This window comes from Ornithodoros turicata, unplaced genomic scaffold (genome assembly GCF_037126465.1).
Source record: "Ornithodoros turicata isolate Travis unplaced genomic scaffold, ASM3712646v1 Chromosome14, whole genome shotgun sequence".
Taxonomy (NCBI): Eukaryota; Metazoa; Arthropoda; class Arachnida; order Ixodida; family Argasidae; genus Ornithodoros; species Ornithodoros turicata.
In genome coordinates this window covers 1364781-1436869 of record NW_026999314.1, presented here as the reverse complement: position 1 = coordinate 1436869, position 72089 = coordinate 1364781, and the positions used below count along the sequence as shown (strand labels likewise).

At 49.7% G+C, this 72089-nt stretch overlaps 2 protein-coding genes across 2 annotated transcripts; both read left to right on the top strand.

The window, feature by feature from the left end:
* Positions 1–38437: 38437 nt before the first annotated feature.
* Positions 38438–39634, top strand: LOC135372295 (uncharacterized). The gene has a single exon (XM_064605940.1). It carries the CDS (start codon positions 38438–38440, stop codon positions 39632–39634), a length of 1197 nt encoding a protein of 398 aa, XP_064462010.1.
* Positions 39635–66244: 26610 nt separating this feature from the next.
* LOC135372294 (uncharacterized) lies at positions 66245–67027 on the top strand. Its single transcript, XM_064605939.1, has one exon. It carries the CDS (start codon positions 66245–66247, stop codon positions 67025–67027), a length of 783 nt encoding a protein of 260 aa, XP_064462009.1.
* Positions 67028–72089: the final 5062 nt, after the last annotated feature.

Here is a 72089-nt window from a genome sequence, read left to right as displayed (position 1 = left end):
TACGGATCAGGCGGGAAACCTGGTTGCAGATATAATTATGTCGTTCGACGCGGGGGAGATGAACCCTCTCACAACCTTGCAGGATGTGGAAGGCCGTCTCCTCCCGGCCGGGACAAAACTGGCACTCGCGCGCCTTGGGATCCTGCGCTTGTTTATTGTATAGTGCCTTCGTTGGAACCAGGTTAGTGCGCAGGCGCAACGCCCTGATGCGGTCCCCATCTTTAAGAAATCTTGATTCGTGCCGCAGCCAAGTGTTGCCAACCGGCTCTCTTCTGTGTGCGAATAAACTCTTGTTACTATACTTGGCGATGTCTCTAGCCAGTGCCGAACGTCTCGCTGTTTGTAAGGCCACCGTCAAATCAGCTTGTGCAGTGATGCCCATTGGTATACCCAGAAAGGCTGCCAGTCTGCTTTCCTGATCGAATAAGGCAGAGGATAGCACTGCATCCACGAAGGGGCTACGTAACCGAGCCATCCTGGCCAACGCTTTCATTTGCATGCTGGCGGCCACCCATTGTAACTGTAAAAGGCCGAGGCCGCCCTCTCTGGCAGGAAGATGACAATGGACGTTAGGAAAACTTGACGGCAGGTGGAGAACCTGCTTCACCAGGTTGCGTAAGTTCTTTTCCTTCTTGGCGGCATCATTGATCACAGAGATGGAATTGGCCAGGATGTATAGTAGTCGGGGAAGTACTAGAGTGTTTAAGCAGTGAAGTCGCTGGAATGGTTTCAGAGAGGCGTGCCGGATGACGTATATAAGCCTTTCAGCCATGTCGTCGTCGCACTGGGGTGCCCTGTTGGCGAAAAGGTTCAGGCCAAGATATCGAACAGAGACACCCCTAGGGCGAGGACGCACCTCCACGTCGCCCACTGTAATGTTGGGGATGCTATAGTCGTACCATTTACGCTTGCCATCGTACTTCCAGCCAAAGTACTGTGTTTTATCTGGGTTGAGAACTAGCCCTGCGGAACTTAGAAAATCTTCGGTGCGGCGAATAAGAGCTTTTAGGCCCTCCAGGCTTTCTGACATAATCACCAGATCGTCGGCAAAAGCTAATGCCGACGCCTGGGCTTGCTCTATCGCCACCCCGAGTCCGGAGGAGTTCAGGGCATGCAACAAGGGATCCAATACAGTGTTAAATAGCAGGGGTGATAAGGGATCCCCCTGCTTGATACCCTGTCTAACCGGAATTCTCTTCCCGTCGGTTTTGCCATCTAGGTGAAAAGTGGTCAAGCAACCCTGGTAGAAATTCTTGATAAGATCGATGTAATGATCCGGCACACCTCTCTTAAACAGAGCAGCAAATATCGCTTCATGGGCGAGAGAGTCAAACGCTTTCCTTATGTCTAAACTCGCCGCAAAGAAGTTGCGTTTTTTCTTCTTAAGGTACCTCATTGTACCCTGCAACAGTAATAAGTTCGTGCTAGTACTACGATCAGATTGAAAGCCACCTTGAAGTGGATGGAAAGAAATGGCAGCCGAAAAACGACTTAACAGCAGCCGAGACAGCAAACGGGTTAAAACTGGTGTGACCGTAATCGGGCGAAGATCGCTCGCTGAACGTGGGACCGCTTTCTTTGGAATAAAGACAGTACGGGAGATCTTGAGGTCGTCGGGCAGGCTCTTAAATCGCAAGAAGTTATTCATAATGTGGCACGTGATGTCATATGGCACCTTCCTGAGATCTCCAACTCGAAGGCCATCTGGTCCCGGCGCTGACTTCACATCCATACTCATCACGGCGGCCTCCACCTCGGCTGAGGAGAATAAGGTGACAGGGCAGCTCACCCGATCAATAGGCGGTGTAATGGGTTGCTTCGACCGTGGAGCTTCGCAGGAAGAGAAGAGGGCATCAAAAACATCATGCACGTGCTCCAACGAGATGCGGTTCTCAGGTGTTTCCTCCTCTAGCAGCAGATGGTGGGCGAGGATTCTAGGTCCCTTACGGTATAATCTTTGATGCAGCTGGAACCGTGCCTGCTTGCGAGCTTTCTTCGTGTTAATACGTTGGGGACATGCCCTCTCTCTACGCCTATTTTTAGGAAGAGGCCGTGAAGGAAGTGCGCCAAAGTGACGAAGGATGCAGGTTATATCCATCATACATATGGGCGCAGACACCAAGTTATGTGCCAGGGCCTGATCATCGATGCCCAATCTTCTCAGGTCGTCATTGACTTCCCTGCAATCCACCTGGAGATGCGGTCTAGGAGCAACAGGAGCTGGAGTGGAAGCTGCCATACGCTGATTCTCCTGGGACACTCTTGAGAGGATGCTCTTATAACGCGACTGATGCCTCATCATTCGAATGGCCATTAAAGATCGTGACGTAAAAACACGGGCCAATTCCTGGTTGATGAAAGGATGGGCATGTAACGACAGTTCGGCATTGGCCAAGGCCACTAGTTCCGCATCAGTCCAGCGCCCGTAGGACATGGCCCCCGGAGGAGCCGGAGCCAGGGACCCAGAGGAGCCCAAATCCGGAGGCAGCCGAGGCGCCACCCCATCAACCCCAGAGCCGGCGGCGAGTGGATAGACGTGTCCAGGAGGCGAGGTGACTGGCCCAGAAGGGTTCACCATAAGTGGGATTGAATCACTCCCAAAGGGAGGGTGAGTTCCAGCCTCCACTATTGCTTCTGCGAGATCAGAAATATCTGAGTCACATAGTGACTCGCTGGATTGAGGTGGTGACTCCAGATCCGCAGCAATGGCCCCTGCAATGGACTCCGCCAATTGAGAGATGGTGCGGCCGCTTAACGAACCGCTAACTGGAGTTCCAGAAGGAGCAGCATTCACCTCCTTTAAGGTTTCCACCTCCTCAGAGGAACCACCCTCTGCCACGCCGCCATGCCCCGAGAGGGGAACCGCATCCCGGCCGCCACCGGGCAAAGACCCCCCCGGACCCCCGCCCCCGAGGCCCGCGGGCACCAAGCCCATAGGACAAGTAGAAGAATCATCGCATCCAGAGCGGCCCACCTCATTAGCAACGCCTTCAGATCCTTTCTTGGTGGTGTCATCATTTATTGATTGGATTCTTGCAGGGGCTGAGCCCCGAACTTGCGCCATAGAGTCCTCCACGTCTTCTTGAATAGGCACTGGTGGTGCTGAGCATCCACTTGCAGGGGAAAGATTCTGTCTGATGGCAAGACGCCTCTTGCATTTGGTGTAATGCGAGGACATGCTTTTTGCGCATCTCATCTCCTTAATGTTGCACGCTGTGCACTTCCAAGATATGGTGGTCTGGTGGTTTCTTGTGTAGTGGGTCTGGAGCTTGTCACGAGAAGTGACTCGATCACCGCACTGGTGACACCGTAAGTCGGTCGGGGGAAACAGCACCGTATGTAGATCCATCCTTATTAGGGAACACAACCTCTCAGGAAAAAACAGTGGGGCTTGAGGTCGGGACTAATCCCGCCTCCTTTGAATATGAAGCAGACACAGAACGTTTGCCCCACTGCGGGCAAATAGCCCGCGGCAGGCCAATATATTCCCCCGCCGTTACACCATACCTTTTCAATTTTCTCTTGAGATGCAGGATCCGAATGTGGAGAAAAGCTTCGAATGAGTGGAATGGCGTTGATTTGGCTACCGAAAGAACACAATATATTCCCCCGCCGTTACACCATACCTTTTCAATTTTCTCTTGAGATGCAGGATCCGAATGTGGAGAAAAGCTTCGAATGAGTGGAATGGCGTTGATTTGGCTAAAACACAATTTCCCCAACACAACGGGGGTAAAAAAGGACGGACCAAGCACGGAGTTGTATGCCATGCGAGCCCGAAGGCCCGCACGGGTAGTGGCACTTAGACTCCGGTCTTGAAGTCAAAAGGACTAAAAACTAGAGTGGTTTTTAAAACAGTAAAACACATGCCTGTCCCATAAAATAAACGCTGGAGAATCTGAGTTGAAAAATGTACAAATAGCTTAAACCATCCTGACGAACCGGCTGAGACATATAAGGCTCCCTAATAAGGCCCGTGAAGAGAGCCAGGCAACATCAGACTTCGAAAAGCCTTGGTCGAAACAGGCCTTACGTGCAGATGGACAGGTCAGGCCCCGAGCACCGAACACCACGCCCTCGAACATAACTTGTTTGCCCGGAAAACATTCCCGCAGAGGCTCGTATTTCGCTCGTTTCTCGGCGGCCTTCTTCTCCAAAGTTCCCACACAGTTGTCCCAGGCCACAGCGACATCAAGGACGGTAACCCGATCCGCATCCTGTACTATAAGGTCGGGTTTTAAGCGTACTCCTTGAGCCGTAAGAACTTGTTCCTGTGTGACCTGGGCCTGGGGGTTGTAACGGGCAATGAGACGGGCAATCTGATCGCAAAGATAGTTGTGGCGTTCGACTCGGGGTCCGTGCACACGTTCACAAAATTGCAGAATGTGAACCGGCGTCTCTTCACTTTGTTTGCAATGATGGCAAAGCCGGTCGTCAGGATTGGGCGCATGTCTGTTAGAAAGTGCACGACATGGGTAAACACCCGTTCGTAAGCGTAAGGCGCGGATTCGGTCGCCATCCTTGAGGAGACCGAAATCTTCCATCAACCACCTGTTGGCAAGAGGATCATTTTCATGCGCAAAATTCGATTTGGTCTTGTAGCTGTCTTTGATCTTGATGGACCAGTTGTCATGTGCAGCTTTTATGACACTATTGAGCTCTAGAGCTCCAGTCACTCCCACCGGAATATCGATATATCGGCACAGCTTCACATAATGGTCGTTCAGCACGGTGTTGAAAATCACGTCAACAAATTGGTTGCCCAAGCGCTGTAACCGGGCCAGCGACTTCACCTGGACTTGTACGGCGACGAATGCCAACTGAAGTACTCCAAGCCCTCCTCTTCTCACTGGCAGCCAGATATGGGACGACGGGAAAGATCCCGGGAGGTGCAGAGACTTCTTGATGTACCTGATGTTGAGCTTATCAATCTTTTCTGCGTGGCCGATAACTCCCAGCGAGTTAGCCAGGGTGTACAACTGGCGTTGCACAACCAACTGTTTATAGCACTTGAGACGCTGGAAAGGCTTGAGCGCAGCTGCCGTGATGAAGTCCGCCGTTTCATCGCATTTTGGGTCACTTAGAGCTGGTCCGGTGTGGACGTGAATCCGCAGCCCCAGGTAAACAAGGGGGTTCTCACGCTGCGTTGGCGATATGGAGTGACCCGCCACTAATATCGGTCGTACTGCGTAGTTAAACCAGCCACTATCACTTGACCATGTCCAACCAAAATATTGAGTCTTCGTTGGATTAATCTGAAGACAGACTCGTTGAAGGTAACCTTCGGTGATATGCACCAACTCCTGCAGGGCCTCATGATTGTCGGACATCAGAAGCAGATCATCTGCAAATGCCATAGCAGAAGCCGAAGCGTCCCCAGCATGGTATCCTAGGCCCGTAGCGTTGAGTTCGTGGAGAAGGGGGTCAAGTACACAATTAAACAGGAAGGGCGACAGTGGGTCGCCCTGCTTGATCCCCCTCCTCACCGGCACCTGGACATCGTCGGTGACGCCACTCATCCAAAATGACGTGGTACAGCCGTCGTACAGGTCTTGCAAGATGGAAACATAGGCCTCAGGAAGGGATCTGCCCCGTAAAGCAGAAAAGATGGCATGGTGACTTATTAGGTCAAAAGCCTTCCTGAGGTCGAGGCTGGCCACGAAAAGAGGTTGATGACGTCGTTTGGCATGGCGCATGACGCGCTGCAGCAGCAAGAGGTTGGACCCCGTTGACCGATCATCCTGAAATCCACTTTGCAGGTCGTGAAACGGGCTTCCAGCAGTAAAACGTCGGAGAAGCACACTACTGTAGAGACGCAGCAGAACGGGAGCCACCGTTATCGGGCGAAAATCAGCTGGCAAAGCCGGTCTTGATTTCTTGGGCACAAAAACGGTCTTAGATTGTTTTAGTTCCATAGGCACCACACCGTAATGCATGAAGTCGTTGAAGATGCCGCACAGTAGTTTTATCGGGATTAGCTTGATCATCCCGACTGAGATACCATCGGGTCCAGGCGCAGCGTTAGCATTCGTCATCGCCAGACAACACTGAACCTCTTCTTCAGTAATAGGCGTTACTGGTATAGCCAGTCGTCCAGGTAGATGCGGCACCGAGATAGGTCGAGGTGATGGTGTCGCCATAATGCTGTCAAATTCCTCATGAATCGCATCCAGGGTGACATCAGCGCCTTCGGATCCTTTCGTAGCGAGCTCGTGGATCAAGACCTTGGGCCCTTTCCGGTACAATCTCTGGTGCTCCAGGAATCGCAAGCGCCTCCTCTCCTGCCTGTTACGAGGAGTCCTGACCTGGGGCAATCTTGACTTGCTCTTGGCCACTCGAGGAGCAATACCGAAATGTTTGTAAATCGTTTTAAGGTCACGCATCTGGACAGGCCCGGTTTTCATCCGCCGAATAATTGATTCCTCAAATCCGGAAGCCTCGAGACCAGCTCCTAGGTCTTCGGCGACGTTATTGCAAGGGGGAGGCTCATGATCAGACGCCATGGTTGCTTCAGGCGTATGGCCAACAGAGGCCATCTCTCTCTTCAATCCTTGCAGTATTGCTCGGTAACGTCTGGAGTGTCTGGTCATCCTTATACTTTGGAGGGTCCGAGTTGGATACACTTCGTGTATTTTTAAATTAATGAACGGATGATCACCGAACCGGATCTCTGTTCGGGCCAGTAGGTGTAGTTCGGCCTCGGTCCAACGACCGTAAGAGACCACCACTGGCGGGGGCGCACCCGGAACCGGGGGCAGAGCGCCGGGCGAAACCGATCCGCCCACCGACCCAGCGGGCGCAGCGAGCAGGGGCGATAGCACCACAGGGTGCGAGGCTCGAGTATCGTCGGCTGTCAAGGCAGCTACATTAAGGCCACTCGTTGATATAGCAGCATCCTCGTCGAGAATGCGCCTCAGATTAGCAGCAATGATCCTACTTTGTGAGGGAGACAACTCCTCGGCTGCAAGTAAGCTGGCCAGCGCTGAAATGTCAGCTGTAGGTGACGTAGCTGAAGGTGACGGAACAAGTCCGTTCGAAACATTCGAAGCCTCATCGTCGACAGGCCCCACAGATCTCATATGCTCGCCAGTACTCAAATGTCGATCAGCGCCCATCGCCGAGCCAGTGGACGGGCCGGGCACACCCGACTCCCCGCCCCCGACACCGGGCACAGCCCCCACCAGGGCAGGTCCCCCACCATCGCTGTCCAACATATCATCGTGTCCATCAGCCGGAGCTCCGGCACTGGGACCCCTGGAGCTTCTTGCAGAGCCCGCTCCTTCAGCTGCTGTGTCTTCCACACTAGCATTGGTTGATGTAATGCGTTCAGTAGAAACGACTTGGTGCTTCTTCTTACATTTTGAGTGATGTGACGACATACTTGTAGAGGCCAGTAGCGTCTTTTGGCGACAAATGCCGCACCTCCATTTGATCTTAAGCTGATGGGTGAGGTAATGAGCCTCATACTTGGTCCTAGACGTTGATCGATCTGCGCAGACGTGGCATATAAGCCCATCAGGCGGGTAGATGATCTCATGGGTCTGCATAGTACTAGATTCTCCAGGTAAGGTGGGAGCGTAAACGTCCCAGCGAAAAGTAGCTGGGGCGTCAAAAATACAGAAGAACACAGAGACTTCGCTCCAACCACGGCTTATGCCGTGGGCGGTCCGTTGGCCGGTAGCTGCTTACCGTTGCCCAGGGGGCGCCACGAGGAGGCCGGACCGCCCGACGACTCGGATAACACTTGAAAGAAACTTGGTTCGCAGAGACAAATCGCACAGCACAAACGAAACCAAATCCGAGTCGCCACCCCCCAAATCCGAGTCGCCACCCCCCAAGAAAGAACACAATATAGAGAACACAATATATTATACAGAGAACACAATATAAGAACACAATATATTCCCCCGCCGTTACACCATACCTTTTCAATTTTCTCGTGAGATGCAGGATCCGAATGTGGAGAAAAGCTTCGAATGAGTGGAATGGCGTTGATTTGGCTACCGAAAGAACACAATATATTCCCCCGCCGTTACACCATACCTTTTCAATTTTCTCGTGAGATGCAGGATCCGAATGTGGAGAAAAGCTTCGAATGAGTGGAATGGCGTTGATTTGGCTAAAACGCAATTTCCCCCGAAAAAAGGGGTAAAAACAAACACGGACCAAGACGCGGAGCTGCATGCCGTACGAACCCCAAGGGGCCGTATGGTTGTTGGCACTTAGACTCCGTTCTTAGAAGTCACAAGTAAAAGAAAGGGGATTAAAAACCATAAAACACGCGCCTGTCCCATTAAAATTAACACCGGAGAACCGAGTTAGACATGGAGTACAGCAGAACTAAACCATCCTAGTGAATCGACTAAGGCAGATTAGGCTCCCCAGCAGGGACCGGGAGGCGAGCCAGGCCACATCAGCCTTAGAAAAACCGAGGCTAAAACAGGCCTTTCGCATGGACAGACAAGTTAGGCCGCGCGCGCCGATCGCCACCCCCTCGAAGATGACTTGCTTATCGGGAAAGCATTCTCGCAGAGGCTCGTATTTCCCTTTCTTCTCTGCCGATTTCTTCTCCAAGGTCGCGACGCTGTTGTCCCAGGCCACGGCGACATCCAGGATGGTTACCCGATCCGCTTCTTGAACTACGATGTCGGGTTTCAGGCGAACTCCTTGGGCCGTGAAGAGTTGTTCCTGGGTGACCTGGGCTTGAGGGTTATATTGCGAGATCAGACGAGCGATCTGGTCGCAGAGGTAATTGTGACGCTCGACGCGGGGTCCATGCACCCGTTCGCAAAACTGTAAGATGTGGACGGGCGTCTCCTCCCCCTGCCCACAGTGATGACATAGTCGGTCCGCTGGATCGGGCGCATGTTTGTTTGATAATGCCCGACACGGGTATATTCCCGTTCGTAAGCGCAAGGCACGGATCCTATCCCCGTCTTTGAGGAGATGGGAATCTTCAGACAGCCACCTGTTGGCGAACGGATCGTTCTCATGTGCGAAGTTCGATTTGACCTTATACACGTCCTTGATCTTCGTGGACCATCTGTCATGGGCAATCTTGATGGTGTTATTAAGGTCCAGCACCCCCGTGATGCCAGTAGGGATGTCAATATACTGACACAGCTTCAGGTAGTGGTCATTTAAGACGGCATTAAATATCGCGTCCACGAACTGGTTGCCCAACCGCTGCAGCCGGGCCAAAGACTTCACTTGGACTTGCGCTGCCACAAACGCCAGTTGGAGCACGCCGAGCCCACCCCTTCTCGAGGGCAACCACATATGCGACGTGGGAAAGGATCCCGGCAGGTGTAGAAATTTCTTGATATGCCGGATGTTCAGCTTATCAACTTTTTCGGCATGCCCAATTACTCCTAGTGAATTGGCGAGGGTATAGAGCTGTCGCTGCACCACCAGCTCCTTGAAGCACTTAAGACGCTGGAAGGGCTTGAGCGCTGTTGTCCCAATGAGGTCCGAGGTTTTGTCCGCTTTGGGGTCCCCGATGGCTGGGCCACTATGGACGTGTATACGGAGCCCCAGGTAGACAAGAGGGTTCTCTCGTTGCGAAGGTTGTATGGTACAGCCGGCCACTGTTATAGGTCTCACGTCGTACTCAAACCACCCTCGATCGCTTGACCAAGTCCAGCCAAAATACTGAGTTTTGGCCGGGTTGATCTGCAGGCGGACTTTCTCGAGGTAGTGTTCTGTGATCCGCACCAGCTCCTGCAGGGCCTCATGGTTGTCCGAGAGCAAAAGCAAGTCGTCTGCGAACGCCATAGCAGCCGCAGAAGTGTCACCCGCATGGTACCCAAGGCCCGAGGCGTTGATTTCGTGTAGGAGGGGGTCAAGCACACAATTAAATAAAAATGGCGACAAGGGATCGCCCTGCTTGATACCCCTCCTAACAGGCACATGGATATCATCGGTGGCGCCGCTCATCCAAAACGACGTGCTGCAGCCCTGATAGAGGTCCTGAAGGATGGCAACGTAGACCTCAGGAAGGGACCTGCCTCGTAGTGCAGAAAAGATGGCTTGGTGACTGATTAAATCAAAAGCCTTCCTGAGGTCGAGGCTGGCTACATACAAAGGTTGGTGGCGTCGCTTGGCGTGGCGCATGACGCCCTGCAGCAGCAGGAGATTTGATCCCGTGGAGCGGTCATCTTGAAAGCCGCTCTGAAGGTCGTGGAACGAACTCTGGGTTGAGAAGCGGCGAAGTAGGATGCGACTGTATAGACGGAGTAGAACCGGAGCAACGGTGATCGGACGAAAATCCGCAGGACCAGATGTACAGGTCTTTTTGGGCACAAACACAGTCTTTGATTGCTTTAGTTCACTTGGCACCACACCATGTTGGAAGAAGTTGTTGAATATATAGCACATGATTTTCACTGGGATAAGCTTAATCATAACCAGAAAGAACACAATATATTCCCCCGCCGTTACACCATACCTTTTCAATTTTCTCGTGAGATGCAGGATCCGAATGTGGAGAAAAGCTTCGAATGAGTGGAATGGCGTTGATTTGGCTACCGAAAGAACACAATATATTCCCCCGCCGTTACACCATACCTTTTCAATTTTCTCGTGAGATGCAGGATCCGAATGTGGAGAAAAGCTTCGAATGAGTGGAATGGCGTTGATTTGGCTACCGAAAGAACACAATATATTCCCCCGCCGTTACACCATACCTTTTCAATTTTCTCGTGAGATGCAGGATCCGAATGTGGAGAAAAGCTTCGAATGAGTGGAATGGCGTTGATTTGGCTACCGAAAGAACACAATATATTCCCCCGCCGTTACACCATACCTTTTCAATTTTCTCTTGAGATGCAGGATCCGAATGTGGAGAAAAGCTTCGAATGAGTGGAATGGCGTTGATTTGGCTACCGAAAGAACACAATATATTCCCCCGCCGTTACACCATACCTTTTCAATTTTCTCGTGAGATGCAGGATCCGAATGTGGAGAAAAGCTTCGAATGAGTGGAATGGCGTTGATTTGGCTACCGAAAGAACACAATATATTCCCCCGCCGTTACACCATACCTTTTCAATTTTCTCTTGAGATGCAGGATCCGAATGTGGAGAAAAGCTTCGAATGAGTGGAATGGCGTTGATTTGGCTACCGAAAGAACACAATATATTCCCCCGCCGTTACACCATACCTTTTCAATTTTCTCGTGAGATGCAGGATCCGAATGTGGAGAAAAGCTTCGAATGAGTGGAATGGCGTTGATTTGGCTACCGAAAGAACACAATATATTCCCCCGCCGTTACACCATACCTTTTCAATTTTCTCGTGAGATGCAGGATCCGAATGTGGAGAAAAGCTTCGAATGAGTGGAATGGCGTTGATTTGGCTACCGAAAGAACACAATATATTCCCCCGCCGTTACACCATACCTTTTCAATTTTCTCTTGAGATGCAGGATCCGAATGTGGAGAAAAGCTTCGAATGAGTGGAATGGCGTTGATTTGGCTACCGAAAGAACACAATATATTCCCCCGCCGTTACACCATACCTTTTCAATTTTCTCGTGAGATGCAGGATCCGAATGTGGAGAAAAGCTTCGAATGAGTGGAATGGCGTTGATTTGGCTACCGAAAGAACACAATATATTCCCCCGCCGTTACACCATACCTTTTCAATTTTCTCGTGAGATGCAGGATCCGAATGTGGAGAAAAGCTTCGAATGAGTGGAATGGCGTTGATTTGGCTACCGAAAGAACACAATATATTCCCCCGCCGTTACACCATACCTTTTCAATTTTCTCTTGAGATGCAGGATCCGAATGTGGAGAAAAGCTTCGAATGAGTGGAATGGCGTTGATTTGGCTACCGAAAGAACACAATATATTCCCCCGCCGTTACACCATACCTTTTCAATTTTCTCGTGAGATGCAGGATCCGAATGTGGAGAAAAGCTTCGAATGAGTGGAATGGCGTTGATTTGGCTACCGAAAGAACACAATATATTCCCCCGCCGTTACACCATACCTTTTCAATTTTCTCTTGAGATGCAGGATCCGAATGTGGAGAAAAGCTTCGAATGAGTGGAATGGCGTTGATTTGGCTACTAAAACAATTTCCCCGAAAAGGGGTAAAACACAATGCCCAAAGGAGCCACGTTGTGACCCGGCTCTAAGAGCCAGCGATGGACTGCCAATTGGGCCACAACGGATCCCCTTCATGCGGGCATGAAGGAAATAAAGCAAAAAAGGTAAAAGGTGCAAAACTCCAATAGTCAAGAGGACACCGTTAAAACTTCACGATCCACAGAGGCGCCGAAGCGACCAACAACGAAGAATAAAACTGAACGAGTCTGGATCCTAGATCTTCTGGTTGAAACGAGTAAGGCAGATCAAACTGCCCACCAAAACTTTCGAAGCAAGCCAAGCAATGTCCGACCAAGACAGACCAAGTGCCCTCAGCGATTTTCTAGTACTGGCACAAGTGCCACCTCGAGCGCCAAAGCAAAGACCCGCGACCTGGAAAGAACGGCCTGGAAAAGATGAGGCAAGACAAGAGTACTTTTCCACTTTAGACCTGTTTACGCCTTCCAGAGTCGACGAGGTGGCATCCCACGCAACAGCTACATCCAACACAACCACATCGCTGCCCTTGGACAAAATCAGGTCCGGCTTCAGACGTTTGCCATCGGTGGTAGTGATAAGCTTCTCCTGAGTTATCTGAACCTGTGGGTCATACTTGCTGACTAACCGGACAATCTGCTTACAAACAAAGTTATGGCGTTCCACACGGGAGAGATGCACCCTCTCGCACTCCTGCAGAATGTGAAAGGAGGTTTCTGTTTTTTCTTTGCAAAATCTGCAGAGGGTGGCCATCTCATCCGTGCTATGCTTATTTGAGAGGGAACGCGTTGGAAACAGATTTGTCCGTAGCCGCAACGCCCGGATTCTATCCCCATCCTTAATATGCTTACAATCCGGGCGCAGCCACTGATTCCCCACAGGCTCACGACGATGAGAGAACAAGCCCCCATTGTCGTACTGACGGATCTGCTTATCAACCCAATCTCGCTTGGCAGATCTTAGTGCCATCTCGATGGCCTGTCTATCAGAAACTCCCAAGGGCAATCCAAGGAAGCGATATAGTTTTTCCTGTTCTTCACGAAGGGCGTGGGACAACACCTCATCGACAAAGGGGTCAGCCATCCTTTCCATCCTAGCGTACGCCTTTGCCTGAGCAGCGGCTGCCGTCCACTCCAACCAGAGGAGGCCCAATCCTCCTTCCTTGCAGGGCAGATGAACATGCACGTTCGGGAACGACATAGGTAAATGCAGCAGTCTCTTGATTAAAATTCGAAGCGCCTTGTCTCTGCGCACTGCTTCCGATCTCATATTCAAGGCGTTTGACAGTATGTACAGATACCGTGAGGCCACGAGGGTATCCACACAGCGAAGCCGCTGAAACGGTTTGAGGGATGCCGCAGAAATCACACGTGTTATCTTTTCCGTGAGATCGTCGTTCGCCCGAGGTGGTTTGTTTACAAAAAGTTGAAGACCCAGGTAGCAGATCGGCGAACCCGGTCTTACCGGTGTGACCTCTACACCCGCAACATGGATGGGTGGTATATCGTAACTGAACCATTTCCGGACTCCGTCATAATGCCATCCGAAATATTGAGTCTTCTGCGGATTTAAAGTGAGGTGAACACCCGATAAATACTTCTCAACCTCCCGCAGAAGATGACGGAGTCCTTCATAGCCACTAGAGGTCACAAGGATATCATCAGCAAACGCTAAGATGGAAGCGTTCTGCTCACCGATCTGCACACCTAGGCCTGACCCGTTAAGCTGCTGTAAAAGCGGGTCCAGCACCACATTAAATAAAAAGGGCGAAAGCGGGTCACCCTGCTTGATCCCACGGTGTACCAAAACTCTGCGGGCATCCGTCACTCCGTTCAAAAAGAACTCTGTCGAGCTGCCGCTGTATAGGTTCCGGATCATGGTGATGTAAAAGTCCGGACACCCTCTCCCTCGTAAAGCTTGAAAAATGGCCTCATGACTAATGGTATCAAACGCCTTGCGCGCATCAAGACTCGCTGCATAGAGACTCTTTTTCTTCTGTTTGGCATACTTCATCATACCCTGCAGGAGTAATAAATTTGTACTAGTACTGTGGTCGTCTTGGAACCCACCCTGGAGGTTGTGGAAGGCAGTACTGACACTGAATCTCCGTAGAAGTAATTTCGACAAAAGTCTCGAAATCATCGAGGACATTGTGATTGGCCGGAGATCACTTGCAGTTGCAGGATTCGCTTTTTTGGGGATGAATATCGTCTTCGACCTTTTTAGTTCGAGTGGAAGATTCTGGAAGACGAGACAATTATTAAAAATGTGCAACCAAATCTTCACCGGAATTTTCTGCAGTTCAAAAAGCGTTAGCCCATCCGGGCCTGGTGCGGATTTGGGATTAGATGTTTGCAGCACCCACTGGACCTCCTCAACAGAGAACAACTCTACAGCCATGTCACAAGTACTAGTGGATGGAATTTCCTCACAAACCGGACCCGAAGGTGCCGTAAAAAGAGGGTCGTATACGTCGTGTATGTCGGAAAGGCCCAAAGCACTTGGACCTTCCCCCTGAAGAAGGATGTTATGGGCAAGAACTCTCGGCCCCAACCGATAAAGCTTCTGATGCTCCTGGAACTGAGCCTTCTTTCTTGCCTTGCTGGTTGCAGGCACCGCCCTCTTCTTCTTCTGGGGCTTAGCCGATTTCTTAGATCGAGTCCGATCCACCACTCCGAAATGGCTGAAAATTTCCTGAAGCTCCTCCATAGCCAGTGGAACGTCCGTGACATTTGCTTGAAGAGATTCACTCGTGAGGCCCACAGAGTCGAAGTCCTCCTTCACCTTCTCTTTCTGCAATCTCAGTCGTGGAGCCTCTTGGTTATCCACAGCAACCCTTGTTCTAAGTGCTGGTTGATATAGTTGATTTCGAGCTCTCATGTCTTCAAGAATTTCTTTGTATTTATCTTGTCGCCTCATTAGAGAAATGGCAGTCACTGAGCGACTAGGAAAAGACTTCGCAAGTTGTTGATTGATGAAGGGATGACCAGCCTGCTGCAACTCCAACAAAGCAAGCGCCCTCATATCAGCATCCGTCCATCTCCCGAAAGAGAGCATCTGTCTCCCTGCTAGTCCAGCCTCATCCAAAGCTGCTTCCAGATTTCCTGACGGCGCCGCCGCGGAAGCCCCGGAGACAACCGCCCCGACCCCGGCCAAACCGGACGGGGCCCCAGGCACCGCCCCCGCATCACACCGGTCACCCTCAAGGGAGTTAACAAAATGATACATCCGTCTGCCCAAGCCCTGGGACTCACGCTCTGTACTGGCCGCTCGAGCATAGGCCAAATGCGTGTCCTCATACATAGTACTAGGGGGGACTGCACCCGCTCGAGCTAGGGCATCAGCCAACTGAGATATCACCCCTTCTGAGCAAACCGACGTCGTCGGACTTAAACGCTCAGGGGACACTCGTCCCTCCTCCACGATCTCGGGCTCGTTGGTATGGGCAGCACTACTCCCTACATCCGGGGCCACAGGCCCACAGTTCTGCGTGTCAACAGAGGTCAAACCGGCAGACACAAGGACAGCGCCCGCCGCCCCGCCAGGACAGGACACGGCCGGGGCCATCACCTCCGACTCCTCCGCGACAGCACCGCCCTCGCCAGTAGTCACCACTTTCCTTCTACATTTCGTATGGTGCGAGGAAATCACTTTACTGGAAGTGGCTGTTTTGACGTTACAGATGCCGCACCTCCAGACAAGTCGAACACGATGATCCAAATAATGCAACTCAAGTTTCGGTCTTGAAGTCAGCCGCAACTCACAGAGGTGGCACTCAAGGCTTGCAGGTGGGTACTTCACTGCCCACTCTTCCATCTCGTATTTTCTGGATCCGAAAACCCAACAACTCTGAGGATCTAAAACTGTGGCAAGAGCGTTGGGCACCTGCTAGCTCGCAGGGCCCAAGTACAAAAGCTTCTAACAAGAATTACGCTCTGCCTATACGGCCAAAGGCCGCGGGCGGTCCAGTTAGCCGGTGTTGCACCGTTTCCAGGGGGGCCACGTGGAGGCCGGACCGCCCAGTGACTCGGCACGCCACACAAGAAGCAATCAATCCAAGCAGCACAAGTAGCCAAAGGCTAGCCAAACGCAACAAAAAACTGCCGAGCCACTCCCGCCACTGTGGAAAGAACACAATATATTCCCCCGCCGTTACACCATACCTTTTCAATTTTCTCTTGAGATGCAGGATCCGAATGTGGAGAAAAGCTTCGAATGAGTGGAATGGCGTTGATTTGGCTACCGAAAGAACACAATATATTCCCCCGCCGTTACACCATACCTTTTCAATTTTCTCGTGAGATGCAGGATCCGAATGTGGAGAAAAGCTTCGAATGAGTGGAATGGCGTTGATTTGGCTACCGAAAGAACACAATATATTCCCCCGCCGTTACACCATACCTTTTCAATTTTCTCGTGAGATGCAGGATCCGAATGTGGAGAAAAGCTTCGAATGAGTGGAATGGCGTTGATTTGGCTACCGAAAGAACACAATATATTCCCCCGCCGTTACACCATACCTTTTCAATTTTCTCGTGAGATGCAGGATCCGAATGTGGAGAAAAGCTTCGAATGAGTGGAATGGCGTTGATTTGGCTACCGAAAGAACACAATATATTCCCCCGCCGTTACACCATACCTTTTCAATTTTCTCGTGAGATGAAGGATCCGAATGTGGAGAAAAGCTTCGAATGAGTGGAATGGCGTTTATTTGGCTACCGAAAGAACACAATATATTCCCCCGCCGTTACACCATACCTTTTCAATTTTCTCTTGAGATGCAGGATCCGAATGTGGAGAAAAGCTTCGAATGAGTGGAATGGCGTTGATTTGGCTACCGAAAGAACACAATATATTCCCCCGCCGTTACACCATACTTTTTTAATTCTCTTGAGATGCAGGATCCGAATGTGGAGAAAAGCTTCGAATGAGTGGAATGGCGTTGATTTGGCTAAAACTCGAAACTTCCCCAAAAATGGGGTAAAACTATGTCGGTCCAAGTGGGATTTATTTGGGGCCAACCCCCTTTGGCTAGCCAGCCGGGGGTTAGGCGGTGTTCTGCCCATGTGGCCCCAAACATTCCCACTTGATTAAAACCGCTAAAAGCGTCAATCAAGTGGAAGTAAAACATATAAAAGGGAAACTACCCAATAAAACCTTGAACGACTGAGGGGAAACCCGGAGAGGCCGTAACCAAAGGACGGATACTAAATTAAACCATGTGATTAAAACGCGTCAAAATAATGAGACTGCCTATCAACACACGTGAGGCCAGCCAAGCGACGTCAATCCTGGGGAGTCCTAAATCCGTCAAGGTGTTCCTAGTGGTGGCGCACGTCCCTCCTCTCGCTCCAAAACACAACCCGTGTACCTCCACTCGTTTGTCGGGAAAGGACGAGGTCAAACTCCTGTATTTCTCTATCTTGGCCTTATTGATATCCTCCAAAGCGCTCGTCGTGGCATCCCAAGCGACCGCCACATCTAGAATTTGTACAGAGTCGCCGAGAGTAACTACAATATCTGGCTTTAGACGAGATCCATCCGACGAGGTATACACCCGTTCCTGGGTGATTGTAGCTGCCGGGTTGTATTTACGGATCAGGCGGGAAACCTGGTTGCAGATATAATTATGTCTTTCGACGCGGGGGAGATGAACCCTCTCACAACCTTGCAGGATGTGGAAGGCCGTCTCCTCCCGGCCGGGACAAAACTGGCACTCGCGCGCCTTGGGATCCTGCGCTTGTTTATTGTATAGTGCCTTCGTTGGAACCAGGTTAGTGCGCAGGCGCAACGCCCTGATGCGGTCCCCATCTTTAAGAAATCTTGATTCGTGCCGCAGCCAAGTGTTGCCAACCGGCTCTCTTCTGTGTGCGAATAAACTCTTGTTACTATACTTGGCGATGTCTCTAGCCAGTGCCGAACGTCTCGCTGTTTGTAAGGCCACCGTCAAATCAGCTTGTGCAGTGATGCCCATTGGTATACCCAGAAAGGCTGCCAGTCTGCTTTCCTGTTCGAATAAGGCAGAGGATAGCACTGCCTCCACGAAGGGGCTACGTAACCGAGCCATCCTGGCCAACGCTTTCATTTGCATGCTGGCGGCCACCCATTGCAACTGTAAAAGGCCGAGGCCGCCCTCTCTGGCAGGAAGATGACAATGGACGTTAGGAAAACTTGACGGCAGATGGAGAACCTGCTTCACCAGGTTGCGTAAGTTCTTTTCCTTCTTGGCGGCATCATTGATCACAGAGATGGAATTGGCCAGGATGTATAGTAGTCGGGGAAGTACTAGAGTGTTTAAGCAGTGTAATCGCTGGAATGGCTTCAGAGAGGCGTGCCGGATGACGTATATAAGCCTTTCAGCCATGTCGTCGTCGCACTGGGGTGCCCTGTTGGCGAAAAGGTTCAGGCCAAGATATCGAACAGAGACACCCCTAGGGCGAGGACGCACCTCCACGTCGCCCACTGTAATGTTGGGGATGCTATAGTCGTACCATTTACGCTTGCCATCGTACTTCCAGCCAAAGTACTGTGTTTTATCTGGGTTGAGAACTAGCCCTGCGGAACTTAGAAAATCTTCGGTGCGGCGAATCAGAGCTTTTAGGCCCTCCAGGCTTTCTGACATAATCAACAGATCGTCGGCAAAAGCTAATGCCGACGCCTGGGCTTGCTCTATCGCCACCCCGAGTCCGGAGGAGTTCAGGGCATGCAACAAGGGATCCAATACAGTGTTAAATAGCATGGGGGATAAGGGATCCCCCTGCTTGATACCCTGTCTAACCGGAATTCTCTTCCCGTCGGTTTTGCCATCTAGGTGAAAAGTGGTCAAGCAACCCTGGTAGAAATTCTTGATAAGATCGATGTAATGATCCGGCACACCTCTCTTAAACAGAGCAGCAAATATCGCTTCATGGGCGAGAGAGTCAAACGCTTTCCTTATGTCTAAACTCGCCGCAAAGAAGTTGCGTTTTTTCTTCTTAAGGTACCTCATTGTACCCTGCAACAGTAATAAGTTCGTGCTAGTACTACGATCAGATTGAAAGCCACCTTGAAGTGGATGGAAAGAAATGGCAGCCGAAAAACGACTTAACAGCAGCCGAGACAGCAAACGGGTTAAAACTGGTGTGACCGTAATCGGGCGAAGATCGCTCGCTGAACGTGGGACCGCTTTCTTTGGAATAAAGACAGTACGGGAGATCTTGAGGTCGTCGGGCAGGCTCTTAAATCGCAAGAAGTTGTTCATAATGTGGCACGTGATGTCATATGGCACCTTCCTGAGATCTCCAACTCGAAGGCCATCTGGTCCTGGCGCTGACTTCACATCCATACTCATCACGGCGGCCTCCACTTCGGCTGGGGAGAATAAGGTGACAGGGCAGCTCACCCGATCAATAGGCGGTGTAATGGGTTGCTTCGATCGTGGAGCTTCGCAGGAAGAGAAGAGGGCATCAAAAACATCATGCACGTGCTCCAACGAGATGCGGTTCTCAGGTGTTTCCTCCTCTAGCAGCAGATGGTGGGCGAGGATTCTAGGTCCCTTGCGGTATAATCTTTGATGCAGCTGGAACCGTGCCTGCTTGCGAGCTTTCTTCGTGTTAATACGTTGGGGACATGCCCTCTCTCTACGCCTATTCTTAGGAAGAGGCCGTGAAGGAAGTGCGCCAAAGTGACGAAGGATGCAGGTTATATCCATCATGCATATGGGCGCAGACACTATGTTATGTGCCAGGGCCTGATCATTGATGCCCAATCTTCTCAGGTCGTCATTGACTTCCCTGCAATCCACCTGGAGATGCGGTCTAGGAGCAACAGGAGCTGGAGTGGAAGCTGCCATACGCTGATTCTCCTGGGACACTCTTGAAAGGATGCTCTTATAACGCGACTGATGCCTCATCATTCGAATGGCCATTAAAGATCGTGACGTAAAAACACGGGCCAATTCTTGGTTGATGAAAGGATGGCCATGTAACGACAGTTCGGCATTGGCCAAGGCCACTAGTTCCGCATCAGTCCAGCGCCCGTAGGACATGGCCCCCGGAGGAGCCGGAGCCAGGGACCCAGAGGAGCCCAAATCCGGAGGCAGCCGAGGCGCCACCCCATCAACCCCAGAGCCGGCGGCGAGTGGATAGACGTGTCCAGGAGGCGAGGTGACAAGCCCAGAAGGGTTCACCATAAGTGGTATTGAATCACTCCCAAAGGGAGGGTAAGTTCCAGCCTCCGCTATTGCTTCTGCGAGATCAGAAATATCTGAGTCACATAGTGACTCGCTGGATTGAGGTGGTGACTCCAGATCCACTGCAATGGCCCCTGCAATGGACTCCGCCAATTGAGAGATGCTGCGACCGTTTAACGAATCGCTAACTGGAGTTCCAGAAGGAGCAGCATTCACCTCCTTTAAGGTCTCCACCTCCTCAGAGGAACCACCCTCTGCCTCGCCGCCATGCCCCGAGAGGGGAACCGCATCCCGGCCGCCACCGGGCAAAGACCCCCCCGGACCCCCGCCCCCGAGGCCCGCGGGCACCAAGCCCATAGGACAAGTAGAAGAATCATCGCATCCAGAGCGGCCCACCTCATTAGCAACGCCTTCAGATCCTTTCTTGGTGGTGTCATCATTTATTGATTGGATTCTTGCAGGGGCTGAGCCCCGAACTTGCGCCATAGAGTCCTCTACGTCTTCTTGAATAGGCACTGGTGGTGCTGAGCATCCACTTGCAGGGGAAAGATTCTGTCTGATGGCAAGACGCCTCTTGCATTTGGTGTGATGCGAGGACATGCTTTTTGCGCATCTCATCTCCTTAATGTTGCACGCTGTGCACTTCCAAGATATGGTGGTCTGGTGGTTTCTTGTGTAGTGGGTCTGGAGCTTGTCACGAGAAGTGACTCGATCACCGCACTGGTGACACCGTAAGTCGGTCGGGGGAAACTGCGCCGTATGAAGATCCATCCTTATTAGGGAACACAACCTCTCAGGAAAAACAGTGGGGCTTGAGGTCGGGACTAATCCCGCCTCCTTTGAAAATGAAGCAGACACAGAACGTTTGCCCCACTGCGGGCAAATAGCCCGCGGCAGGCCTCTTAGCCAGGCTCAGAAAAGTTTGAGCCTGCCCAGGGGGGACCACGTGGAGGTGGGCCTGCCTGATTGTCGAGTAAAGCACGAAGTAGCAGACTGAGCAAAGCACAACGCACAGAAATCGCTCGGGGGAAAAACTCGACAACCACCCCCCCCCAAAAAAAAGAACACAAAGAAAGAACACAATATATTCCCCCGCCGTTACACCATACCTTTTCAATTTTCTCTTGAGATGCAGGATCCGAATGTGGAGAAAAGCTTCGAATGAGTGGAATGGCGTTGATTTGGCTACCGAAAGAACACAATATATTCCCCCGCCGTTACACCATACCTTTTCAATTTTCTCTTGAGATGCAGGATCCGAATGTGGAGAAAAGCTTCGAATGAGTGGAATGGCGTTGATTTGGCTAGTAAAAAGATGTCCCCTAAAAAGGGGTTAAAATACATTAAGTCCCGAAGGAGGTACTTTGCGGCCATGCCCTTTCGGGCAAGCGTTGTTCTGCCACTTGGCCGCAACAGATCCCCTTACAGAACATTAAGAGGAATAAAAACCGTACAAGATAAAACTCCAAAACAGTGGAACCTAATTCTACATAACTAACAGGGAACCTGGAGGTCAGACCATTTTTCCAAACCGATTTAGACAGATAAGGCTGCCTACCAAAACCTTGGCGGCGAGCCATCCGACATCTCGACCAGAGAGACCAAGATCCTTCAAGATCTTTCTTGTAGAGGCACACGTGCCCGCACGGGCCCCAAAGCATAGCCCAGCAACCCTAACATTACAGCCAGGGAAAGAATGGACTAGGGGTGTATACTTAGAAACTTTTCCCCTGTTGACTTCCTCAAGAGTTTTTGGAGACGCGTCCCACGCCACTGCCAAGTCCAGTATAGCCACATCGTTTCCATCTCTTAACACAATGTCTGGCTTGAGCCGGACCCCCGCCGTCGTGGTGTATACTTTTTCTTGTTCTACGTGAGCCAAAGGATTGTATTTTTGTATCAAGCGAACTATCTGTCGACACACAAAGTTGTGCCGCTCGATCCTCGGGAGATGTATTTTCTCGCATTCTTGTAATATGTGAAATGCAGTTTCTTCCTTATTTTTACAAAACCTGCATTTAGTAGCATCGGGATCAGTCGAGCCCTTGTTGGACAAGGCTTTTGTGGGGTACAGATTAGTTCGTAACCTTAATGCTCGGATTCTATCACCATCCACGACGTAACGGCAATCAGGCTCAAGCCATTGATTACCCACTGGCTCCTTGACATGGGAGAAGAGTGAGGCGTTCGTATAGGGCTGTCTCATTCGTTCAGTCCATCGCTTCCGGGCCTCGTCTAGGGCAGAACCAACATCAGACTGAGAGAGTAGACCGCAGGGGATGTCAAGATGTTTGCATACCCGCTCATAGACGTCTGCCAAAGAAGTAGAGAGAATGGCATCGATAAAAGGATGAGCTAGTCGCGCCATTCGGGCAAACGCCTTGGCCTGGGCGGCAACAGCCGTCCACTCAAGTTGGGCAACCCCAAGACCACCCTCTCTAGTTGGCAAATGCACATGAGTGGTAGGGAAAGACATTGGAAGATGTAGCATTTTCTTTACAGCGACACGCAACAGCTTGTCTCGACGCAACGCTTCTCTCTGTGCATTTAGAGCGTTGGAAAGAATATACTGATAGCGAGACACAACCATGAGGCTCAAACATCTGACTCGCTGAAAGGGTTTGAGGGCAGCCACCGTTATAATCCTTGAGATGTTATCAGTCATTTCGTCACATGCCTTGGGAGGCTTATTTACAAAGAGCTGGAGGCCCAGGTATTTAACTGGTTCGTTCTTGCCAATGCTGCGCACCTCGCTCCCGGCTATACGCAAGGGTGGCAAACTGTAATTAAACCACTTGCGTATGCCGTCGTACCGCCAACCAAAGTATTGAGTTTTTGCGGGGTTTAAAGAAAGCTGTACCCCAGCTAGATATTGTTCCGTTTCACGGACAAGTGCATTTAAACTCTCAAAACTTGGTGCGATCAAAAGAATATCATCGGCGAACGCAAGTGCCGCAGCCTCGGCTCCCTCGACCTGGACCCCCAGTCCCCTGGCATTCAACTTCTGTAGAAGGGGATCCAAAATTGCGTTAAATAGAAAGGGGGAGAGGGGATCCCCCTGCTTGATGCCCCTTCGTACAGGTATCTTATGACCATCTGTAACACCATTTAGAAAGAAAGAGGTACTGGCTCCCTCATAGAGGTTGCGGAGAAGGGTAATATAAAACTCAGGAAAACCCCTTCCTCTCAGCGCGCCAAATATGGCCTCATGGCTGACAACATCAAAAGCTTTGCGAATGTCCAAAGAAGCCGCAAATAAGCTCTTTTTTCCCTTCTTAAGGCACTTCATTATGCCCTGTAACAGCAGTAGGTTTGTGCTGGAACTCCTGTCATCTTGGAATCCACCTTGAAAAGCGTGGAAGGAGTTCTCAGCAGAAAATCTAGTAAGCAAGATTTTGGAGAAAAGTCTCGTGACCATGGATGACATTGTTAGTGGCCGTAAAGAAACACAATATATTCCCCCGCCGTTACACCATACCTTTTCAATTTTCTCTTGAGATGCAGGATCCGAATGTGGAGAAAAGCTTCGAATGAGTGGAATGGCGTTGATTTGGCTACCGAAAGAACACAATATATTCCCCCGCCGTTACACCATACTTTTTTAATTCTCTTGAGATGCAGGATCCGAATGTGGAGAAAAGCTTCGAATGAGTGGAATGGCGTTGATTTGGCTAAGAACAAAAAAGTCCCCCTCAAGGAGGTAAAATCGTCAGGCTACAAGAAGGGTGCCTTGGGGCCCAACCTCATGAGAGGTTAGCGTTGGTCTGCCATCGGACCCCAACGTCTCCTCTTAGTAGCAAAAAGAGGAAACTAAGAAAACGGTAGGTAAAAACAACCCCGACAGTCGCAAGAGCTGACGGATAAAATATATATAAAAACGGGTGCACTGTCAATTCAACTCAAACTTTCTGATTAAATCGAGTCAGGCATATGAGGCTGCCTGTAATAACTTTAGCGGCCAACCAGGCCAGATCTGCGGTTGAACACCCGAACAGGCGAAAGAACACAATATATTCCCCCGCCGTTACACCATACCTTTTCAATTTTCTCTTGAGATGCAGGATCCGAATGTGGAGAAAAGCTTCGAATGAGTGGAATGGCGTTGATTTGGCTAAAACTTGGAATTTTCCCCGAGGGGTAAAACCTGCGTCGGTTCAAGAGGGAACTGTTCGGGGTCGGCCCATGATTACACAATATATGCAGGATCCGAATGTGGAGAAAAGCTTCGAATGAGTGGAATGGCGTTGATTTGGCTAAAACACACTATGTCCCCACGGGTGGGGTAAAAAGTAAGGGGGAGGCAATCAAAAGTGGGTGTCCTTGGGCCCAGGCCACGGTAAAACCGAAGCCAGTCTAACGACCACAGGGCCCAAGGCAGCCACTTTTATAAACACAATAAAAGTGGAAGATCCCAAAAGGGGGTAAAACAAACCCACAAAGGTGGAAATGAATGCCTAAAAAGTGCTCTGTGCTCAATAAAACCAGGTATTAAACCATGCGGTTGAAGCGACTCAAACAGATCAGGCTTCCAACAAGCACCTTTGACGCAAGCCAAGCCACATCTCGTCTAGTTAACCCCAAGTCTCTAAGTGCTCTACGGGTTCCCGCACAAGTCCCACCCCGTGCCCCAAAACAGAGGCCGTGAACTGAAAAATGACTGTCGGGGAAGGACTGGGAGAGACAAGAATACTTTTCCACCTTGGCCCTGTTGATATCGGAGAGAGTTGTCGAACTGGCGTCCCAGGCGATGGCTGTATCGAGAACTATTACTTCGCCTCCTCGTTTAAAGATGAGGTCTGGTTTTAATCGGACGCCAGTTACTGATGTCAACCACCTCTCCTCCTCAACAGTGGCCTCAGGATTGTGGTGTCTTAGCAGCCGTGCAATCTGTTTGGAAACGAAATCGTGGCGCGCCACTCTTGGGAGGTGGACCTTCTCGCACTGCTGTAATATGTGGAACGCCGTCTCGACTTCCTGGCCACAATGTCGACAATCTCTCATTCTAGGGTCCCTCGCATGCTTGTTAGATAAAGCTCTAGTGGGGAATAAATTGGTTCGGAGGCGCAGGGCACGAATTCGATCCCCGTCTTTCATTAAATGGGAATCGCAGGCTAACCACGAATTCCCGACGGGTTCGTTTCTGTGAGAGAAAAGGGCCTTATTGTTATACCCTGCGATCCTCCGATTCCAATATTCCTTCCTAAGGGCAATGAGAGCCTCGTTTACCTCATGCCTATCTGTAATTCCTCGAGGGATCCCTAGATGAGAGGCCAGTCTATTTAGGTTGTCGTCGAGACCCAGCGTTAACAAGGCGTCCACAAACGGGTCGGTCAACCTCGCCATTCGTGACATCGCTTTAAACTGCACCGCTGCCGCGACCCACTCCAGGTGAAGCACTCCCAATCCTCCCTCACGGTTGGGCAAATGGACGTGGGCGTTCGGGAATGACTGGGGCAGATGCAAAAGTTGCTTGACTAATTTTCGCATGGCCTTATCTCGCTTGGTGGCCTGCGTCAAAAGTCCCAGGATGTTGGAAGCCTGGTAAAGGAGCCGAGGAAGGACCAACTGGTTAACACATCGAAGCTTTTGGAAGGGCTTCAGGGCCGCCGTTTTAATGAGTTCCACCATCCTATCAGCCGTGGCGTCCTCAATCCTAGATGGCCTATTTATATAAAGCCGAAGGCCCAAATAGGTCACTGGCGTGTCGCGACCACGGGGCGTGATCGTCGTTCCCCCAATGCTGAGCGGCTGTATGTCGTAGTTAAACCATTTGGTAGTCCCGTCGTACCTCCAACCAAAATATTGAGACTTTACGGGATTGATAGTGAGACCCGTGCTGCCGAGATAACCTTCAGTGAGGCGTACCAGGGCCTTTAGCCCCCCCAGGCTAGAAGAGAAGAGGAGGACATCATCTGCGAAGGCCATCGCAGCTGCGTGTTGGTGATCGATCTGCACACCGAGGCCAGAGGTGTTAGCTTGTTGGAGTAGCGGATCAAGAACGGAATTGAAAAGAAACGGCGACAGGGGATCTCCTTGTTTAATGCCTTGTGTTACAGGCACCTCCCTGCCGTCCGTCTTGCCGTTCCAGCAGAACGTGGTAGAGCACCCGCTATAAAGATCCATAAGCACCTGGACATAGTGCTCTGGGATGTCTCTACCACGAACCGCTGCCGCTATGGCCTCGTGTGACACGCAGTCGAAGGCCTTCTTCACGTCCAAACTAACTGCATAGAAACTCCTCCTCTGTTTTTTCATGATCTTCATTAGCGCCTGGAGGGCCAAAAGGTTGGTACTGGTTCCCCTATCATCCTGAAAGCCTCCTTGTAAGGGGTGAAAGGTATTCTCAGCAGTTAGTCTCTTAAGGAGGACGCGGGAATACAGCCGACTCAGCATATGGGCCATAGTAATAGGTCTGACATCGGACGCCAGTGAAGGTGTTGCCTTTTTAGGAATAAAGACAGTTCGTGCTTGTTTGAGGCCGCCAGGCATAGACTTGTAATGGAAAAAATTGTTCAGCACATGCCGAAGGATCTCAGGTGGAACCGCTAGCAGATCGTCGACCGAGACACGGTCCGGCCCTGGAGCCGCCTTTCTATCCATTGCCCTTAGGGCCTGAGTAACTTCTTCGAGGCCAAACTCGCTGGTGTCAGCCCAAGTTTTTATCAGTGAGGGCAGCTGTCTCTCAAGTGGGGGAGGAGAACCCGACATAAGGGGATCATAAAATTTGTGGATGTCCTCCAGGGCTAGCGTTGGCTCACCGCTTGCATCTTCTGACAGGAGTTGGTGCATAAGGACCCGTGGGCCCAGTCTGTACAATCGTTGGTGTTTATTGAATTTGTTCTTCTTTCGTATTTTCCTATTCCCAGCATTTTGGTGTTGAGGAAGTTGCGGGACATGCTCAGCTTGTCTGTTCGTCCTTGCAGTCCCTCTTTGGTTCTGATGCTTCTGGAAATTCACTCCGAAATGCCCGAAGATCTTCATTAAATCTTCCATCTGGAGTGGGCCGGAGACAATACGCTCCGCCAGAGATCCATCTGTCATTCCGAAATGGTTGAAATCTTGTCTTATGCCTTGTAGGGTGTTGGCAATCGTCGCCTCGGTAGCTTTTCTGGCCGCCCCCAGGAAAGGCGCCGCCACCGCCGCCGCAGCCGTCGACCCGGGCAAACCCGACCCCGCCGCTTCGCCAATAGAGCCGCCGTCATCATTATTGCTCGTTGCAGAGCTGCTTTGTCGAGCCGAGCACCCCTTAGATGCATCGGACACATTCGCCGTGATGGCCGGACCTTGGATACTCTGTTGGCCTTCAGAAGCCAGATTAGGGGGGCTGATGTCCGCCTCCGCCAAAAGGTCCGCCAATTGAGAAATGTCAGTAGGATCCACCGAAGTGGACGGTCCCCTTGTCCGCTCTACGTCGGACGGGGAGCTCTCAGGCCCGTAGGCCTCCTGGATGGTTGTGAGCAGGCGGTCGGTCTCCATCGGCTCTTCGACGCTATCGGGCCAACCCGGGCCTCCGTCCGCAGCCGCGGCAGCCCCGCCGCCCCCAGGGACCCCGCAAGTTCTTGGAGGAGTACCCTCAGATCTTTCCTCCTGGGCCCAATCCTGGGCGATTAGAGGATAGGTGGTCCTAGCCACCGGCGGCGTCATTTGGTTCTCTTGGCTGTGCTGGCCTCTGGCCGGAACGTGATGGTTATCAGTGGGTTGGCTTGGAGTGTTAAATGCCATTGTAGAAGCCTCTCCGGTAGATAACGCCGCAACACTTGGAGTCTGGAGCGCCACCCTTAGAATGTCTTTATATCGCTTTTGGTGGCGTTGCATCCTGATGCTCATCAGTGACCGGGAGGTGAACCGCTTCGCGAGCTCCTGGTTGATGAATGGATGTTGAAGCATGGTTACTTCCATGTTCGCCAGGGCTCGAAGCTCAGAATCGGTCCAACGACCGTGAGAAATGATCCCGGTACCGATGGCCCCAGACGCACCAAGGGCAGGACGTTGACCCAACGAAGGGGCCGTAGCTGCCACCTCTTGCTGTGTGGCTTGTAAGGCAGCAATGGGGACTGCAGGCTGAGATGCAGCAGGATGTTTTTTACTGCATTTAGTGAGGTGCGACGAGATGGATCGCACTAGGGCGAATTCCTTTTCATGACAAATGGAGCATCTCCAGGACAGCTGGGTATTATGCACTTGCAAGTAGTGCTCCTGATATTGTGTGCGGGAAGAGCTTGTGACCCCGCAAATGTGGCAAGACAGATCCTGAGGTGGATAAACCACCGTCAGTTGGCTCATAGTAGCTTCAAAAAGGATTAAAACGAGCACAGAGCAAGGGGAAGGGGGAGTGCAGTAGGTGACTAGGCGCTGTACCTAGTCCTTCAACGAAATTGAGAACAAGAGTTTCTGCACTCAGAAGGTCAAAGACCTTGGGCGGACCTCTTAGCCGGGAGCCAGAAATAACTGGCTCCCGCCCAGGGGGCGCGACGAGGACGCGGGTCCGCCCGGTTGCCAAGGTGAGAGCACACAAAGAGAAGAAAACTCGCAGAGACGCAAGGCGCTCGAACACACTCTTCGCAAACACGACAGACCAACTTGGGGAAACCTTGGCAACCACCCCCCAAGAACACAATATATTCCCCCGCCGTTACACCATACCTTTTCAATTTTCTCTTGAGATGCAGGATCCGAATGTGGAGAAAAGCTTCGAATGAGTGGAATGGCGTTGATTTGGCTACCGAAAGAACACAATATATTCCCCCGCCGTTACACCATACCTTTTCAATTTTCTCTTGAGATGCAGGATCCGAATGTGGAGAAAAGCTTCGAATGAGTGGAATGGCGTTGATTTGGCTACCGAAAGAACACAATATATTCCCCCGCCGTTACACCATACTTTTTTAATTCTCTTGAGATGCAGGATCCGAATGTGGAGAAAAGCTTCGAATGAGTGGAATGGCGTTGATTTGGCTACCGAAAGAACACAATATATTCCCCCGCCGTTACACCATACCTTTTCAATTTTCTCTTGAGATGCAGGATCCGAATGCGGAGAAAAGCTTCGAATGAGTGGAATGGCGTTGATTTGGCTAGTAAAAAGATGTCCCCTTAAAAAAAGAAAAGGGGTTAAAATACATTAAGTCCCGAAGGAGGTGCTTTGCGGCCATGCCCTTTCGGGCAAGCGTTGTTCTGCCATTTGGCCGCAACAGATCCCCTTACAGAACATTAAGAGGAATAAAAACCGTACAAGATAAAACTCCAAAATAGTGGAACCTAATTCTACATAACTAACAGGGAACCTGGAGGTCAGACCATTTTTCCAAATCGATTTAGACAGATAAGGCTGCCTACCAAAACCTTGGCGGCGAGCCATCCTACATCTCGACCAGAGAGACCAAGATCCTTCAAGATCTTTCTTGTAGAGGCACACGTGCCCGCACGGGCCCCAAAGCATAGCCCAGCGACCCTAACATTACAGCCAGGGAAAGAATCGACTAGGGGTGTATACTTAGAGACTTTACCCCTGTTGACTTCCTCAAGCGTTTTTGGAGACGCGTCCCACGCCACTGCCAAGTCAAGTATAGCCACATCGTTTCCATCTCTTAACACAATGTCTGGCTTGAGCCGGACCCCCGCCGTCGTGGTGTATACTTTTTCTTGTTCTACGTGAGCCAAAGGATTGTATTTTTGTATCAAGCGAACCACCTGTCGACACACAAAGTTGTGCCGCTCGATCCTCGGGAAATGTATTTTTTCGCATTCTTGTAATGTGTGATATGCAGTTTCTTCCTTATTTTTACAAAACCTGCATTTAGTAGCATCGGGATCGGTCGAGCCCTTGTTAGACAAGGCTCTTGTGGGGTACAGATTAGTTCGTAACCTTAATGCTCGTATTCTATCACCATCCACGACGTAACGGCAATCAGGCTCAAGCCATTGATTACCCACTGGCTCCTTGACATGGGAGAAGAGTGAGGCGTTCGTATAGGGCTGTCTCATTCGTTCAGACCATCGCTTCCGGGCCTCGTCCAGGGCAGAACCAACATCAGACTGAGAGAGTAGACCACAGGGGATGTCAAGATGTTTGCATACCCGCTCACAGACGTCAGCCAAAGAAGTAGAAAGAATGGCATCGATAAAAGGATGAGCTAGTCGCGCCATTCGGGCAAACGCCTTGGCCTGGGCGGCAACAGCCGTCCACTCAAGTTGGGCAACCCCAAGACCACCCTCTCTAGTTGGCAAATGCACATGAGTGGTAGGGAAAGACATTGGAAGATGTAACATTTTCTTTACAGCGACACGCAACAGCTTGTCTCGACGCAACGCTTCTCTCTGAGCATTTAGAGCGTTGGAAAGGATATATTGATAGCGAGACACAACCATGAGGCTCAAACATCTGACTCGCTGAAAGGGTTTGAGGGCAGCCATCGTTATAATCCTTGAGATGTTATCAGTCATTTCGTCACATGCCTTGGGAGGCTTATTTACAAAGAGCTGGAGGCCCAGGTATTTAACTGGTTCGTTTTTGCCAATGCTGCGCACCTCGCTCCCGGCTATACGCAAGGGTGGCAAACTGTAATTGAACCACTTGCGTATGCCGTCATACCGCCAACCAAAGTATTGAGTTTTTGCGGGGTTTAATGAAAGCTGTACCCCAGCTAGATATTGTTCCGTTTCACGGACAAGTGCATTTAAACTCTCAAAACTTGGTGCGATCAACAGAATATCATCGGCGAACGCAAGTGCCGCAGCCTCGGCTCCCTCGACCTGGACCCCCAGTCCCTTGGCATTCAACTTCTGTAGAAAGGGATCCAAAATTGCGTTAAATAGAAAGGGGGAGAGGGGATCCCCCTGCTTGATGCCCCTTCGTACAGGTATCTTATGACCATCTGTAACACCATTTAGAAAGAAAGAGGTACTGGCTCCCTCATAGAGGTTGCGGAGAAGGGTAATGTAAAACTCAGGAAAACCCCTTCCTCTCAGCGCGCCAAATATGGCCTCATGGCTGACAACATCAAAAGCTTTGCGAATGTCCAAAGAAGCCGCAAATAAGCTCTTTTTTCCCTTCTTGAGGCACTTCATTATGCCCTGTAACAGCAGTAGGTTTGTGCTGGAACTCCTATCCTCTTGGAATCCACCTTGAAAAGCGTGGAAGGAGTTCTCAGCAGAAAATCTAGCAAGCAAGATTTTGGAGAATATTCTCGTGACCATAGATGACATTGTTAGTGGCCGTAAATCTGAGGCACACCTGGAAGAAGAAGCCTTCGGTATAAATACCGTTTTAGAGTGTTTTAGCTCCACGGGAATGTCTTTAAACTTGAGAAAGTTGTTGAACATATGGGCCAAAATTGAAGTAGGAACCTTCGCCAACTCATTGACAGTTAGACCGTCAGGGCCAGGGGCCGCTTTGGCGTTCGAGCTATTGAGAGCCAACGCAACCTCCTCAATTGTAATCAATTCCACAGGCACTTGTATTTTAACTGTTGACTCCAAATCGCCTTCAACTGGGCCCGATGCCGTCGAGAACATGGGGTCGTATAGTTCATGGACATCACTCAACTGAGGAGAAGAGCCTTCCTGGTCGTGTTCCAAGAACACAATATATTCCCCCGCCGTTACACCATACCTTTTCAATTTTCTCTTGAGATGCAGGATCCGAATGTGGAGAAAAGCTTCGAATGAGTGGAATGGCGTTGATTTGGCTACCGAAAGAACACAATATATTCCCCCGCCGTTACACCATACTTTTTTAATTCTCTTGAGATGCAGGATCCGAATGTGGAGAAAAGCTTCGAATGAGTGGAATGGCGTTGAATTGGCTACCGAAAGAACACAACATATTCCCCCGCCGTTACACCATACCTTTTCAATTTTCTCTTGAGATGCAGGATCCGAATGTGGAGAAAAGCTTCGAATGAGTGGAATGGCGTTGATTTGGCTACCGAAAGAACACAATATATTCCCCAGCCGTTACACCATACTTTTTTAATTCTCTTGAGATGCAGGATCCGAATGTGGAGAAAAGCTTCGAATGAGTGGAATGGCGTTGATTCGGCTACCGAAAGAACACAATATATTCCCCCGCCGTTACACCATACCTTTTCAATTTTCTCTTGAGATGCAGGATCCGAATGCGGAGAAAAGCTTCGAATGAGTGGAATGGCGTTGATTTGGCTACCGAAAGAACACAATATATTCCCCCGCCGTTACACCATACCTTTTCAATTTTCTCTTGAGATGCAGGATCCGAATGTGGAGAAAAGCTTCGAATGAGTGGAATGGCGTTGATTTGGCTACCGAAAGAACACAATATATTCCCCCGCCGTTACACCATACTTTTTTAATTCTCTTGAGATGCAGGATCCGAATGTGGAGAAAAGCTTCGAATGAGTGGAATGGCGTTGATTTGGCTACAACAATCACGTCCCATGGGGATGGGTAAAATAAAATCGTCAAGGTTAAGCGAATGCCTTGGGGCCCGGCCTGCAAGCAGGCCAGCGATGTTATGCCATTGGGCCCCAACGGTCTCCTCTTACCCAGACTGGAAGAAGAAACGAAGAAACGAAGGAGTTTAAAACAATCGATGATTTAAAAAACCTGACGCTAAAATCGCGCAGCGAACACGAGGAAGCATTAAAAGTTAAACGGCCTTATTGAAACGTGAGAGGCAAATTAGACTTCCCACGAGTGTTCTAGCAGCGAGCCATGCAGAATCACTCTTGCTAAGGCCAAGGGAAAGTAAAGTTCGGCGAGTGCTGGCGCAGGTACCCCCGCGGGCCCCGAAACAGAGCCCGGCGACTCGAACATTTTTTTTTTTTGTCAGGGAAGGAGGCTGATAGAATAGAATACTTTGCCGCCTTCCCGGAGTTGATGACTTCTAGAGCCGCAGGGTTGGGGTCCCACGCCACCGCTACGTCGAGTATAGTGACATTGTCACCCTTGGCAATGACAATGTCCGGCTTTAAACGGGTCCCGTCGATTGCCGTGTACACCTTCTCCCGTTGGACGACGATGGCAGGATCGTACTTCTGAGCGAGGCGGACTACTTGTTTGCAAATAAAATTGTGCTTCTCGATCCGAGGAAAGTGGACCCGGCCGCATTCTTGTAGGATATGGTAGGCTGTTTCTTGCTTATCCTTACAGAATCTACACAAGGTTGCGGCCGGGTCGAGAGACTGCTTGTTAGACAAGGCCCTAGTCGGCCACAAATTCGCCCGAAGTCGAAGGGCACGGATCCTGTCACCGTCGGCCAGGAAGCGGCAATCGGGATGCAACCAGGTGTTCCCAAGAGGTTCACGTAGATGGGAAAATAGGCCCTGATTTTCGTGCAGTTGCATAGCCTTCTGGGTCCAGCGCTTATGGGCTTCGTAAAGGGCCGCCGATAAATCCAACTGGCTTGTAATGCCCATCGGTACATCTAACGCAGTTGAGAGCTTGGAGACCTGATCTTGGAGGGCCTCTCCGAGTACGGCGTCAACGAAGGGGTCGGCCAGCCTTGCGAGGCGGGCAAGAGCTTTGAGCTGGCAGGCCGCGGCCGTCCATTCCAGTTGCAGCAGCCCAAGGCCCCCCTCTCTAGCAGGTAAGTAAACGTGTAGGTTGGGGTAGGAGAGGGGCAAATGCAAAATCTTCTTTATGGCTGTTCGCATCGTTTTGTCTCTTCTCTTCGATTGCTGGAGCACGTTTAAACTGTTGGACAGGATGTAGAGGTAACGCGGGATAACCAGCGAGCCCAGACATCTCAAACGTTGGAAAGGCTTGATCGACGCCCTGCGGATGGCTCCGGCGATGTCCTCTGTGAGTTCATTGGTGGGTCTTGGTGGCTTGCTGACGTAGAGCTCTAGACCAAGATACTTCACCGGCTGAGTCTTCTCTCGAGGCTTGACGATGGAGCCCGCGACCGAAAGAGGTGGTAAGGCATACTCGAACCACTTTTTAACTCCGCTATACCTCCAACCGAAGTATTGCGTCTTCATAGGGTTTAGCTGAAGGTGGACCCTTGATAAATAGGCTTCTGTCTTTTGAATGAGGGCCCGTAGTCCCTCGAAGCTTGAAGACGTAAGGAGTATGTCATCCGCAAAGGCGAGACCTCCGGCGTTCGCTTCAGCAACTTGGACACCCAACCCGGAACTGTTTAGGTCGTGAAGTAGGGGATCAAGCACGACGTTAAATAGAAAGGGTGATAAAGGATCACCCTGCTTGATCCCCTGCCGGGTGGGGATGCGACGGCCATCGGTCACGCCGTTGAGGTAAAAGAAGGTGGAGGTCTGGGTATACAAGTTCCGGATGAGTTCAACGTAAAACTCCGGACATCCTCGGGCACGGAGAGTGGCGAATATGGCATCGTGGGATACGGTATCGAAAGCCTTCCTCAGGTCAAGACTCGCAGCATAAAGGCTTTTCTTATTTTTCTTGAGATAGCGCATCGTGCCCTGCAGAAGCAGTAAGTTAGAGCTGGTGCTTCTGTCATCTTGGAATCCGCCCTGGAGCGGATGAAAGGACGTGTTCTCAGACAACCGGCTTAACAGGATTCTGGAGAAGGCTCGACACAAAATCGACGACATTGTAATGGCTCGGAGATCCGCTGCTGTCCTCGGATTGGCGACTTTGGGAATGAATACCGTCTTCGAGGTCTTGAGCTCGTGAGGCACATTCTGGTACTTCAGGAAGTTATTGAAGATGTGCAGGAGAATGGCGACAGGAATTTTCTTCATCTCAGACGTCGTCACCCCGTCCGGGCCTGGAGCAACCTTTTGGTGAAGTCCCTCCACAGCATGGGCAACTTCGCTCAGTGTGACAGGACCCATAGAAACGTTCATTCGTGCTGTGGAGAACTGTGTGCTCGAGACTGGTCTTGATGTGGCAGAAAATAACGGGTCGTAAAGCTCGTGCACCTCCTGTAGGGACACCTTACTGGATCCGTCACGATCCTTCATGAGCAATTCGTGAGCCAGAACCCTTGGTCCTAGGCGATAGAGCCGCTGGTGTTCTTTAAACCTTGCTCTTCGCTTCATGTTGCGATTTCCAGTTGTAGCATGCCGGACAGAACGGGCAGGTCCATTCTTGAAAGACTTTGGCCGGACGCCAAAGTGTTGGTAAATGGCGTTGAGGTCGTCCATTCCCAGGGGCGCGTAGAAAAGGTTGTGGCACAGAGCGTCGTCATCTATCCCCACGGCAGCAAAGTCCCTCCTTATATCGTTCAAGCTTGCCGGTTGGTCAACATTCAGGACCGGCTCAGGGGTAGGAATGACGTGGGGTGTAGAAGCGCTTGCCAGGCACTCTTGCAAGATATCTTTGTATTTCTTTTGATGGCGCATCATTCTGATGGCCATCAAAGAGCGACTTGGAAATAAGCGAGCCAGTTCCTGGTTGATGAATGGGTGACGCAACATATCACGCTCCAGAAGGGCCAAAGCTCTCATCTCCGTGTCGGTCCAGCGGCCATAGGGCACATAGCAGCTCGTTGCTCGGGACTGGTCATTAAAATCGCCTTCAGATCCATTGTGGGCGTAGCTGGCAGGAGAGGAGGGGGCACCCGCACCGCGGGCCGCCAGCCCAGGAGACCCCGAACCAGGAGGCGGCTCCGGCGCCGGACCGCCGAACGGCCCCCCCACAGCGGCGTTGGCAAACCTGTCAACTCGACAGGGATTGGTGTCTCTAAACATAACAGGCATGGCTTGATTGGGCACTGTGGAAGCCCCACCTAGGGGAACTTCACCTGACGGTCGAATGACGGGAGGGGTTAACGCCCCGTCCCTGGCCAGCGCTTCCGCTAGCTCGGAGATTTCGTCGTCTGTTACAGGATCGCCCACCGAAGTGGATCCTGTGATCTCCGCCGCGATGGCCTCTGCTAAGAGGGAGACCTCGCGTGTCCCGCAAAATTCTTTCTGGCCGTCGGCCTGGGACAAAGTGCCGCCTGACTGAATAGCAGTGCCGCCTGGTTGAACAAGTGGAGACGAGTCACCATTTACAGTAGTAGCCAACAGACCGCCGGGAGAGGCCGAGGCGACCACGGCGTCAGACCCACCACCCGGCACAGAGCACCCCGCGCCGGCGGCCACCGGCACAAGGGCCCCCCGCCCAACAGATGTCTTCCTCTTGCACTTGGTGTAGTGGGAGGACAAAACTTTGCTTGATTCAGAGGTCTTGTCGCCACATAGGTCGCATCTCCACACAAGCACCATGGAATGAGTTGGATAATGGCGCTCAAGCTTGACTCTTGATGACTCCCGTAAGCCACAGTGGTGGCAGACTAGTTCGTCGGGAGGGTAGGATTTCTCCCATCGGCTGACGTGGTTGACGTCCATATTGCTCTAAGGCTCAGGGCTTCCTCGACTTCGCTGCAGAGGCGGGAGGAGCGTAAGACCCACTGTGTATGAACAGGGGCTGAATAGAATAAACAGTACACGAGTTGCGCTCGCTCCCAGGCCAAAGGCCTCGGGCGGTCCGTTAGCCGGCTGCTGAAGGCCGTTGCCCAGGGGGTGCCACGAGGAGGCCGGACCGCCCGGTGACTCGGATTACACTTGGAAAGAAAACTGGTGTGCACAACAATTTCGCTCAGCAACGCAAACCAGATCCGAGTCACCACCCCCCCTTGATTTTCTCTTCCCCGATGACAGCCCGAAGACAGCAATTCATCCAAGAATGGATTCGCTAGGCGAGCCATCCGTGCCAACCCTTTATATTGCACTGCTGCGACAGTCCACTCCAGATTAAGTATGCCAAGGCCTCCCTCCCGGTTAGGCAGGTGGACGTGTACGCTGGGGTACGAATGCAAAATCTGTTGCAATCTGTTGCAGATGCAAAATCTGTTTCACCAGATTCCTCATGATTTTATCCTTTTTAGATGCTTGGGATAAGAGTCCCAATACGTTGGCGTTCTGGTAGAGGAGGCGTGGAAGTATGAGCTGATTGACACACCTCAGCTTTTGAAAAGGTTTTAATGAGGCGGCACGTATTAACGAGACCATGTGGTCCCCCAGAGGATCTTCCACCCTTGCTAACTTGTTGACATATGGTCGTATCCCTAAGTAGTTAATGGGGACATCCTTCCCCCGAGGAGAGATCAAAGACTCACCAATCTGCAGCGGCGGAATATCGTAATTGAACCATTTTACCCTCCCGTCATACCGCCACCCAAAATATTGGGATTTAGCTGGATTTAAACTTAGACCAGCTCGGCCGAGAAACTCTTGTGCCATCCTCACCAACGCCTTCAGGCCCTCTAGACTGGAAGAGAAGAGCAGAAGATCGTCCGCAAAGGCCATCGTCTGTTGCCCATTTAATTGTACGCCGAGGCCAGACTCATTCGCAAGCTGCAAAAAGGGGTCCAGAACGGCATTGAACAAATAGGGAGAGAGGGGGTCTCCCTGTTTAATGCCTTGATGGACTGGCACCTCTCTCCCATTGGTCTTACCGTTCCAGAAAAAGGACGTGGAACATCCCTCGTACAAATCAGTCAACACCTGCAAAAAGTGTTCGGGGATGTCCCTCCCCCGTGCAGCTGCAATGATAGCCTCATGCGACACACAATCAAAGGCCTTGCGGACGTCCAAACTTACAGCATAAAGGCTCTTCTTCTGCTTCTTTAGTATCTTCATGAGGGCCTGAAGAGCTAACAGGTTGGTGCTTCCCGGCGTCGGGAACTTGGCGCCCCCATCGCCCGGCAGCAGCCGCAGTAGCCCCCTCCTGCACAAACGGTTGGGTCGCCGCAGGAGGGAGACCCCCACGTATAGCTGTGCGTGGCTTTCCCGTGTCTGGGGAAAGGGGGATACTGGCGGTTGAGTGGACCCGGAGGTTGTTTAGGACCCTTCGGGGCCCCTCCGGGAAAGCAACACACCGCTTTGGCCCCTGCTTCCCATGGTCGGGTGGTCCTGGAAGGCCCGGCCAGGACTATTCAGCTAGTCGCCATCTCCTATTTTCCTTACTTTCTCCTTTCATCTCCTCTTCTTTCTTGTATTTTTCCTTACTCACCTCCTTTGGCGGCAAGGGTCAACCTTGGGCAGTTCTTTCACCCTTCTGAAACTGCACTAGGGTATAATGCAGAGGAAAGCGTTAGCGTGCCGGGCACGCTCCCTTGGTTGGGCTCGATGGTGGGCGACACACCTGTGCACCGAACCACTCTTTTCCTTGTATGGATTCAGTACACTAAAAAAAACATGATCAGCGTCAAAAGAGGCGCTGCACCGAAGCACCAATGAACTCGCTCAGCTTAGACCTGTCTCCAGAGCCATGGTTCCCGAAATTCCTTGTGGCCCATGCTGAGGACGAGACGAAGCCGTTATCGAAAGTGTCACCATTCCTTATTGCAAAAGAAATAGAAAAAATCATAGGGAAATCGTACAAAGCAAAGAAGCTCTCATCTGGAGACATTCAAATTGAAGTAGAAAACAGATCCCAAAGTTCAGCCCTTGTGTCTATAAAGAAACTCGGTGACATTCCAGTATCAATCACAAAACACCGTATCCTGAACATTGTCAAGGGGGTGATTTCCGAGAGTGAACTCCTTGACTGTTCCGACATCGAGATCGAAGAAGGTTTGCGCGAGCATGGCGTTGTGGCGGCGAGGCGGATAGTGATGCGTCGGGATGGCAAAGAAATGCAAACCAAGCACATCGTACTGTCATTCCAGCTGCACAGACTCCCTCAAACCATCAAAGCAGGTTACCTGAACTGCCACGTGCGACCCTACGTTCCTAACCCGCGGCGTTGCTTCAAGTGTCAACGTTTCGGGCATGGATCACAGGTCTGCCGTGGACAGGAAACAAGTCCAAAATGTTCAGGCAATGGTCACACACCAGAATCATGTGAGAACACGGTGCGTTGCGCAAACTGCAAAGGTGACCACCCAGTATACTCAAGATCTTGTCCCCGGTGGAAAGCAGAAAAAGAAATACTTCGCATCAAAGCAGAACAGAACATACCATATAAAGCAGCAAAAGCACAAGCAGAGTTTACTAGTAAAGGCACTTTCTCCGAGGTGGCGCGCAGGGGAGTCACACCACTAAGGAAATCTGTAGAGACCCAGACTTCTGGGTGTCTACCTCAAACTCCCCAGCAGAAAGGTGGAGACACGAGAGTGTCTCCTCCTGCTCCTATGTCTCCTGGGAGCACCCTGGCTCGCCAGGCACACAGCAAGGAGATAGCCACAGCTTCCAGTGATGTTGATGGCACAGTCTCAGTCTGGGACGGAACCAAGCCGGAACCATCCCAGACCATGTCACAAAGCATGGAATTGGATGACGATGACTGCTTATCCCAGAAATCGTCATCCAGTCTGCCAGGTGTTCTCTCTCAGGGCAAAGAAAAGAGAGAGAAAACATCTGGTCGAGGTAGGGGCAGCAGAACAAAAGACATGCAGAAATTACCTCCACGAAGAATAACCTCTCCTTGAATAAGACATTCATGTACACACAGTCCATAGGGATATGTACTTGCATCCAAGGCACGATGAAGATATTGCTCCTTCTCCTCTCTGTCTTCCTTCTCATGGGTCTAGGTAATATTGTACAATGGAATTGTCGAGGTCTCTTTTCCAACCTCGATGACATTAATGACCTCTTAGAGAACAAAAGGCAGTTTGCTGTTGCTTACAGGAGACATATCTACATGAGAACAGTGTAAATCCTTTTCGTCGACATAATGTATTTAGAAAGGACCGCAAAGACAGCACCCGCGCATCTGGAGGTGTCGCTGTCATTGTCCCACAGTCCATACCTGCAACCCGCTTTCCTCTTGTCACAGACCTGGAAGCCGTGGCTGTACAAATATGCCTCGACAGAGTCATTACATTATGCTCACTGTACCTTCCACCTTCAATTTCAATCGAACAAAAGACTTTGAGCATCTTTGTGGCCAGCTTCCTCCGCCATTCATGATACTTGGGGATCTAAACGCTCACAATCATTTGTGGGGCAGTACAAGGCTGGATGGTCGAGGGAAAATGTTAGAGAGAGTTTTGATGTCAAGGCCTGTTTGCCTGCTTAACACAGGACAGCCTACATACATCAACTCTGCAACACAAAGCTTCTCTTGTCTAGACATTTCGCTGTGCAGTCCCTCCCTCTTCGATTGTTTTGACTGGACAGTCCAGCAGAACCCAAGGGGAAGTGACCACTTTCCTGTCATCCTAAAATTTCGTGGTGTTGCGAACTCGCTTTCAACACGACCACCACGATGGAAATTATCTCAGGCTAATTGGGGTGAGTTTCGAATGAAAGCCAACCTCCATTTGTCATATTTTGAAGATATGTCCATTGAAGAAGCAAACAGTGTCCTTACCGGTATGATCATAGATGCTGCTCACAAATCCATTCCACAGACATCAGGTCAGCTCCCCAAGCGTCCAAAACCTTGGTGGACTGACGAATGCGCGAAGACGAGAAAGGAACAAAATCGTGCATGGGGTATCTTTCGTAGATACCCAACACCACATAACCTCATTGCATTCAAAAGAGCACGTGCCAAAGCGAGATGGACGCGAAAACAAGCAAAAAAGTCTTCTTGGTGCAATTTTGTTTCTTCTCTAACACATAGAACACCGTCAAAGAAAGTATGGGACAGACTCCGGAAAATTAAAGGAGACTACCAGAGTTTCTCTGTTCCTTTTCTTTGTGTTAATGGAGTCCCCTGCCAGAGTTTAGAAGAACAGGCCGATCTCCTAGGTCAACATTTCCAAAGTGTGTCCAGTTCTGCTCATTACAACAGAAATTTCCTCTCTGTAAAGAATCGTGCTGAAAAACAAGCAATTTCAACCGTGGGTGGCGAAAATGACACATACAACCAGCCATTCACTATGGTAGAGCTCCGGCGAGCATTGGCCTCAGTGAAGGTCAGCGCTCCTGGCACAGACGACGTGACATACCCCATGATCACCCACCTATCAGAGGAATCCAAAGAATGTTTATTAAAACTTTTCAATAAAGTCTGGGATAAGGGGCAAACGCCAATGGCATGGAAGACAGCAACAGTCATTCCACTGCTGAAGCCTGGCAAGGTTTCTTCAAATCCAACCAGCTACAGGCCCATCGCTCTCACTAGCTGTTTGGGAAAGACTTTCGAAAGGATGGTTAATAATCGGCTGGTATACTTCCTTGAGGTGAATAACTTTCTTCGTAAATACCAGTGTGGATTCCGTGCAGGATGCTCAACAACTGATCACCTTATCCGCCTCGAAACCACAATTCGAGAAGCCTTTGTCAGGGGAAATCACTGTATTTCAGTGTTCTTTGATCTGGAAAAGGCATACGATACTGCCTGGCGGTATGGTATTGTTCGAGATCTTCACAGTGTTGGCATACGTGGGCGACTCCTTCGGTGTGTCATTGATTTTCTTAAAGGGAGAACTTTCAGAGTTCGACTAGGAGCAACTCTGTCGCAATTATTTGTTCAAGAGAATGGAGTTCCCCAGGGCTCCGTACTGAGTGTCACTCTCTTTATAATGAAAATGAATTCTATTGCTAGTGCTATCCCTCCATCTATATCGTACTGCTTGTATATCGATGATGTCCAGATTTCGTACTCATCAGCAAACTTGAGCACATGTGAGAGGCAGCTGCAGCTCGCAATAAACAAACTCGTTAAATGGGCTGACCAGAACGGATTTAATTTTTCCGCGGAAAAAACAGTCTGTGTCCCATTTTCCAGGAGAAGAGGACTTTTTCCAAACCCTGCACTTTCTATAAATGGTCACAGCCTGACTGTTGATGAGGAACATAGGTTTCTCGGTGTCATATTTGACAGAAAGCTCACTTTCTTGTCCCACATAAAGAATCTAAAAGCTAAGTGTCTTCAAGCTTCCAACATACTTAAAATCCTATCACATAAATCATGGGGTGCAGACCGTCGCACGCTCCATCGTATATACACCTCCACGGTTCGTGCGAAGTTAGACTATGCATGTTTCGTTTACGGATCAGCACGCCCTTCAGTTTTGAAGGCATTGGACTCTGTGCACCACCTAGGATTACGGTTGGTGCTTGGAGCCTTCAGGACCAGTCCGATAGAGAGCCTGTACGTTGAATCGAATGAATGGTCTTTGCAAAGACGGCGTTCTTATCTTGGAACATCGTATGGTTTAAGAATTAGAGGTTACCCTCAACATCCTACATTGCCATGTGTAAAGGGCACTCGTTTCAAGCAGTTTTTCACAAACAAGCCCAAAGCTATACCATCTTTTAGCATTCGGCTTGAACGAGATATTGAATATTTTGGTTTTACACATTACGTCCATTCTTCCTTAGAGGCTAGCAAGATGATTCCTCCTTGGCAGCCGGCACCACAATACAATATTTCACTAACTAAGTTCAATAAACGGGAAAATGCTGTTGAAGAAATACGGCATGAATTTGAGCATCTTAGAGAAAGCCTTGGTGATCATGTTGAAATATACACTGATGCTTCGAAGACCGACATAGGAGTAGCATGCGCGATGATAAGCGGCACATGCACAAAATCACACCGCCTGAACAATGTATTGTCGATTTTCAGTGCAGAGATGTACGCTATCGTTGTCGCTCTTAATCATATTTTACAGACACGTATATCATCATCAGTCATCTACACAGACTCCCTGAGCTCTGTACGTGCCATATGTAGTCCACAACCGTGCAAGAATCTATTAGTGAGACGTGCTAGGTACCTGGCAGCTGTTATACAAGAAAAAGGGTACAGTTTGACACTTTGCTGGGTTCCTAGTCACGTCGGTATAAGCGGCAACGAGAGGGCCGACCGCGAGGCGGCAGCCGCCCACGGCAATGACATCACACCCTTTGACACACCGTATGATGATTTGTTGCGAGAACTAAAAAAGATTATTAATGTAAAATGGCAAGATGTTTGGAAAGAACAAAGCAATAACAAATTACACACTGTGAAGCCACACATAGGTAGAGTGGTACTGCAGTTTCAAAACAGACTACAGGAAGTATTATCAAGCCGCTTAAGGCTGGGACACACTTACCTAACACATGGACATTTGCTACGGGGAGAAGATGCACCCCAATGTGAACACTGTGGAAGAAACCTTACAGTTGTACATATACTCATTAGCTGCCCAGCTCTCGAAAAACATCGCCAAAACTACTTCACTCAGTTTTATAAATACTCTTTGCCTCTTCACCCTGCCCTATTGCTAGGGGATGAGGCCCTCATTCCTTTTGATAACATCGTTCAGTTTTTAAGAAATATAGGCATCATCAACGAATTGTAGTGTCTTATTTCCCCACTTTTATGTGTTTTACACCCTCTGAATTTTTTTTACCCTGTTTTAAACAAATCAGCTTATTTTTAAGTTAAATGTCGTTTAAAATTCAACAGAGTCTTGGCGCATTATGATCCTCGTTGTCGTTGCGCCATGAAACCCCTAATTATCATCATCAGGTTGGTGCTTGTTGCCCTATCTTCTTGGAATCCCCCCTGAAGGGGGTGAAAAGAGTTCTCAGCCGAGAGTCTCTGAAGCAGTAGACGGGAGTACAGGCGACATATTACCGGTGACATGGTAATTGGTCTTACTTCCGCTGCAGATCTTGGCGTGGCTTTCTTAGGAATAAATACTGTCTTTGATCTCTTTAACTCAGGGGGAATAACTTTGTGGATGTAAAAATTGTTTAAGATCAAACAAAGGATCCTGGGAGGTCGATTTGGCTACCGAAAGAACACAATATATTCCCCCGCCGTTACACCATACCTTTTCAATTTTCTCTTGAGATGCAGGATCCGAATGTGGAGAAAAGCTTCGAATGAGTGGAATGGCGTTAATTTGGCTAAAACGTACACTGTCCTCAAAAGAGGTAAAATCTAACTCGACAACTCACAAAGTGGGTGTATTTGGGATCTAACTGTTAGAGAACCTCCGACAGTTAGCCTAAAGGCCAAAGAGATCCCAAATCAGCCACTTTTAAGAGCCATAAAAGCGATAAAAGTGAGAATCCAAGTAAAAAGCGAACAAACCACCAAAAGGATGGAGTTGCTGAAATATAAAACGCCCTTGCTTCATAAAACACCTAGACAATAGAGTTAAATCTTGGGAGGCAGATGAGGCTTCCTACAAGAACTTTCGCAGCGAGCCAAGACACATCATTTCTTGTTAAAGCAAGGTCACGCAATGCCCTTCTTATGCCGGCACACGTGCCACCTCTGGCTCCAAAACATAGTCCATGTACACTGACCCTCTTATCTGGAAAGGACTGCGCCAGGCCCGCATACTTCTGGACTTTTGCTTTATTAATATCTGATAGGGTTGTGGTGGAGGCGTCCCAAGCAATAGCCACATCTAATATCTTTACCTCATGTCCGCAGGTGTAAATGAGGTCAGGCTTGAGACGCACTCCATCGACTGATGTTACAAGTCGCTCCTCCACAACCACCGACTCAGGATTGTGCTGCCGCAGCAACCGGGCCACATGTTTTGCAATAAAATTGTGTCTTTCGACACGTGGCAGGTGGACCCGTTCGCATTCTTGCAGAATATGAAAAGCTGTTTCAGGCCTCAAACCACAGTGTCGACAGTCCCTGGCCTTGGGATCCTTAGCCTGTTTATTCGACAGAGTTCGGGAGGGATATAAATTTGTTCGTAAACGCAGGGCTCTTATCCGATCGCCATCCTTCATAAGGCGGGAATCGTTCAACAGCCAAGCGTTGCCCACAGGTTCCTTTCTGTGGGCAAAGAGCCCCTTGTTATTGTATTCCGATATACGGTTATCCCAATAGGTCTTCCGAAGACTGTCTAAGGCTCTATTGACCTCGTCCCTCCCAGTTATCCCCGCAGGGATACCCAGGAACGACGCCAGCCTACTCGTATTCTGACCAAGGCCAAGGACTGACACAGCATCAATGAACGGGTCCACCAGCCTAGCCATTCTTGCTGTAGCCTTATATTGCACGGCCGCAGCAACCCATTCCAGATGAAGCACGCCCAGGCCGCCTTCCCGAGCCGGAAGGTGCACGTGTGGACTAGGGAACGAGTGGGGAAGGTGCATCATCTGCTTCACATGATTTCTAATGGACTTATCCGTTTTAGCAGCTTGAGAGAGTGGACTGAGAATGTTTGAAAGCTGGTAGAGGTACCGGGGCACGACCAACTGTCGAATACACTTTAACTTTTGGAAAGGCTTTAGCGCTGCAGTTTTTATGAGGTTGATCATGCTTTCTGCTGTCACGTCATCAAGCTTCGATGGTTTATTCACATAGAAGCGCAGTCCAAGATAGGTTATGGGAACGTCTCTTCCACGTGGTATAACCACGTTCCCTCCCACAGTGAGCGGCGGAATGTCATAATTGAACCATTTTGTTACACCATTGTAACGCCACCCAAAGTACTGTGCCTTTGCTGGGTTTAGCGATAGGCCGGCTAGACAGAGGTACTGCTCTGACATACGAACCAGAGACTTCAGCCCCTCCAGGCTTGATGAAAAGAGCATAAGATCATCAGCGAAGGCCATCGCTGCGGCATGGTTGTTCTGTATTTCAACCCCGAGGCCTGATTGGTTGGCCGTCTGGAGGAAGGGGTCGAGCACGGCATTAAACAGGAACGGCGAAAGCGGGTCCCCTTGTTTAATGCCCTGATGTACGGGCACCCTACTTCCATCCGTCCTGCCGTTCCAATGAAAAGTTGTCGAACACCCTAGATAGAGATCCTCCAAGATGGCACAATAATGCTCAGGGATATCTCTTCCCCGAGCAGCCGCCAATATGGCCTCATGGGAAACACAATCGAAGGCCTTCCTGATATCCAAGCTTACTGCAAAAAAGCTCTTCTTTTGCTTCTTAAAAATCTTCATCATCGCCTGGAGGGCTAACAGGTTCGTGCTTGTACCTCTGTCATCCTGGAAGCCGCCTTGCATAGGATGGAACGTGTTAACAGCAGTTAATCGCCCCAGCAAAAGTCGAGAATATAAACGGCACAGCACTGGTGACATTGTTATTGGGCGGACATCCGCCGCCACTTTGGGAGTAGTTTTCTTAGGAATAAGCACTGTCTTGGACTGCTTCAAGTCTTCTGGTACTCTTTGGAAGACAAAAAAGTTGTTGATGACGTGACATAATATTGCAGATGGAATTGCACGTAGATCGCTAACTGTGATTCGATCAGGACCTGGTGCAGCACCAGCCTCCATACCTTTTAAGGCCCCGGCAACCTCTTCAGGTTCAAACTCACAAAGCTGAACACAGGCTTTAGTTGATGAAGGTAAGTGTACCCCCAAATGCCTCGTAGAGGCTGATAACAAAGGGTCATAATATTCATGTATGTCCTGGATAGAAACTGGACAAGACCCATCCTCTCTTTCCGACATCAGTTGATGAATCAGTACTCTGGGACCAAGGCGATACAAACGTTGGTGTTTATTAAATCTCATCCTCTTCCTTTCCCCTCTGTTCTTAGGGGTAGGCATAGTAGGAGGAGTTTGCTGCCTATGATGAGATGGTTTGGTCCCAGCACTCAGACCGAAATGATGGAATATGGTCGATAAATCACTCATGGATATCGGACCAGAGGCCAGACGAGTTGCCAAAGCGGTATCCAACAATCCTACATCACAGAAGTCTTGTAAGGTGATGTTCTCATCCAGTTTGAGATTGACGTCATGGAAGGAGCCCCCCGGCAGGGCCACCGACGCCCCATCCGGGACGACACCGTCCAAACCCGCAGGAACCGCCAGCCCCCCGGATCCCCCACCGACCGTATGTGGACCGGGATTGGCCACAGAGACACTTCGTTGATTATCACGGTTATCACCGTTGTCTATGATACCACCGTCTGGGTCCTTACCAAAAGGTATCGGACCCGGGGGGGATAACCCACCCATCGCCAGCATATCAGCTAGCATAGATATCTCAGACACACCAGATGAAATTGGTGTTAAATTTGGCCCCGGTGGAGTGGGCTCAAGTGTCTCACTGGTACTCGTGATGGAAGAATCGGTCATATGGCGGGAGCGGTCCATGGGATCAGCGACCCCCGCGGGCACGTCCAGCCCCTCCCCGGACTGAACACCAAAGGCCCCACCAGGAGGACATCCCCCCTCTTGCTGGGTGGAATAGAGTGCTCTTGGCTCCAATCTGGAGCCACACAAGATACAGATATGGTGTTGGATATAGTGTTTAACTCGCAGCCCGGACCAATGGGCTCTACAGCATTCCCAACCACATCATCTGGTAAAGCCATTTTCTGCTGCTCCTGCTGCTGGCTAGTCTGACTCATCGTTGGTGCATCATCCCTGGTCGTCTGTAGGACTCGCGCTGTCATTCTTGCAACCGCAAGATCCTGTCTTGCCAATCTGAGGATGTCCCTGTAGCGCTGTTGATGGCGTTGCATGCGTATGCTCATCAACGTTCTAGTTGGGAAGCGCTTTGAGAGCTCTTGATTGGTGAAGGGATGCTCTCCCAAGGACACCTCAAGATTGGCCAGCGCTCTTAATTCAGATTCCACCCATCGACCATGGGAAATAATAGTGTCAGCTGTTGGCATGCTGGCACTGCTTCCAAGTTCAGGAGCAGACGCACCAACCCTTTCTGGTTGTGAAACAATATTCGGTGGTACCACAGGCTGTGGTTGGGTTACAGGTTGATGTTTTCGAGCACATTTTGTCAGATGCGATGAGATGGACTTCACCGACTCAAACTCTTTGCTGTGACATACCGAGCATCTCCATACAAGTTGAACATTATGGACTTCGGCATAGTGTTGCTGAAATGCCGTCCGGGAGGTTGATGTTCTACCACATTCAGGACAGTTCAGATCAGCGGGGGGCTACACCGCTACCTGACGTTCCATTTGAAAAATGTTTGAAGCAAGGGCAAAGGGTTAAAAGAGGGGAGTGTGTGGTATGAGCCAAGGCGATCTACCTTGCTCAGAAAGACAAAAGGAACGAACAATGCCCACACACACAGGGTGGAGACCCCTTTGGCGGACCACTTAGCCGGGAGCCAGACAAACCTGGCCCCCGCCCAGGGGGCACGACGAGGACGTGGGTCCGCCGGGATGCCAAGGTGAACACTCTAATAAAGAGAGAGATCCAAAACTTGCAAGCAACAAGAGCTACCAGCAATCGCACACAAGAAACGCTGGGGGAACCTTGGCATCCACCCCTCGATGCGAAAGAACACAATATATTCCCCCGCCGTTACACCATACCTTTTCAATTTTCTCTTGAGATGCAGGATCCGAATGTGGAGAAAAGCTTCGAATGAGTGGAATGGCGTTTATTTGGCTATAACTCTTCTTTCCCGAAATGGGGTGTATCGTTAGGCTCTGAGGCCATTTGGTTAGCCCTGCTGGGAAGACAGGGGGGGAAAGAACACAATATATTCCCCCGCCGTTACACCATACCTTTTCAATTTTCTCTTGAGATGCAGGATCCGAATGTGGAGAAAAGCTTCGAATGTGTAGAATGGCGTTTATTTGGCTAAAACTCAAACTTTCCCGCAAAGACGGGTTAAAACGAGGGCAAGTCTGGCTCTTGACGCCACACCATGCGTTAGCAAGGTGTGGTAGGTGGCGCCCAGAAGCCCAACTTGGCCCGGGTCGTCGACTAAACGAAAAATTTAACAAAGAGACAGGGCCCAACCGCCCGACAAAAATCCCCGCACGGGACACCAAAGGGGGGGGGGAGTAAACGAGCGAACGCTAAATCGTAAATTTCCCACTGTCCGATGGAGACCGCAGAGGGTCGCAACGACAGCGGACTAAAAGATGCCACACAACAACCAAACGGCAGACCAAGTCTTACTGCTTCATACAGATAGAACAAATCTGCCCAGGCAAATTAAGCTCCCGACGAGTGCCCTCGACGCCAGCCATGAAATGTCCGACGTCGTGAGCCCCAGGTAGCGGCACACCCTCCTCGTGGTGACACAGGTAAGCCCTCGGGCCCCAAAGACGACTCCCTCCACAAACACGGACTTGTCCGGGAAGCACTGCCTAAGTAGATCATATTTTACCACTTTCTCTCTGCACCTACTCTCCACTTATGAGGGCCATAAATAGCAGATGGCAGCAGCACTGGGATACACTACACACCAACAAACTTCACCTGGTTAAGCCCACCATTGTTAAACCGACACAGATTTTTAACAGTCGTCTTCATGAAGTTGTTTCTGCCAGGTTGAGAATTGGGCACACTCATTTGACCCACAGTCACCTCCTCTGCAATGAAGAGGCTCCACATTGCACTCGATGCGACGAGATAAAGTCTGTCCTCCACATGCTTATTACATGTCCATCACATGAAACATACAGACTTCACCATTTCCATGAGCTCTACACATACCACACACCTCTACATCCATCCCTTTTGCTGGGGGATGAGGCTCTTCTGCCATTTGAACGGGTGTTTAGTTTCTTTGAAGACGTTGGTGTTTTAAACGCATTGTAGTTTTAGCTTCATGTCCTTTTATTCTCTAACTGTACAGTTTTATCTTAGCTGAATCGCTATACTTTTAACAGTACTTTCCTTATCATTGTCTTGGCGCATTATGGCCTTCGTTGCTTATGCGCCAAGAAAACCTGAATCATCATCATCACCTACTCTCCAGGGTGCTGGCAGCGCTGTCCCATGCCACAGCCACATCAAGAATGACGACGTTGTCGCCATCCTCAACGACAATGTCCGGTTTGTAGCGGGCCACCTGCACATTAAAAATTCTTTCTTGAGTAATGTTGACACCGGGGCTATACTGTGTCACCAAGCGACAGATTTGTTTACATAAATAATTGTGCCGCTCGATCCTGGGGCCATGCGTCTTCTCGCAATGCTGTAGGATATGGGCCGGGGTCTCCTCGCTCTGGCCGCAATGGTGGCAGAGGCAGAAAGAACACAATATATTCCCCCGCCGTTACACCATACCTTTTTAATTTTCTCTTGAGATGCAGGATCCGAATGTGGAGAAAAGCTTCGAATGAGTGGAATGGCGTTTATTTGGCTAAAACTAACTTGTACCCGCGAACGGGTTAAAACCAAGTCGGGGATCTGTAGCCTCACCGCGCGGAGCGCAGTGAGCTAGTTGGCCTTAGACCCAGACTTGGGGTTAAGACCGGTAAAAGAACATACTAAGAATACGGATAAGAACTCGCCCAACAAATGGCTGAAACGAGTGGAGCGTAGTACGCCTCAAAGTTAAACTGAAAAACACAAAGAAGAGTCCCGATCAAAATAGCGAAACCACGGGAACTCCTCTCCACTTCCCTATGGCAAAATCAGGGGGAAAAGCCAGAATGGTGGTATTTGCTACAAAAGCAATTGTAAGAATACTCGGATGGTACATCTGTTGCAGAATGTTCAAAGGCGTATTGTTACTAGATGTTCAATGTGTATTTGCTACAGATGTTCAACTTATTGAAGGAGCATACGAGCAACAAAGGCTCGCAGTGCCAACACAAAGATCTGAAGTGTAATAATACACTAAGTGCTAATAATCCAGCGAACCACAGAGAAGATCAAACAACTCGTCAAGAACATAAGGAAGGTGTATTTGCTACAGGATATTAAGAAGGTGCATATGCCAAAGATGTTAAGAATATGACTGAGCGAGCGAGCACAACAAACGCTCGGACTGCTGACGCAAGGATCTTGGAGTGTAATAATACACTAAGCGTAAAGAATCAGGCAAAGCTACTCAAAAATCTAGCAACACCAGAGAAGATCTAGATGGACCACAGAGAAGGAGGTGTAATTATTACAGGATATTCAAAGAAGAGTATTTGCTACCAGATGTTAAGAAATATTGATGGAACCAACGAGCAACAAGCGCTCGAATGCCAACGCAAGATCTTAAAGTGCATTCATGCACCTTGCGTTAAAACTCTCGCAAAACCGCAGAGAATATCAAGCAACACCACAAGAAGATCTAGCAACCACAGGGAAACCAATGGCCGACCCAGTCACACCTTCCGTACAAACCGGCTCAGGCAGATCAGACTTCCCACCAGGGCCCTGGCCGCCAACCATGCCACATCAGACCTCGAGAGGCCAAGCTCCTCACATAACTTCCGCATGAATTGACACACCAGGCCCCTGGCACCGAGGACCGCCCCGACCGCTCTGAATGCTCTGCCTGGAAAAAGCTGAGCCAAACAGGCATATTTATCAGATTTTTCCCTTGCCTTCTTCTCAAGATTGGCCACAGAAGAGTCCCACGCTATTGCCACATCCACCACAAGTACCTCATGCCCCCTATCTAGTACAAGGTCTGGCTTGAGCCGAGCGCCACCAACAGTGAAGACTTTCTCCGCAGAAACAGTAGTGTTCGGAGAATATTTAACAACAAGTCTCTGTAACTGTTTTGCAATGAAGTTGTGGCGCTCGACTCTGGGGCCGTGCACTCGTTCACAGTACTGGAGGATGTGGCAAGGCGTCTCTTCGGCCTCCCGACAATGGTGACAGAGTCGAGCCGCGGGGTCCTCAGCATGTTTATTAAAAAGAGATCTTGTTGGGAAGACATCGGCTCTGAGCCGCAAGGCCTTGATTTTATCGCCTTCTTTAATAAACTGACAGTCTGGGTGCAGCCACCCGTTCCCGAGGAGATCCTTCTCGAAGGCAAACAGATCCCTCTTTGCATAACTACCTTTCCTGTCTCCGAACCATTTCCTCTTGCTCTCGTTCAGGGCCAGTTGCAACTCCTTTCCGTGCACTATACCATCAGGAACACCCAGCACTGTGGACAGTCGCGAGGCGTAGCCTCCGAGCACCTCGTTGAAAATTTCGTCAACAAAAACGTTGCCGAGGCGCCGCAGTCTACCCAAAGATTTCAACTGGACTGCTGGAGCTGTCCACAGTACTGGCAAAAGCCCCATTCCACCACTCCTGTAAGGAAGCCAGAGCAGGACGTTAGGAACCAGAGCCAGAGCCAGCGTGTAGAGCCAGAGAGGTCTACCTGGGATCTGAGCTTTCTTTTACATTTGGTGTGGTGTGATGATATAGTTTTACTTGAATTGGATGTTTTGGTCAAGCAAACACCACATTTCCATATGAGCCTTGTATTGTGTGTAAGAAGGTAATGGCTCTCGAGTTTGGGTCGTGACGACACAGGAAGGTCACAAAGGTGACAGGAAAGACTGGCTTGTGGTGGATAGACGGTAACCCATTCATGGGTCGCCATCCTCAAAGAAAAGACACAACGCTCGCACTCAACGATGCAGGTGTAGGCCCCCTGTGCTATGAACAGGGAGACCCAAAAGAAGAAAGAACACAGGTTTCACCTGCACCAGGCCAAAAGGCCTGCGCTCCCCACTTGGCCGGCTATGCAAAGAGCAGAGCCGTTACCACCCGGCACCACGAGGAGGTGGGGGAGCACTTGTGACACACCGTCAAGAACACTTCGCAGAACACGGAAAAGAAGCAGCGAAAAAGGTGTGCCACGCCGGGCAAAGGTGGCGGAAAGGAAAGAACACAATATATTCCCCCGCCGTTAAACTATACCTTTTTAATTTTCTCTTGAGATGCAGGATCCGAATGTGGAGAAAAGCTTCGAATGAGTGGAATGGCGTTTATTTGGCTAAAACTTGGAATTTTCCCCGAGGGGTAAAACCTGCGGCGGTTCAAGAGGGAAGTGTTCGGGATCGACCCATGATTAGCCAATCCGGGCCGGGTGGTGGTCTGCCCATGTGACCCCGAACATTCCCGCTTGGTAAAACCGTTATAAGAATACAGCTAAAACCAAGCAGAATAAAAACAAGACTAAGGGGTACAACCCAATAAAACCTTGAGCCAACTAGTAGAAAGCTAAAGGCACTCACAAGGCGGACTACACCATACGATTAAAACGGTTTAACATGATAAGGCTGCCAACTAAGACTCGAGAGGCCAACCAGCTGATGTCACTTCTGGTGAAGCCTAACTTCTGCAGGGCATTACGGGTGGTGACACAGGTGCCGCCCCGCGCTCCAAAACACAGGCCATGGATGGACACACGTTTATCCGGAAAAGTCGAGACTAGCCCAGCATACTTCTGTTCCTTGGCTCTGTTGATATCTTCCAAGGTACTGGGAGTGGCGTCCCAGGCCACCGCTACATCTAGAATGGTCAATGAATCATCTTCCGTTATCACTAAGTTCGGCTTCAGCCTGGTTCCATCCATGGTTGTATATACCCTCTCTTGAGTGACAGTAGCGTCCGGGCTATATTTTTTGCAAAGGCGTGCTATCTGATTTGCTACAAAATTGTGTCTCTCCACTCTAGGTAAATGCACTTTCTCGCAGCCCTGCAGGATGTGAAACGCTGTTTCTTCTTTTCCTGGGCAAAATTGACATTCACGCGCCCTCGGGTCGATGGCTTGCCGATTGGTCAGTGCTTTTGTCGGATATAAATTAGTTCGGAGTCTTAAAGCACGAATTCTATCACCATCCTTGAGGAGCCTGCTATCATGATACAGCCAGGTATTTCCCACAGGCTCTCTTCGATGGGCGAATAACGCCTTATTGTTGTAAGCAGCGATTTTATTGGTGATATAGTGTTTCCTGGCGTCCCTAACCGCTGCTGCTATCTCGTACTGACTGGAAATTCCTGTAGGTATTCCGAGGAATGCTGATAATCTTCGTTCTTGATCGGACAACCCTGCCAATACTGCGTCCACGAAGGGGCTCCGCAGCCAAGCCATCCTGGCGAAGGCTTTGATCTGCATGCCCGCAGCCACCCACTGAAGGTCCAGTACTCCCAAGCCGCCCTCCTTCACTGGTAGATGGAGGTGAATTGTGGGGAAGGACTGCGGCAAATGCAAAACTTGTTTAATAATATGCCGTAATGCTTTGTCCTTCTTCGCCGCGTCATTGAGGACGGTGAGGGTATTGGCCCGTATGTACAGGTATCTGAGTAGCACCAGGGTGTTAATGCATCTTAGGCGTTGAAACGGTTTTAGCGAAGCGTGCCTGATGACCCTCAAAAGATCCTCAGAGAGGGCGTCCTCCATCTTCGGTCCTTTATTGGGATAGAAATTGAGACCCAAATATCTTGTAGGCACGTCTTTCTGGCGAGGGTGGATGGCGACTCCGGCGATGTTGATGGAAGGGATGCCGTAATCAAACCACTTTTTTCGGCCATCATACCGCCAGCCAAAGTATTGAGTCTTTGATGGGTTTAGGCACAACCCTGTGGACCTGAGAAACTGTTCCGTGATGGTGATCAGGGACTTCAGCCCCTCGGCACTCTCTGATATTAAGACAATGTCGTCAGCGAAGGCTAACGCAGATGCATGAGCCTGGTCCAACTTGACCCCTAGGCCTGAGGTGCTTAGGTGATGAAGCAGGGGATCAATGATGGTGTTGAAAAGCAAAGGGGAGGACGGGTCCCCCTGCTTGATGTCCTGACGCACCACAATCCGCTTTCCATCCGACCTTCCATCCAGGTGGAATGTAGTTGAGCAATTCTCGTATAGTTTCTGTACAAGTTCCACATAATGCTCTGGAAACCCTCTTTGCCGGAGTGTGGTGAAAATTGCTTGGTGGGCCAGGGAGTCAAAAGCTTTTCGTAAATCCAAGCTTGCTACATACAGGCTGCGACGCTTCTTTTTCATAATCTTTATGACACCTTGCAATAAGAGGAGATTGGTGCTCGTGCTGCGGTCTTGTTGAAAGCCACCTTGTAGCGGATGAAACTGTACCTCTTTAGAGAACCGTCCTAGCAGCAATTTTGAAAGTGGGCGGGATAGCACAGGGCCCACAGTAATAGGTCTTAAGTCACTCGCTGATTGTGGGACGCCCTTCTTCGGTATAAATACTGTCCTTGATACTTTGAGATCCTCCGGAATATTTTTGAAGTGCAAGAAGTTGTTCATTATATGTCCCAAAATGCGTGAAGGGATTCGATGGAGGTCCGCCACCCGGATACCGTCAGGACCCGGGGACGACTTGGTATCCATACCCCTGACTGCAACCTCTATCTCGTCTGGTGTGAATGGGACCACTGGCATGTTTAAAGGGCCCATAGGTGCAGCCATAGATGACGATACCTCAGGAGGGGTGTTACTCGAAAAGAGGGCATCATAGGTTTGGTGTACGTCCTCTAGGGTGAGGGCTCCATCTTCAGATTCGTTTTCAAGAAGAAGGTGGTGGGTTAGTATCTTCGGTCCCTTCCGATACAACTTTTGGTGGTGAAGGAAGCGCTCCTGTTTTCTCGCTCGCCTCGGGCAATGTCTTGTCCTTTGCCGCTGTCTTCTCCGATCCTTCTTGTGCGCCCTCGTAGTGGCTGCCACCCCAAAGTGGCTCATTATCGTGGATAAATCTGACATACTCAGAGGAGCTGATACGAGGTTATAACTCAGGGCTGGATCATGTAAGCCTACTTCAGTCATATCTGAAACCACATTCTGAAGGCTCAGCTGTAGCTGGTTGTCTTGATAAATCATAGGTGTTGTTGAGGAAGAGGCGTCTGCTTGTCTGTGGTCCTCGGAAACACTTCGGAAGATGGCCTTGTATCGCCCCTGGTGGCTCATCATACGAATTGCCATGAGTGTCCTTGATTTAAATGTCTTGGCCAACTCCTGATTAATAAATGGGTGGCCTGCTATCGCAACTTCAGCCCTGGCTAAGGCCGTCAATTCGGAGTCGGTCCAGCGACCATAGGAAACTGCACAGGATCCGAAACTGGCTCAGCCAGACCCTCGGGAACAGACCCCAGCGGGACCGAGCCGGGCGACGGGCCAGGCGCCATCACCACTTCTGGTAGTGTGATATTAGCGTGATAGTCGTAATCAAGGGGCATTTCATCTCTACAAGTGGACGGAATCGCAACCAAATCCGTGAGCACATCGCAGGGCGCGTCGGCACCAGCCGCCACAATGGCCTCAGCCAGCTGTGATAGGTTTTCCTCACTTAGAAGGTCACGTGTGTTCGAGGAAACCGAGTGGTCTCCAAGAGAGCCACTGTCTACATGAACTTGGGCTGTACCGCTCACTGACGAACTTTTATCAGGTTGCACATTATAGTCATTCAAAGTTGCCCCTCCTGGGGAACCACCCCCAGACGCTACAGCGTCGGGCCCTCCGTCCGGCACAGGCCCACCGGGCTCCGCCACCTCAGGCCCACCAGATCCAGTCCCCAGGTCATGCTGTATATCGTCGGATCCTACCGATCTCCGTGGAAGCCGGACAGTGGCCGTAGCTTGATCTCGTATATCAGGGTCTTGTAGTAGTCGAGTAGCTGCCAAATAATCAGGTTGAAGCTGCGATCTTTCGAAGCCTTCTGATCCTTGCATAGCTGGTGCTGAGCCCACAATGTGATGGTCCTGAGTGGGTAGACTCTGAAGAGGCGCTGGCGCCGAGGATCCAGGTTGTGGGGAGATATTGTGGTGCGCTCCCAATCGCCTTTTGCACTTAGTATGGTGGGAGGACATACTTTTTGCACATCCGAGTTCTTTAATTCCACAAGTTGAGCATCTCCATACAGTAGATAGTTGATGACTGTTGGCGTAATGGTTTTGAAATTTTTCTCTTGAAGAGACTCTGTCTCCGCAAACATGACACCTTAGTTCCCCGGGGGGAAACAAAACCACATGAGTGTCCATCTTAATGTAGGTGCCCTTAGGCGAGGGCAGTGGGGCTGAGAACGGGCCTCAATCCGCCTCTTTTGAGAGGTAATCGTACGATAAATCTGTTTGCCCCACTGCGGGGCAAAGCCCGCGGCAGGCCATTTAGCCGGGTTCTCTAAAAGTAGGGAACCCGCCCAGAGGGGACCACGTGGAGGTGGGCCTGCCTGACTGTCGAGCGAACACACACAAAGAAGCAGAGCGCAAAAGCACAGCGAAAAGAACGCTCAGGGGAAATCTCGACAGCCACCCCCCCCCCCCCCCCCAAAGAACACAATATATTCCCCCGCCGTTACACCATACCTTTTTAATTTTCTCTTGAGATGCAGGATCCGAATGTGGAGAAAAGCTTCGAATGTGTGGAATGGCGTTTATTTGGCTAAAACTCAAACTTTCCCGGAAAGAACACAATATATTCCCCCGCCGTTACACCATACCTTTTCAATTTTCACTTGAGATGCAGGATCCGAATGTGGAGAAAAGCTTCGAATGAGTGGAATGGCGTTTATTTGGCTACCGAAAAAACACAATATATTCCCCCGCCGTTACACCATACCTTTTTTTAATTTTCTCTTGAGATGCAGGATCCGAATGTGGAGAAAAGCTTCGAATGAGTGGAATGGCGTTTATTTGGCTATAACTCTTCTTTCCCCAAATGGGGTGTATCGTTAGGCTCTGAGGCCATTTGGTTAGCCCTGCTGGGAAGACAGGGGACGGCGGTGTTGAGCCTTCTAACCTGTTCTTAATCCGCTCATCATGCCGTGAGTCGGATTGAGTCGGGGAGGGTCAGTTACATCGGCATCCGTCTCAGAACCTAACACCAAAGTGCATCTGGAAGCCCCAGCAGTAGGGGTAGCAAACCGTAGCGCAGAGCTTGTATCGGTATCATAGTCTTGGTGTTTCGCCAGGGTTCCCTCGGGCTATACCTTTTTGAAGAAACGGCTTAAGCAGATCAGGCTGCCGACTAGGACCTTTGCTGCCAACCAACCGATATCATTCTTGGTAAATCCCAGATCTTTCAAGGTCTGTCTTGTACTTGCACAGGTGCCAGCTCTCGCACCAAAGCACAGACCGTGCACTTCAACATTCTTGCCGGGGAAGGAGGCTTTCAGGGATGAGTATTTTTGTACTTTCCCTTGGTTCACTTCCTTCAGGGTCGATGCGCTGGCGTCCCATGCAATGGCAACGTCCAAGATCTTAACGTCATCGCCCTTCTTCATGATTATGTCAGGTTTCAACCTCCCGGCGTCGGGAACTTGGCGCCCCCATCGCCCGGCAGCAGCCGCAGTAGCCCCCTCCTGCACTCACGGTTGGGTCGCCGCAGGAGGGAGACCCCCACGTATAGCTGTGCGTGGCTTTCCCGTGTCTGGGGAAAGGGGGATCCTGGCGGTTGAGTGGACCCGGAGGTTGTTTAGGACCCTTCTGGGCCCCTCCGGGAAAGCAACACACCGCTTTGGCCCCTGCTTCCCATAGTCGGGTGGTCCTGGAAGGCCCGGCCAGGATTATTCAGCTAGTCGCCATCTTCCTTTTCATTACTTTCTCTTCCTTGGTCTCCTTCCTTCTCTCCTTTTCCTCTTTTCACCTTCTTTGGCGGCAAGGGTCAACCTTGGGCAGTCTTTCACTCTTCAAGAAGCTGCACTAGGGTATAGTGCAGAGGCAGGCGTTAGCGTGTGGGACACGTTCCCTTGTTGGGCTCCAAGGTGGGTGACGCACCTACTGCACTGAAACAGTACTCTCCTTTATATGGATTATCGAAACTCTAATCATCATGATCGGCGCCGCAAGCGGCACCGCACCGATGCACAGCCAATGCAGCTACCAGACCTCACTCCAGAACATTGGTTTGCGAAGTTCCTTATTGTCCATGCAGTAGACAGCACGAAGTCTATGACAAAAGTATCACCATTTGTCATTGCCAGGGAACTCGAGAAGATCATTGGAAAATCCTATGCAGCAAAGAAACTGCAAACAGGTGACATTCAAATTGAAGTACAAACGAGACTGCAAAGCTCCACCCTACTCTCTCTCAATAGAATCGCTGATGTGTCAGTTACTGTTTCTGAACATAGGACACTGAACATCATAAAGGGCGTAATTTCAGAACATGATCTTCTTGACTGTTCTAACACTGAAATAGAGGAAGGCCTAAAGGATCAGGGTGTAGTTAGAGCTCAACGGATTGTAATGCGTCGAGATGGCAAAGAAGTCCAGACGAAGCATGTTGTACTCTCGTTTCAACTACACAAACTACCAACAGACATCAAAGCAGGATATATCAACTGCCCCGTACGACCTTACATTCCTAATCCACGTCGTTGCTTTAAGTGCCAACGTTTTGGGCATGGATCACAGGCCTGCCGAGGACGCACTACCTGCCCAAAATGCGCCGATACAGATAAAAATCACACAGTAGAAACCTGTCAAAATAAGATTAAATGTGCAAATTGCAACGGAAATCACCCAGTCTACTCACGGTCCTGCCCTCAGTGGCAGCAAGAAAAAGACATCCTGAGAATTAAGGCAACAGAAAATATCACCTACAGGGAAGCAAAAACAAAATTTGAATTTGGCAAAAAAGGCGGTTATGCTGCGGTGGCGCGTAGGGGAGCGACGCCGCCGACGAAATCCGTAGAGACCCAGACGTCTGGGCCTTTACTCCAAGCTCCCCAAACACAAGAAGGGCCTGTGGAGAGTTCTCCTCCATTGGCTCCAGCTGCTCGAATGGGCAGCCAAGAAATCGTGACCACAGCCTCTGCAGAGGTTGATGGTGTACTCTCGGTCTGGGATGGGCTCACTGGGAGTTCAGTCCAGACAGACACACACAACATGGAGCTCGATGATGATGACTGCATGTCGCAGAAATCATCGTCAAGTCTCCCCAGTTCATCTAACCCACGTGCTCCTTCCCAAAAGAAGGAGCAACAAGAGAAACAAGGAGGCCGAGGGAGGGGCAAGTCCCAAGATAAACAGAAATTACCCCCACCAAGGGTTGTACCTCCTTAATACACACAATGGCCAGTCTCCCTTTGTTCTTGTTATTTCACACTTTCATTATGGGGCAAGTATTCCTTCAGTGGAACTGTCGAGGCCTTCACACTAACATAGATGATATACATGACCTGTTTGAAAAGTACAGTGCCGTCTGCTTCTGCTTACAAGAAACATACTTACACGAAGAAAATTATAATCCTTTCCGCAGACATAATATTTTTGGGAAGGACCGTACAACTGGGGCTCGTGCATCTGGCGGAGTGGCTGTGGTCCTCCCGCAGAGTATAGCTGCAAGACAACTTCCGCTTGTCACAGACTTGGAGGCAGTTGCCATTCAAGTCTGCCTTGACACTGTCTTGACAGTGTGTTCATTATACTTGCCACCATCATCATTGATAGAACAAAGAGAACTCGAAAAGCTATGCGATCAACTTCCTCAGCCCTACATAATCTCAGGCGACTTTAACGCTCACAATCCCTTGTGGGGCAGCTCAAAACTAGATAGACGGGGGAAAATGTTGGAGAGGGTTCTTCTCTCAAGGCCATTATGTCTCCTAAATTCAGGGTTACCAACATACGTAAATTCATCAACGCAAAGTTTCTCTTCTTTAGACATTTCGCTGTGCAGTCCTGCACTTTTTTCACGTCTGGAGTGGACAGTTGAACAAAACCCTCGTGGTAGTGACCACTTTCCTATCATTATAAAATTTCGTGGTCCAACAAATTCTTTAAGGTCACGACCTCCACGATGGAAACTTTCTGAGGCAGACTGGAACTTGTTTCAGAAAGAAGCCAACCTCGTACCATTATCTTTTGAAGATACTAGCATTGAAGAAGCGAATAATGTTATAACAAATGCAATAATAAATGCCGCTTTGAAATCTGTGCCACAGACATCTGGCCGTCTCCCCAAGCGTCCCAAACCTTGGTGGACAAACGATTGTGGGAAAACACGCAAAGAACAGAACAGAGCTTGGGGTATCTTTCGCAGATACCCTACTCCAGAGAACCTCCTTGCATTTAAAAGAGCACGGGCGAAAGCCAAATGGACGAGAAAGCAGGCAAAGCGCTCTTCGTGGTGCAGTTTTATCTCTTCCTTGACACACAACACTCCATCAAAGGTGGTTTGGGATAGACTTCGGAAAATTAAAGGAGATTATACAGGCTTTTCTATCCCCTTACTTCAGGTAAATGGGGCCCCATGTCAGAACTTGGGCGAGCAGGCTGACCTCCTCGGTCAGCATTTTCATAACATATCGAGTTCTTCTCATTACAACAAGGATTTCCTCTCTACAAAGCAACAAGCTGAAAAACAAGCCATTCCAGTCACAGGTGGTGAGAACCTTCTATATAACAAGCCCTTTACCATGGTAGAGCTCCTGAGAGCTCTGTCTTCAGTAAAGGTCAGTGCCCCGGGGCCAGACCGCATTGCATATTCTATGCTCACTCACCTGTCAAGTGAATCTAAAGAATGTTTGCTTAAGTTTTTTAATAATGTCTGGGAAAAGGGCCAAATGCCATCAACATGGAAGGTAGCAACGGTCATCCCCTTCCTGAAGCCTGGGAAGGATGCTTCAAACCCAACCAGTTACCGACCTATTGCACTGACAAGCTGTCTGGGAAAAACTTTCGAGAGGATAGTTAACAACCGACTGATGTACTATCTTGAGGTTAATAACTGTCTTAATAATAACCAGTGTGGTTTTCGAAATGCACGGTCGACAGCAGACCACCTCATCCGGTTGGAATCCACTATTCGAGAGGCCTTTGTTAGAGGAAATCACTGTGCGTCTGTTTTCTTTGACTTAGAAAAGGCCTATGATACTGCTTGGCAGTATGGTATCGTCCGATTCCTTTACTCATTAGGAGTACGGGGCCGACTTCTCAGTTGCATAACCAACTTTTTACAAGGTAGGACCTTCAGAGTTCAACTGGGAACAACGCTGTCGCGACCTTTTATTCAAGAAAACGGAGTTCCACAAGGTTCAGTACTAAGCGTAACACTTTTTATAGTTAAAATGAACTCAGTAGCAAGCGTTATTCCCCCTTCTATTTCATACTCTTTGTATGTGGACGATGTACAGATTTCTTATTCGTCCAGAAATTTGAGTACTTGTGAGAGGCAGCTGCAACTCGCAATTAACAAACTGCTGAAATGGGCCAATCAAAATGGTTTTAAATTCTCTTCAGAAAAAACTGTTTGTGTCCTGTTTTCCAGGAGAAGGGGACTGTACCCAGACCCCACACTGACTATTGATGGTCACGCTCTTGCTGTACATGAGGAACACAAATTCCTTGGCGTCATCTTTGATAAAAAACTCACTTTCGTGCCGCACGTCAAGATCTTGAAAGCAAAATGCTTGAAATCTTTAAATATTCTTAAAACCATTTCACACCGTTCCTGGGGTGCAGACAGAGAGACTCTTCGCCGCATATACAGTTCTGTTGTTCGTTCTAAACTAGATTATGGATGTGTTGCATATGGATCAGCACGCTTATCAGTCCTGAAAGCTCTCGACCCAGTGCACCACCTTGGCTTGCGGCTGGTACTTGGGGCTTTTAGAACCACACCGGTTCAAAGCTTGTATGTTGAGTCAAACGAGTGGTCCTTGGAAAGGCGACGCTTTTACCTTGCAGTGTCTTATGGGCTGAGAGTAAGGAGCTATCCACAGCATCCTGCACACTCCACTGTAACCAGCACTTGTTTCCAACGGCTCTTTATTAATAAGCCAAATGCTGTGGCTCCATTTAGTATTCGTGTCCAGCGGGATGTAGAACGTTACAATTTTACGAGCTATAATCTACCGCCCTTGTTGTGCAGTAAGCTGGTATCTCCTTGGTATCCACCTGTACAACATGATACAACTCTTCTGAAATTTGACAAACAGAAATGCCCAGCCCTGCAAATACAACAAGAATTTGAAGCCCTCAAGCAAAACTTTGGCGACCATGTGGAAATATACACTGATGCTTCGAAAACAAATACAGGAGTATCATGTGCCATGGTATCTGGCGTATGCACTAAGCCACACCGTTTAAGCAATATTTTGTCAGTTTTTAGTGCTGAGGTTTATGGCATCATTGTTGCGCTCAACCATATCTTGCAAACGCACACATCATCATCGGTTATATACACAGACTCTCTTAGTGCAGTTCATGCCATATGTGGTCTCCACATGCACAAAAACCTGCTGGTAAGACGAGCACAGTATCTTGCGAGTCTTATACAAGGAAAGGGCCACAGTTTACGCATTTGTTGGGTGCCCAGCCATGTAGGCATAAAGGGAAATGAGAGCGCGGATCGTGCTGCCGCTGCTGCTCAGGATACCGACATTACGGCATTTGAGATTCCTCTCAGTGATCTCCTGAGAGACCTCAGACATGTTATCAACAAAGAATGGCAAAGCTCTTGGGACATGCAAACTCTGAACAAATTGCACACTATCAAACCACGGATAAGACAGTGTGCACAACACTTCGAAAACCGATTAAATGAAGTTCTGTTCAGCCGTCTGAGAGCTGGACACACCTTCTTAACACACGGGTATCTTCTCCGAGGCGAGCAGATACCACAGTGCGAGCATTGCGGGACAGCCTTGTCCGTTGTGCATATACTCATAGTTTGCACTCATCACGAACACCATCGTCAACAACACTTCTCACTGTTTTACAAGTATAGGGTTCCTCTTCACCCAGCGCTTTTGCTGGGGGACGAACCTCTCATCAGTTTTAACCATGTGTACAACTTTTTTAGAGACATAGGTTACCTAAACGACCTGTGAACATGCAAATATTTTCACTACTTTTTACATTTCCTATTTTGACTTTAAATGAAATCGACTATTTTTAACGAGCTTTAATTCATACCATTGTCGTGGCGCTCTATGGCCAAAGTTGCCTTTGCGCCATTAAAATCCTAATCATCATCATCATCATCAGGTTTCAACCTGACTCCATCTTGAGAAGTTATCAGCTTCTCTTCTTCCACTTCCACCTCGGGATTGTACTTCTTGATCAGTCGGACGACCTGCTTTGCTATGAAATTGTGTCTTTCCACCCTTGGTAAGTGGACCCTTTCACACTCTTGGAGTATGTGGAATGCTGTCTCCGGCTTCTCCTTGCAGAACCTGCATTCAATGGCTTTGGGATCAGTGGCACGTTTATTAGATAGGGCCCTGGTTGGGTACAAGTTGGTCCTTAGCCTGAGAGCTCGAATTCTGTCTCCATCGGCCATGTATCTGGAATCGTGGTATAACCACTGGTTTCCAACAGGCTCGCTTCGGTGAAAGAACAGACTTTTGTTGGTATAGGTTTGGATCGATTTCTCGATCGCCTGCTTGCGAGCCTCTCTCAGTGCCAACTCCAGATCGCCTCTATCAGAAATTCCCATGGGAATGCCCAGATAAGAAAGAACACAATATATTTCCCCGCCGTTACACCATACCTTTTTAATTTTCTCTTGAGATGCAGGATCCGAATGTGGAGAAAAGCTTCGAATGAGTGGAATGGCGTTTGGCTAAAACATAAACTTCCCCGGTAGAAAATGGGGTAAAAGAAATAAAAATAGGCCAAGTCAGTTGCTGCATGCCTCACGTGCGCGGGGCGCCGTGTTGCGTTTAGGCTTTAGCAATCTCACTTTAGCCTAAGTAAATAAAAGGAGGTTAGAAAACAGCTAAAAAGCACTGACTGGCCTAGGGGTATAAAGTGCCAAGGACCTAGACTTTCCTTATAAAGCGGTTAAGGCAGATTAAACTGCCCACCAGCGTTCTGGCCGCCAGCCATGCGATATCAGATTTTGAGAGGCCGAGGTCCAAGCATATCGCGCGAGTGGAAGGGCATGTCATGCCCCTAGCACCGAACGTCACGCCCGATATCCGAACATCCTTGTCGGGAAACAACGTCGCCAAAGCCTGGTACTTGCTGACCTTCTCGGTGTTCTTCTTCTCCAGGTTTGCAACAGAAGAATCCCAGGCAATGGCGACGTCGAGAATAACAACTTCGTTCCCCTGCTCCAAGATAATGTCGGGTTTCAGCCTAGTCCCCTGCACCGTAAGCACCTTTTCCTTAGCAATACGGATATCGGGATTATATTGTGAGACTAGAAAGAACACAATATATTCCCCCGCCGTTACACCATACCTTTTCAATTTTCTCTTGAGATGCAGGATCCGAATGTGGAGAAAAGCTGCGAATGAGTGGAATGGCGTTTATTTGGCTAAAACAAAATGTCCCCCAAAAGGGGTAAAAATAAAGTAAGCAAAGCACGGAGTTGCATGCCATGCGGGCCCGAAGCACCGCATTGGTTGGTGGCACTCAGACTCCGGTCTTTGGGCTCTGAGATAAAAGAGAATAGGTTAAAAACGGTAAAACACGCGCTTGCCTCAATAAATTGACCCTGGAGAATCGACTAAAACCGAGAGGGAACTGGGGATCAAACCATTCTAGTGAACCTGCCCAGACAGATCCCCGGCGTCGGGAACTTGGCGCCCCCATCGTCCGGGAGCAGCCGCAGTAGCCCCCACCTGCACTCACGGTTGGGTCGCCGCAGGAGGGAGACCCCCACGTATAGCTTTGCGTGGCTTTCCCGTGTCTGGGGAAAGGGGGATCCTGGCGGTTGAGTAGACCCGGAGGTTGTTTTGGACCCTACCATTGTCTTGGCGTTTGTTGTCAATGCGCCATTAAAACTTCAATCATCATCATTGTCTTGGCGCACTATGGCCTTCGTCGCTAATGCGCCAAAAAAACCTTAATCATCATCATCATCATCATCATTGTTTTGGACCCTTCGGGAAAGCAACACACCGCTTTGGCCCCTGCTTCCCATAGACGGGTGGTCCTGGAAGGTCCGGCCAGGATTATTCAGCTTAGTCGCCATCTCCCATGCTCATTACTTTCTTCTTTGTATCCTTCCTTCTAATCCTTCTTCTTTCACCTTCTTTGGCGGCAAGGGCCAACCTTGTGCAGTCTTTTCACTCTCTTGAAACCTGCGCTAGGGTATAGTACAGAGGAAAATGTTAGTGTGTATGGCACACTCCCTCTGTTGGGCTCGATGGTGGGCGACACACCTGCTGTACTGAATAATAATACTTCTGTTTATGGATAATCAACACTCAAAAAAAAAAAAACGATCGGCGCCTGAAAAGGAGCCGCACCGAAAGAACTGAGCTAAATCTTTTTGATCCAGTCAACCGAAGATGGAAAGTCACTGGCAAAAACTTCTCCTTTCGCTGTGGCGAAGGACCTGGAAAAAGTCATTGGTAAAGCACACAACGCAAAAAAAACTGAACAACGGAGACATCCAGGTTGAAGTACAAAGTAACCAACAAAGCACTGCATTACAAACACTGAAAATCATTGGGAATACTCCTGTGAGTGTGACGACACATCGTACATTGAACATCGTGAAGGGCGTGATTTCAGAGGACGAGCTTCTCGGATGCACGGAACCTGAGATTGAAGAGGGTTTGAGTGACCAGGGTGTAGTATGCGCAAAAAGAATCATGATAAGGAGGGACGGCAAGGAAATTGCCACCAAACACATTATTCTGTCCTTCAAGCTACACACCATACCCACCAATATAAAGGCAGGTTACCTGAGCTGTAATGTTAGGCCCTATGTGCCAAATCCGAGACGTTGTTTCAAATGCCAGCGTTTTGGGCACAGCGCACTTGCATGTCGCGGACATCTGGCATGCCCAAAGTGCGCTGGCAAAGACCACTCAGGAGAATCTTGCAGCAATGAATACCGTTGTGCTAACTGCCAAGGTAACCATCCAGTATACTCACGATCATGCCCGCGCTGGAAAGACGAAAAAGAAGTAATCAGAATCAAAACAGAGCAGAATATTTCCTACACAGCTGCTAGAACCCAGTACGAATTTCAAAAGAAAGGCAGTTTCTCCGAAGTGGTGCGTAGGGGAGTGGCACCACAGAGGAAATCCGTGGAGACTCAAACCTGCTCGCAGGTTATTGAGCCTCCACCCCACACTCCCCAAGAGGAAGCTGGGGGCACTCAGGTGTCTCCTGCTACAACGGAGGTCAGCCGTCCAACTGGCCAAAAAGAAGCAGCCACGGCTTCTTCTAAAGCCGATGGCATGCCGTCGATTTGGGATGGAGGCGTGACAGCCCCCTCCCAGAAAGGCCTTCAAAGCATAGAGGTTGATGATGACGACAGAATGTCGCAAAAGTCATCATCAAGCCTCCCTGAAATGCACCCACCCGGCGTCGGGAACATGGCGCCCCCACCGCCCGGCAGCAGCCGCAGTAGCCCCCTCCTGCACTGACGGTTGGGTCGCCGCAGGAGGGAGACCCCCACCTATAGCTGTGCGTGGCTTTCCCGTGTCTGGGGAAAGGGGGATCCTGGCGGTTGAGTGGACCCGGAGGTTGTTTAGGACCCTTCGGGGCCCCTCCGGGAAAGCAACACACCGCTTTGGCCCCTGCTTCCCATAGACGGGTGGTCCTGGAAGTCCCGGCCAGGATTATTCAGCTAGTCGCCATCTCCCCTTTCATTACTTTTTCTTTCTCTACTCCTTCACTGTCTTCCTTTTCCTCCCTTCACCTTCTTTGGCGGCAAGGGTCAACCTTGGGCAGTCTTTTCACTCTCCAGAAGCTGCACTAGGGTATAGTGCAGAGGTAGGTGTTAGCGTGCGGGGCACGTTCCCTAAGTTGGGCTCCATGGTGGGCGACACGCCTGCTGCACTGAACAATAATATCTTCTTATATGGATAACCACCACTCTAAAAAAACAGATCGGCGCCTAAAACGGAGCCGCACCGAGAGACCTGAACCGAATCTGCTTGATCTGTCTCCAGACCCTTGGTTTCCGAAGTTCCTAATAATTCAGTCTAAGGAAGATGGAAAGCCACTTGCGAAAATTTCTCCTTTTATTGTGGCGAAGGAACTCGAAAAAGTAATCGGTAAATCTTATAATGCAAGAAAACTGAATGCTGGGGATATCCAGGTCGAAGTACAGAACAAACATCAAAGCACGGCACAACAGACACTGTCAAACATCGGGAACATACCTGTAAGTGTTAACGTACACCGCACACTGAACATAACCAAAGGTGTAATATCAGAAGATGAACTCCTGGAATGCACAGAATCTGAGATTGAAGATGGACTGAGTGAGCAGGGCGTGGTCTCTGCAAAACGGATCATTATGAGGAGGGATGGTAAGGAAATCCCAACCAAGCACATTATTCTTTCTTTTCAACTACATGCGTTACCTTCTAACATAAAGGCTGGTTACCTCAGTTGCAATGTCAGACCATACATTCCAAACCCAAGACGTTGTTTCAAGTGCCAGAATTTTGGGCACAGTTCGCTTGTCTGCCGCGGACACTCCACCTGCCCAAAGTGCTCTGGCAAAGACCATTCGCCAGAGACTTGCAGCAATGAGTACCGTTGTGCCAACTGCCAGGGCAACCACCCGGTGTACTCTCGATCGTGTCCACGTTGGAAAGAAGAAAAAGAAATCATAAAGATCAAAACCGTACAAAACATTCCTTACAGAGCTGCAAAGACACAATACGAATTTCAAATGAAAGGATCTTTCTCCGAAGTGGTGCGCAGGGGAGTGGCACCACCAAGGAAATCTGTGGAAACTCAAACCTGCTCGCAGGTCTCTGAGTTCCCACCCTACACTCCCCAACAGGAGGCTGGAGACACTCAGGTGACTCCTGCAGTTACGGAGGCCAGCCGTTCAACTGGCCACAAAGAAACAGCCATGGCCTCCTCTAAGGTCGATGGCACACAATCAGTTTGGGACGGGGTCGTAAAAACCCCTTCCCAAAGAGGCACCCAAAGTATGGAGGTCGATGATGATGACTGCATGTCGCAGAAGTCATCGTCGAGCCTCCCCAGCATTCCTTCACAACGGAAGGAAAAACGAGAAAAAGGACGAGGAAGGGGTTTCAAAGGGAATGAGCAACAGAAACAACCCCCGCGAAGGGTCCAACCCCCCTAAATGGTACAAGTCCTTTCTAGTCGTTGTCACCAAGTGCTGCGCTTTCTTTTCCTCCTTTTTAGTGTGACCGTTATGAACCACTTCCTCCAGTGGAACTGCCGTGGTTTACTTTCTAACTTAGACGACATTAACGATCTCTTCGACAAGTACAATGCAGCATGTTTCTGCCTCCAAGAAACATACTTAAACACACACACACACCAAATCCAATTCGTAGACACAATGTATTTCGAAGAGATCGAACAGACGCTACTCGCGCATCTGGTGGCGTGGCTGTCGTCACACGAGGAACTGTTCCGTCCAGAGAAGTCCACTTAGTTACAGACTTGGAAGCCGTAGCCGTGCAGATGTGTCTGGACAGAATTGTCACTATCTGCTCGGTCTATTTGCCACCATCAGGAAGTTTTGCACAGAGGGATATAGAACACTTAATCAGCCAACTTCCAACTCCATTTATACTCTTAGGCGACTTTAACGCCCACAATCCGCTTTGGGGCAGTGCAAGAACCGACGGCCGAGGGAAAATGTTGGAAAGGGTCTTGTTATCAACCTCCATCTGTCTTTTAAATACAGGAGCACCTACGTACGTCCACTGTTCAAGTCAGTCTTTTTCGGTCTTAGATTTATCGCTTTGCAGTCCATCTCTATATCAAAATATAGAATGGAGTGTGGAAGAAAACCCACTTGGGAGTGATCACTTTCCAGTGGTCCTGAAGTATATGTGTGCAGTCAATAGTCTGACAGCATGCCGCCCTAGATGGAAGCTCCAACATGCTGACTGGAATGCTTTCTCTAAAAAATGTGACCTGTCGTTAATCCCTGTGGAGAGGATGACGATTGAACAGGCCAACAATGTAATTACCAACGTCATCCTCGATGCAGCAACACAATCCATTCCCCAGACTTCCGGTCGTCTACCGAAACGACCGAAGCCATGGTGGAACAGCGAGTGGAAGGAAACTCGTAAACTTCAAAATCGTGCGTGGGGTACATTTCGGAGGTACCCCACATCACAAAATCTTCTTTTGTTTAAAAAGGCGAGAGCCAAGGCCAGATGGACGCGGAAACAAGCAAAGCGGTCATCTTGGCACAACTTCGTGTCTTCTCTATCTCACAGTACCCCCTCCAAAGTAGTGTGGGACAGACTTCGCAAAATCAGAGGAGAACACCGCAGTTATACAATCCCTCTTTTAGAAGTCAACGGGCAGGTGTGCGGAAGCCTACAAGAACAGGCATCTCTGATTTCTGACAAGAACAGGCATTTTGAACGCATCTCTGATTCATCCCATTACAGTCCCGAATTTCTTAGAGTAAAAAGAAACACTGAGAAACGAAAAATTCCAATGAGTGGTGGTGATGAGTACGTGTACAATCAGCGGTTCACGATGGCGGAGCTTCAGCGATCCCTATTCGCTGCTAAAGCCACTGCCCCGGGCCCAGACAGAGTAACCTACTCTATGCTGTGCCACTTGTCCGATGACTCAAAAAAATTGTTGCTCCTTTTCTTTAACCGCGTTTGGGCAGAGGGAACATTACCATTATTATGGAAGACTGCGACTGTCATTCCCCTTCTCAAGCCAAGAAAGGAAGCATCGAACCCAGCCAGTTACAGACCTATCGCCCTTACGAGTTGTATTGGGAAGACATTTGAGCGAATGGTCAATAACCGGCTGGTTCATCATTTGGAAGAAAATAATTGCCTTTCTGAATTTCAATGTGGTTTTCGAACGGGGTGCTCCACTATGGATCACCTTGTTCGGCTGGAAACCACAATCCGTGAAGCCTTCGTCAGAAGACAACATTGCCTATCCGTTTTCTTTGATTTAGAGAAAGCGTATGACACTGCGTGGCGACACGGTATTCTGCAGGATCTTTACTCCTTTGGCGTGGAGGGCAGACTCCTTAGATGCATTTCAAACTTCCTCCAGCACAGATCCTTTAGAGTGCGATTGGGAACCACTCTATCCCGCCCCTTCGTACGAGAGAATGGTGTCCCGCAGGGATCCGTTCTCAGTGTTGTCTTATTTATTGTGAAAATCAACTCTGTGACCAATGTCATCCCACGCTCCATATCTTTCTCCTTGTACGTGGATGACATTCAAATATCTTGTTGCTCCGCGAACCTGTCAATATGCGAACGACAGATGCAGGTAGCCATCAATAATATGGCCAAGTGGTCTTCATCAAATGGATTTAAATTTTCAGCTGAGAAAACTGTGTGTGTCCATTTCTCTAGGATTAGAGGACTATTTTCACCACCTACGCTGCAGCTTAACCGACGAGATATCCTTGTTCAACCAGAAGCCATATTTCTTGGCATCACTTTCGACTCGAAGCTGACCTTCAAGGCTCATGTCCAAAACCTAAAGATAAAGTGTGTCAAATCATTAAGCATTCTAAAAATAATTTCTCACAGATCTTGGGGTGCAGACCAGGAGACACTGCACAAAGTGTATACTGCATGTATTCGCTCGAAACTTGATTATGGGTCCTTTGTCTACGGCTCTGCTCGCGAGTCGGTGTTGAAAGCCCTGGACCCTGTCCATCACCAGGGGCTCAGGCTCGTGCTTGGCGCCTTCCGAACGTCTCCAGTACAGAGTCTATACGTTGAATCAAAGGAATGCTCCTTGAAAAGACGGCGTTCTTACCTCGGTACGTCGTACGCACATAGAATACATAGTCAACCCCAAAATCCAGCCTCGACTTGCGTCAAGCACACACGCTTTAAACAGCTGTTTATTAACAAGCCCTCTGTGGTCCCTCCATTCTCCTTGCGAATTGCATCAGAGTTTGATTGCCACGGTTTCACGTCCTGTGACCTACAAGTTGTAGAGTGTAGCAGAAAGCTCCCACCCTGGGAACCACCTCCAAGGTCTGACACCTCTTTGTCAAAATACAAGAAACAAGACAGTGCCTCATCAGTACTTCAACAAGAGTTTGCACACTTGAAAGACAGCTTTGATACCCATACTGAGATTTACACAGATGGGTCCAAGTCTAGTGCAGGAGTGACTTGTGCCATGATTTGTGGCGCGCACACAAGGTCTCATCGTATAAAAACATTTGCATCAATTTTTACTGCCGAGGTTTACGCCATTATCTTGGCTCTCAACTACATCCTTCAAGATTCCATAAAGTCCTCTGTTATATATACAGACTCCTTGAGTTCCATTAACGCAATTTGTAGTCAGCACTCAACAAAGAACTTTCTTGTGCAGCGAGCAAGATCTTTAGCCAGTTTGGTGAGGACAAAGGGGTACTCCCTTATCTTGTGCTGGGTGCCCAGCCACGTAGGCATCAAAGGCAATGAGTTAGCAGATAAAGCAGCTGCAGCTGCTCTCCCAAATGACATCACACCTTTTGAGATGTCCGTGCAA

Coding starts and splice junctions, on each gene's coding strand:
- LOC135372295 (XM_064605940.1), top strand. CDS start 38,438: ATGAACTCGCTCAGCTTAGACCTGTCTCCAGAGCCATGGTTCCCGAAA.
- LOC135372294 (XM_064605939.1), top strand. CDS start 66,245: ATGATAAGGAGGGACGGCAAGGAAATTGCCACCAAACACATTATTCTG.